This window comes from Thamnophis elegans, chromosome 9 (assembly GCF_009769535.1).
Source record: "Thamnophis elegans isolate rThaEle1 chromosome 9, rThaEle1.pri, whole genome shotgun sequence".
Lineage (NCBI taxonomy): Eukaryota > Metazoa > Chordata > Lepidosauria > Squamata > Colubridae > Thamnophis > Thamnophis elegans.
In genome coordinates, this window is record NC_045549.1 from 45963037 (window position 1) to 46028376 (window position 65340).

The 65340-nt window shown below is 35.6% G+C and overlaps 1 protein-coding gene across 10 annotated transcripts; it reads left to right on the forward strand.

Annotated features, from left to right (window-relative positions):
• The first annotated feature begins 4153 nt into the window (after window positions 1-4153).
• PCM1 (pericentriolar material 1) lies at window positions 4154-55733 on the forward strand. 10 transcript variants are annotated; one of them, XM_032223769.1, is made up of 42 exons: window positions 4155-4409; window positions 4915-5040; window positions 8225-8354; window positions 8700-8945; window positions 10466-10738; window positions 12252-12422; window positions 12566-12679; window positions 13942-14130; window positions 15813-15990; window positions 16488-16597; window positions 17857-18076; window positions 18578-18776; window positions 19689-19865; window positions 21109-21263; window positions 21927-22150; window positions 23434-23582; window positions 24045-24174; window positions 24546-24659; window positions 25176-25366; window positions 26266-26460; window positions 28539-28761; window positions 29184-29329; window positions 31916-32106; window positions 33162-33330; window positions 34847-35205; window positions 36463-36624; window positions 39867-39923; window positions 42147-42319; window positions 42404-42532; window positions 43831-43951; window positions 44926-45066; window positions 45317-45450; window positions 45777-45911; window positions 46731-46895; window positions 47973-48032; window positions 48688-48817; window positions 49908-50065; window positions 50444-50519; window positions 51414-51670; window positions 51960-52052; window positions 52168-52291; window positions 54745-55733. In XM_032223769.1, the coding sequence occupies exons 3-42, from the start codon at window positions 8259-8261 to the stop codon at window positions 54768-54770; spliced, it is 6360 nt and encodes a 2119-aa protein (XP_032079660.1). In that variant the 5' UTR covers window positions 4155-4409; window positions 4915-5040; window positions 8225-8258; the 3' UTR covers window positions 54771-55733. The 10 variants fall into 10 exon arrangements, with proteins under 10 accessions (XP_032079665.1, XP_032079660.1, XP_032079663.1 ...); XM_032223772.1 differs by having other exon boundaries at window positions 45389-45450; XM_032223774.1 differs by lacking the exon at window positions 52168-52291 and having other exon boundaries at window positions 4154-4409.
• The last annotated feature ends 9607 nt before the right edge of the window (window positions 55734-65340 follow it).

The following is a 65340-nucleotide window of genomic DNA, read 5'->3' on the forward strand; positions in this document are numbered from 1 at the left end:
TGAAAGAAATAAAAGAAAATATTAAACAAATCACCAAATAAGAAATGGGGGAATTGGAGTAATAAAATAATATAAAGTGTTTATATTTTACTGAAATAGTCCCCTAGGGGGAGCTATACCATGTGGTAATGGCGGAGAGAAGGAATATGTAAATACTTGAGAGGAGAACAATGAACTGTAAGAGGAGTGGCTATGAATTGAGCGGGAAAAATGTGATTGCTTGATTGGCCAGAAGGATGCCAAGGGCTAATTGGTTAAAAATTGTATTCCCAAATAAGGTAAAAGATAGGGTAATTATTGTCTCTGATTGGTCTGTAACCACCCTCGTCAGGCTAGCTGACCAGGAGTAGGAGGAGTTAGGGAGGGTATAACTGCTGTTTCACTTTCGAATTTGGTGTGGCTCTCCTTTGTGACTCAGGTGAAGTCAGGGTGAGACCCACCAACGCTTTGCAAACCGTTTTCAAATTAACTCTGATTTTTGGATAATAAAAAGGAATTTTATTCTTCTACCCCGAACCTCGTCTCCAGAATTCTTTTAAAATTCTACAAACAATGATAACAACAGCTACATCACATACTATAGAGTTGTATCAGGGGTGGTTTGCTGCCGGTTTTTCTACTGGTTTACAATCCGTGCCTGTGCACTGTTCAATGTAAGTTGTTCTGCACACATGCACAGCCACTAAAATCCAAAATGGCGGCAACCCAGCGGCAGCGAGGCAACCAGTTTGGGGGCATGGCAGGCCTGGATTGCTGCCAGTTCTGTAACCCAGGTCGAGCCAAGCCAAACTGGCAGCAACCCACCTCTGATTTGTATGTAATTATATATATCTAACCTAAATTAAGCTCATTAGTGACTTTAGAGAAGTATAATTTCTTAGTCTACTTGCAATGTATGTTACTGCATCATCCTGTCTATGCAGGAAACACTTAATGTATTTTTCTTATGTATGTCTGCCATCTGCTGGACAGTTCAATTTTACAAACTGGTGTAAATTGATTGGAAAGACAGGCATTATAAATACTTTACAATATTACAAGCATCTTAGTTGGTAACAACCATTTGCTAACCCAGATTCTCTGTGTTTTGAATATTGACTTCAAATTTTGGCTTTGACCCCAGGACCAGCTGATTAAGCTTCTTTTGGTTGGACTTCATTGACTATTCTTGCACAACTAGTTCAGCGGTGGGATTCAAAGTTTTTTACTACAGGTTCTGTAGGCGTGGCTTGGTGGGCGTGGTGTGCCTTGATGGGCATGACTTGGTGGGCATGGCAGGGGAAGGATATTGTAATATCTTCATTCCCCCCACCACTCCAGGGGAAAGTTACTGCAAAATCCCCATTCCCTCTGGATTAGCTGGGACTCAGGAGGTAGAAAATAGATGGGGTGGGGCAAGTCAGAGGTGGCGTTTACTGATTCTCCAGAACTGGTCAGAACCTGCTGAATACCACCTCTGAACTAGTTGCGTTGGAATAGGAACTCGAGTAAGGCATGCTTGTTTGATTTTGGGATTTGTTTCCTATTTGTGTGTGCATTATTGTCATGCCCTTCCTGTTATACTCTGTTGTCGAATATTGAGCAGGGAAGAAATTGTCATGGCAACAAGATTGATGTTCACCTTAATGACACAAAAAGAATAATATCTGGAATCCTTAAACTGACATAGGACTCAACCAGGGCTCCATGTTTTTTCTAACATTGTTCCTCCTGATCTCAGGAGATAACAACAGACAGTTCGAGAGTGGAATAAGATAAACATACCATTGATTCCTAGAGATCTTCCAATACATATTAGACTCTATCTCTCACTAGGCTTAATTCTAGGAAACTAATTTGGAATAACATATCACAGTTTTATGATTTATGAAGAATGGCAATTAAGATTGGTGACTTTTATTAATCACAACCAAACAGTTCACACAGATCCAACAAAACCTTTTCTAGGAATGCAGTTCTCCTAAAAAATATGGAGCCTCCTGAGTAGAATTAGGACAGGCCGTTCCAGAACTAAGGCAAAGCTTTTTAAGTGGGTAATGGTCAAGAGCCCTCAATATAACTGTGGTGCACAGGAACAAAATATAGCATGTATAGTTCAAGAATGTCTCCTCAGAAAGGCACCTGGGATGATTTCACTGCAGCCACACTAGAAGCAGTTATATGGTTACAGTGGTGGGTTTCAAAATGTTTTAGAACTTTTTCTGTAGGTGTGGCCTTTGTGGGAGTGGCTTGCCAGCCATGTGACTGGATGAGTGTGGCCAACTTATAAAATGTGGTGAAACTCACTTAACAACGCTCTTGCTTATCAACCAAAATGTTGGCTCAGAAACTCTGGCATTTGAAGCATGCAAGTCTTAAAACTGTCAAGTTACAAGACCCTTGCACCCCTAACCCTTTAGAAAAAAACCCCAGGGGTGTTCACACTTGACAGCTTTAAGACTTGTGGACTTCAACTCCCAGAATTCCTCCTCCAGTCATGTTGGCTTAGGAATTCTGGCATTGAACCACGCAAGTCTTAAAGCTGTCAAGTTACAAGACCCTTGCACCCCTAACTCTTTAGAAAAAAACCCAGGGGTGTCCAAACTTGACAGCTTCCGCAAGCCTCCGTGACGTTCCAGCTGCTCGGCGGAGCATCACACAAGCGCTGTACATGCCATGTACATGCGCGGAAGCACCAAAAGTTTTAAAACATGGTAAGAAACTCGGGCGGGCGGGTGACCCCTCCAGAGCACCTTACCAGAATGGTACCCAGTGCTCCAGACAGGCTACGGTACATTCGTACCGGGGCATACCACTTGCAACCCACTACTGGTTAGCTTCCTTAGATATTGAATTATAACATCATTCCATTGCAATTCTATGGATCCATATAATGGCGATTTTACTATGATTTTTTATTTTAATTTAATATATTATGTCATTTATTGTATTCTTTCTCTCTCTCACACACATACACACTGATGCTTTATTTGAACTAAATTTGTATGTCAGTGATTGCATAATCCCTGCAAATGGCTTGCACTAAATAAAAATAAATAAAATGCCCCCCCTAAGGGAATGTGGTGGCTCACGAGATTAGAATGCTGGACTGACAATTGACAGGCTTGCATTTGAGACCTGTTGCTGCCATGGGGCGGGATCAGATCCCATCACATGCTCCAGCTCCTACTAATCCAGCAGTTGGATAACAGCTAACTGCAATTAATTAGATTAATGGGTACCACTTTGGTGGGAAACTTCACAGGGACACGAAAGGAGTTCCCAACTGGGCATCTCCTGGCAACAGTTGTCACTGGCAAATTCTTTTGCCAAAAAATGCCCTCCTTATTACTTGGGCACTTGTATCACAATACCAACAGTAAAATGTGCAACTACCTCTTGTGTGTGTTTGTGAGTGTTGGGCAGTTTGCTTTCTGTTTCTTGGTGTTTGTCAGTCTGTTTTTACATTTATCTTAAGAACTTACTGGATTCCATTCTGCATTTCTCTATTTTTTTAATCAATGAGATTTCAAGGCAATTCCTTATATTCTCTTGAAAATGTGCATGTATACTCAAGAACCAGGTTATACAAGTTTTATGTTCTATCACTCTTGGATGCATTATAGGTTTTCCACTGCCTCTGTCAAAGTAGTGTTTCACATGGCTTTAATTTCTTGCAGATTTTATTAATTTGGTGGCTGGGAGTGTCATTGTGCTTGCTCCATTTTAACTCTACAGCTCTCCATGGAACACTGCTAGGTGTTACCGGTCACAGTGATGAAAATGGGTTTGATTGTTGGTAGTTAGGGATGCAGTTTGTTCCTTTTCAACCACTTCCTTCTCCTTCACCCTTTATTCCACCTCATGACTGCACTACTTTTGGATGTAGGCTTAATGCTTTTTCCGAAACCTTTCTTCAGAAATTCAAAAATCACGGATGCACGCTTCTCCCTGCATTGCAACAGTTGTCTAAACAAGCCCTTCCCAAGCACAACCTTATCTAAGAATAGTGGAAGGTAGGAAGAGAAACTAAACTACAGCTCCCAGAATCCTTTAAATGAACCACATCCATTTGTGGGAAACCGCCCTGCCTGCATTCTGGGAAACACAGTTTTTGGTCGGTTTATTTCGGCAACTCCCGCGCGAGTTCATTCGAAGCATCTTGGCCAACCAGAAACGGGATACTGCAGCTCTGAAGGGGACAGGGTATTGGCGATCCGATCACGTGACGCAGGATCAGCAGGCTGAAGAGGAGAAGCTGGGACGTGCTGCGCGGAAGAGCATCATCGTTTTGCCGCACACGTTACTAAGTAACGGTCTGTATCCGTCCGCCGACTTTCTTTTATCTAAAAGGGCCAAGATGGCGCCCGGGACAGCCGTTGGAGGTGGTGTGTGAGAGGATTCCTCAAGCGGGCTCTCGGTAGATCACGGTACGAAGAAGCGCGAGCTTACTCACTTGGACACAATGAGTGGGAAGGGGCGAAAGGTGGACACGCGCTATATCGCCCGAGAAATATATGTGTGTGCGTGTTTGTGTGTTATATTCCCAAGTAGGTGAACCTTGGAGTGGGAAGCAGTTGAGCGAAAGGGGGGGGTGATAAATCTGTGGCCTCGGGGTGCTCGCGCTCTACTCCTTCCGTGGAAGGACGGGGAGGGGGCGTGCCCTTCTCCCCGCCTCCTCCCTTGTAGCGCGCGCTCTAGTCAGGCTCCTCCCCTCTACCTTGAGTGGGTGGAAGAAAGGTAGTGGTTCCTTGTTGCTAGGGAGACGGCGCGCTTGCTTCCCTAGTCAGCAATCTGGCGCCGAGCCATTTGCCCCGGTCCTTCTTCCTTTCCCTCGCGACTTCGACATTGCCGCCTATTTGAGAGAAAAAGCGGGCCCTGGGACTCCGCCCCGTAACCGTCTTTTTACCCTCTGCTCCTCTTCCTTCCCTTCAGCGGGAGTAGCGTAGCACCTTGGCTGCCAGGAAAGAGGAAGCCGCGGCTGGGGAGCTTTTAAAAGATACGTTGAAGCGCTTCGGGTACGGCTGGTCTCCAGGATCGGGACAGCTGCGTCCCAAAAAGGTAGGCTAGATTACCTGCCTCCACCTAGTCCTGAGAATGGTTTGCCTTCGTAGGAAACGACTAGTAGTATAAGGATGGGTTAAATCCTGTCGGATTCATTACTATTTTTATTTGTAATGGATCTGGAAAGTTTGATTTTCTGATGTTTTTGTAATAAATTTGTCATGGCCACCTGATTCCCCCCCCCTTCAATCAATAGCAATAAGACTGGTATACTGGAATTGACACACACACACAAATATACACAAAATATGTTTTATGCAACAAGACAGTTGCTTAAAAGATACTTAAAATTATTAAACGTCTTAGCAGGAGATGAGTGCCAGCAATGTCTGGAAGGCTGTTGGGCTGTTGAAAGGTAGTTCATTAAATTCAGTCTCCCGGTACTAGATAGCTCTCTTAAAATGTAATTGAGGTTCAGAAGAATAACAGAAGGGCATATAGGCAAAATCAACTTTAATTTCATCACAAACCCAACGGGGGAGGGGGGATAAGGATTTATTTGACGGGCATTAAACTGGGCCATTGTGAAAGCCTGTTTTTTATAATTCCTACGAAAGCAATATAAAAACTAGGTTTCTATCTCTTGGATGCTTTGTGTCTTAAATTTACTGCTTTTTAACACTCGGGCATTTCAGTATCCACTAAAACTATGAATTCAGGTGCAAAATCTATTTGAGTTTTTAGGGCCAGCTGACTTCTTATCCATCAAATTTTTGTTGTTGTTCATATATAAAAAGGCAGAGTTATTCTTTTTATTTTTAGTTTACATAGTTTCCTAGTCCCCGGTAATTGAACCATGATTCGCTGAATTAATCCAATTATCTGCGTATGCAGAAAACAGTGAACCATGAACGACATTGCAGAGGTTTATAGAAACTGTGGTTACGTATTTTGTGCCTTGGTATATTTTGCAAATTGAGCCTAAAAATGTTATGTTGAGCCATACAATATAATATAATTGCATATACACAAGGGTTTCTTTTATTCTAACAGAGAACGCTAATACAGTGGCTATAGTTACCAGAAACTGGCAACTCAATCTCAGAAATTCCCAATTGTGACAATTTGATTCTTAAAAATAAGAAATGGAATCATGGAACAGTATCTTGTGTGTGCAAGAGTTTTATGTATTTTTAATCAAACACAAGCCAAGTCTTCTGAGTCAAATCTGAGGCTGTTTATATTTGTTATTATTGTCTTTTGTACTGAACTATTTTCAGTATACATTTGGCAGTTCTTTGTATTAGTAACTCCATGTTGACCTTGTTGCTTGGATCTACAGAAACACTAAATACAGTAGAAATTTTCAAAAGGTTAATGAAAACGAAGGTGTTCAATAAATAAAAAACCATCAAATTAAAAAAGGCTCTTGTTTTAGGGGCAAGAACTATAAATTGGATTGATAGGTAGTTATGTATAAAACATCTGAGCATGTCAAACTATCCCTGACAATTGAACATGTTTTTCTTTTCTCAGATTATATAGTTGGTGATGGGATTAGAGCCTAGTATTTGTTTCCATTATTATTATACGGTATAAATACATGGAAAATGACTTCTTATGAGAGGGGCATTTTGGGATCTTAAATTGATTCTAGGAATTGGCTTACTTTCAAATAATTGGATTTGGATTGCTTCCCAAATCTGAGTGAATATTGTTCAACCAAAGATGAACATATGCACATTGAGCATAGTAGAGGCACTGTTAAATATTCCAGCAACAACATTCAATGCAAAGCTCTTCAGGAAGAAGATCAATACCCAAAACATAATTGTTTTTTAAAAAAATGAAAATGGAACACTAAGTTACTTAGGACTTATGAATAAATTGCATTGTACATACTGTTTCAAAATCATGATGCTTTCATGTAGCAAAAAACAAACAGAAATTTGGAAGGTATTTGTTATATTATCTTTAAATTTGTAACAGTTGAATATTCTCTATGCATTCCATTGGGAACAGGAGGTTTCTTGTTCTGTTTAATAAAAATGATGGGTCTCTGCACACATTACTAGAGATAGTCCTTGACTTACAAGAGTTCATTTAGTGACCATTCAAAGTTACAAATGGCACTGAAAAAGTGACATAACTATTATTGATGTTTGCGACCTTTGTAACATCCCTATGAACATGTGATCAAAATTAGGATGATTGGCAACTGACTCATATTTATGACCATTGCTGTGTCCCAAGGTCATGTGATCATCTTTTGACAAGCAAAATCAATGGGGAAACCAGATTCACTTAACAATTGTGTTACCAACTTATCTCAGCAATGATTCTCCTTAACTGTGGCAAGAAATGTCGTAAAATGGGGCAAAACGCTCTTAACAAGTGTCTCAATTGTATTTGTAAGTTCAGGACTACCTATATTAACTTTGTTCCACCTTTTACTAGTCATAGTACTAGTATTGAAGAGAAACAAATCTTTCATGACGAGTTGTTTGAAAATTGCTGTTAGGAAAATGAGTGAAAAGTGATTAGCTCTAAAACTAAATGTGAATAAATGCATGCATGTTAGCAAGTCATAGAATGTATACAGTAACATTTAGTAAAATGCATATATTTTTACAGTATCATTGGTAAAAGGAATGCTTGTGTTGTTCCTGAATAAACCATTTTAGTATTTATAATCAGTATAGATTGCAATCCTACATAATTTACCTAGAATAAATGCATTTTAACTCAGTAGACTTTACTGCATTTACATGATTTAGTACTGTAGACATCTCTTAAGTGATTAAGTTTCATCTTAAACATGTTTACCTTTGAATAAAATGTAAAAATATTGGAAGGGTAGTGCTGTATAGGTATGTTTTACTGTATAATCTCAGCTAAGTAAATTGAGCTTAGTTCTGGAAATTACTTTGAATTAAAATGTTATAGAAGAATTGTGTCAGAAATTTGTTTTAGAAACAATAGATGCTTCAAAAATAATTAAAATAAAAACTATAAGGGTCTTTTAAATATACTATTGTTAAATAGATTCATTAATTTACGCACTAGTTGATAGATCTTCAATGTTGTAAGAACTTTCCAATTCAAATATGATAGAAATCATTTCCTATTATAATTTTGACTGATCTTGTTCAGTATATTCTCATTACATTTGAATTGATGTATTATCTTAATTATATATAAATTAAAAGCTAACATGCTAAAATGTATTTCTCTCTTTCAGCTATTTATTTTTTCAATAGCTGATCATCACCACAATGGCTACAGGAGGAAGTCCTTTTGAAGAAGAAATAGATGACCATGACTTACCAAGCTGGAGCCATGAAAGCCTTGATGATCGATTGAACAATACGGTATTGCTAGTTTTTTATGTTATATTTATATGAAATGGGAGCTATGCATTAAGGTTCTTCTAAACTTATGGAAATAAATTATGTAAAACTTACAAAATTTAATAATTGAAGATGTAAAGTACTGTTAGAAAAAAAGGAACAGTATAAAAATGTTTAAAGTGTAAGTTTGAAATCAGTTTTACAGAATTGAGAAAACATATAGATTGTAACATACCTTCAACAGGAAGTAAATTTTAATTAAAATGCGTTTGGTAAAAAAAAAAATCTCTTTGCCATTTTAAACTTCAGTATCTTTAATTTTAAACCTTTCCCTTGTTATTTTGTGCTGCGTGTATTTTATTTTAGAGTTGGGGAAGTCAGCCAAAGAGGCCAAATAGATCTTCAGAAAAAAACCAAAAAAAAGTTTCTGCTGAAAGTGAAACAAGATTTACCAATGATATTTCTCCAGAATCTACCCCAGAAGTTGGACGAAGGAAATCAAAGACTCCGCATACTTTCCCTCGTACTAGATATATAACCCAAATGTCTGTCCCAGAACAGACAGAACTGGAAAAGCTTAAACAAAGAATAAATTTCAGTGATTTAGACCAGGTTTGTGTTCTATCTTTACTAAACAAAACCACATATACATAGTTCAATATTTAAGAAAAAATTGAGTTAAATAATCTTATTCATTGCACAGTATAGTTTAATGTTGAGGTGAGTTGAGAAAAATTGTAAATAAAATTCTGTACTGGGGAAAGTATAATATACACAAGCAATATACATGAGATGATTCACTTCAATACAAATGTATGCCACCTATTTTTATATTGCAAGTTTTGTTGATTAGGCATAATTGGAGTGGTGCTATTTGTAAGAAAGGTCAAATTGACTGGATTTCTCTGACATCACATCACTATTTCAATGTGGAAATGTAAGAGAAGGAATTTTGTCAGGAGTCACATTAAATATTTTTCCTGATGTTCTTGGCTTTAATACAGCTGCTCATATTGTGGTAAAGAAAATATGAATTGCCTTCAAGTGACTTAATTTATTCACCATTCTACTTGGTAGAATGCAGAGTATCCCAATTATTTTTCTTCTTATGAGAAGAAAATGCCAGGCTGTTAAATAAAATTGAAACTAAGTTAAAGATGTGTCAGTAAACATGTCCATGAATTTTTCTTAGAACAATGTGGAAATGGCTTGACATTATTGTTTTCGAGGGTTGTTGATTTTTTTTAAGTTGTCAGTCAAGTCTACAGATCTAGGACTTCCTGGTGGTGTCCCATTCAAATATTAAACAGATACAGTCCTGTTTGTTTGGGATCATCCAAAATCATGTGGCTGATATCTAGCTGTTATTGTTATAGTTATCCTTGAATCGTACCTTCAACTTTGAAAGATTTACTCTTGGGCATAATTACTATGTTTCATTAAGATTTTTTGGTTGTCGAAGGATCAAAGAAAGAAATATAAAAGTTAGCAACTGCCAGAATGTGCTTTGCTTTTTGGTGCTTTGTTTCCATTTGAGAATGCTAGCATCTGTCCAAATACTTGCTGTGAATTCTTTTTGGGAAGAATAGTTAAAAAATCAGTTACTTAGTTTTGGTAGCTCTGAGTAACAATAATATACATTTTTCAGATTAAATTTATTGTCACTATAATAACTTTTTTACTTCTACAAATAAAAAAAAATCTTGTTGATGTTTCTGCTTGATACGTAACAACTATTTAAGTACTGTGTAATATCGATGTATTCTAAACTGACTTTTGTTTTATATTCCTTCACAGACTAAATTCTTGTTATGAGTTTGTTTCTATAGTGCTTCATTACAAAACCAACAGTTAATGAACCTCTCAGTGTTGCCTTCTGTCACCCTTTCTTTTGATAGTTAAGTTAGTGAGAGAGAAATAAAAATTAGAGTGATGATAGAAATGAGATGATAGGGAAAAAAGATGGATGGATGCATGCTACAATTTAAAGTAAATTACTGTAATATATAGTATCAGTGTTACAGACTGTGTTGTTTCTGAACACATGATACATAAAATAATAGTTATTCAGAGCATGTGTAACCTGATTATTGGAAATATGAATAATTTGTTTATGTTTCACTCTCACATAGAGAAGTATTGGAAGTGATTCTCAGGGCAGAGCAACAGCTGCTAACAACAAACGCCAACTTAATGAAAACAGAAAACCATTCAACTTCCTATCACTACAGATTAATACTAACAAGGGCAAAGATGCTGCAATGTGTTCTCAAGTACAAGAAACTGGTGCATCTTCAAAATATAAAGACTTATTTACTGCTGCTTTGAATAAAGATTTGTTGCAGAATTGTCCAGTCTCAATTGAAGAAGATGGTAGAGGTGAACCTGCAGTGGACAGTAGCCAGGTGCAGTTTGAACTTCATAGCAATAGCATTTAGACTTATATACTGCCTCATTGTGCTTTATAGCACACTCTGTGTGGTTTACAGTGTCAGCATATTGCTGCCAACAATCTGTGTCCTCAATTTACCAACCTCAGAAGAATAGAAGACTGAGTCAACCTTGATCCTGTCATGATTGAACTCCAGGCTCTAGGCAGAGTTAGCCTGTAGTATTGCAATCTAATCCTTGTGACACTGGTCCTTCCCACCTGGGAGGTGGGACCAGCTTCATCTTAAAGAGTAATGCTTTTGTGAATTTTTGCTAGTGTTTTGTACACAATTTTAATTTTGAAAATGATTCAATTTTAAAGTGATACTGAGCTAAATATATATTTTTGTTATGCACTACTACATGTGATTTTCCAACAGTGCTTTAAAAATGCATTAAAAACCTTATATAACCTCATTTTGTAATAAGCCCTGATGGGTAGTTAATTCGTTATTCCTGGAGTTCTCAAACTTTATCACTGCCCCCTAAAATGATAAAATGATTTGTTTAATTCTCCCCCCTCACACAGACAATAAAATTACTGGATTGTGGTTTTTTTTTTTTTTTTTTAGATTAGGGTTCGGCAAGAAATAAACATATTACTTAATGTTAATTTTGGATCAAAACAAAGAGAGAACTTTTGACATGACTTGCCTCTTAAGTATCATTTTAGTTTTCTTGACTTATGATCTCAGTGGATAGTAGTTTTCCACAAATAACATACCAAGACTGTTTTATTGGAATAACAAAAAACTTGTGAAATTAAAACATTTTTATATTTTATTGCACTTTCATAATTTAGTCTTAGTTTTATTATAATTACTGGTACTAGCAGATTGGTAGACTTTTTCTTCGCCAAATCTTTCTAATTTTGAATGCTCAGAGATTTAAACTAACAAAAGTTCTGAAGTTCACCAATGTAGTAACTTCAGATATTCCAGAAATGAACCTTTTGCTCACATAATGCCTAAAAGCCCAATCCATAAAATAGCTTATATTTTAAAGCAAATTTGAAAACTTTATAGACATTTTGGATGTAATGATTAATTGTAAAATATTTCAGATTTTGTAAAACTAGATACATTAAGAAAAACCTTAAATTCAAAATATTTTATAAGAACATAGAACAGACATAAGAGGCTGGTATAGATTTGGATTGTAAATAGTATTGCGCAGAAATCAAATCTAAACATCCATTCCTGCTAAAATTTTAAAACGAAATCCTCTTGTAAGGGGTTTATAATTCCTTTGAGGGTTCTAACCTCCTGTTTAAGAAGTTCTGTAAACATGTACAGTCCATATGTTATAAGTAATCATAAATCCATGCAAATAATTCCATGGCCTTGCTAATTAGCTTTGTATATTGTTATGATAGTTTGTCCCATATTAATAGATGACAGATCTTGAAATGAATTTGTTTTATGATAGTGCTTTAGATCCAATGCATCAAGTCAACCCAATTGATTATTACTTTTGTGACTTTTTCAGATTGTGAGCAGATTAGTTCAAATTCGTGACTACATTGCAAAAGCTTGTTCCATGAAAGAAGATCTTGTTGAGAAAAATGAGAGATCTGCTAATGTTGAACGCTTATCACATCTCATAGATCATCTGAAACAACAAGAGAAATCTTACCTGAAATTTTTGCAGAAAGTGCTAGTAAGTTTGAAAGACAATTGAAATTCACTGAGAAAATTCATAAAATCAAATGGGGATGGGTTTGCTATATAGCACTATCTCCATAACATTCATTTTATTATTTCATTTATTAGTTTTTTATTTATACCACAAAAATATTTCAGGCTAGAGAAAATGAGGAGGATGGTCGGACTATAGATTCAGCTGTGGGATCTGGTTCTGTAGCTGAGAGCACATCACTAAACTTAGATGTGCAGTCTGAAGTTTCAGATACAACGGTAAGCTACTTTTTAGTAATTAAGGTGCTACAAGTGAAGACAATTTTTGAGATAATTAGAATTTATTTAAAACACCTATTTTTCATTATTTACAATGCTAAATATTATAAAACCTGTAATAAAACACATTATTACTGAATTTTATTACTTTAGAAGGAACTGTCCTACCTCACTTTTTCCAAAAATAATACACTGGTAGGTTTGTTTGTAGCTTTGTGGGATCCTGAGAAATTACTTTCTATTTGATAGTTGATTGCAGCCAGCCCTGTATCAGAAAAATTCTGAGTTGAGCTAAGCTAACCAAAATATTCATTTAGGACATGCCTTTTTACTCAGAAGCAACAGTTCTTCCTTATAAATGATGAGAAAGATAACTGGCTCGTGTTAGCTTTGAAAACTTGCCAAAAGGTTCATTTAAAAAAAAAAATTGGGAGTACTGTAGGAACAAAGCTAAGTGTGTAATAATCTTGAAAGTTTAAAAAATGACCAGTATTAATGTTTTTAAAAAGGTAGACATTTGAGCTTGATGAATTTAACAAAGCACTAATCTACCATTCTGTTCCATGAATCCTCTGTAGCACATATGAGAATTTTACTTATGCATGTGAGATTATAGTGATGTGTAACACATTTTAAGCTCAAAGCAAAACAAAGCCTCACTGGAAATATTTTGGTATCATTCTGAATTTATCAAAATGTTTGAAATGTTTTTCAACCTCAAAAAAACCTTTTGGTAATATCAAAACATGCCTGATGAATTTGGAGCAACCCCTTTTAATGCATAATAGCTGCTTTGTGCTTGATATGGGTTGTCTCAAATTGAATTCCGAATATGAGAACCCTTGACCATTAATAATGTATGTTGTAGGCTTAATATTGTATTGTGGATATCAAGCCTTGACCTATGTTCTGTTGAAATAATAACTGAATTTATACTGGTCATAATCCATAGAAACCTGGTATGACATCCATGAGGCAACAATGTTTTCCTGATTAGAATAATTGCCTCCATACTTCTGAACTGTTTTCTTTCTTACTTTTTGAAATTTAAATGGTAAATATTTAATGGAAAAACTACCTAAAGGAGAGTGAAAATCCTGCATGTCCTTTGGATCATAGTGATTGATATGTTGAAACAAATAAAATTGCAATGAATTAAGTACAGATATATTGTATTGACAAATTACTAGGCCATAACTTGAAAAATTATGCTTCACCAAAATATATGCTCACAGTCTTACTTACTAAATTATTTGATAAAGGAGGTATCTTTTAGTCTGAAAACTCGGCCCTGCATTGAGGACAAACTAGGGAATTCAGCTACTCAAGGACAGGTTTCAGACATGGATGTTACAGCAGCTCCAAAAGGGAAAAGAGACACAACTGCCCTGAATGGCAGGGAAATCTGGTCTAGTAGGATAAATAGCCAAGAAGCTGGATTGCTCTCAAAGGTACTACTAAATATTGCCTTGGGAATCTTTTAGTAAAAGGTCTTAATCTGTTAAGCCTTCCCTTTTTCTTTAAAATCCAATCAGTATTTATTTTGTTTCAATGATTTCTTAATTCTTTAGGGTAATGTTTGTTAGAATTAATATTTGAATTATAAATTTTATATTGTTTCCTAATTATAATTTATTCCAGGAAAATACTGTTTATTTGTAGAAGGTATTCTTTAAAAGTCAAAAAAGTTGAGGGCTTCCATATGGAATCTTCTCTATAATGCAACTAGTCTTCAAGTTCATTGATTTGCATTGGCATAATTGACTACAGTATCTCTTGGACTTTTCTTTCAAAATTTTAAGTTATTTAACAGATAATTACTTTAAAAGTTACCTACTGTTTTCTAAAATGGCATTTTTTCATGGGATTTGGATTCTGACCAGTTTTTTTCAAAAATGAATAAATTCTAGCAGAGATTTTTTCCACTTTGTGAATTGGGTCCTTCTCTAGGCAGAAATGGGGAAACTTTTTATCAACATGGTGTCTTTGTCTTCTATATATCTACACAGGTAGTCCTTGACTTATGATCACAATTGAGAGCAAAACTTCTGTTCCTAAGTAAGATAGTTTTAAGTGAATTTTGCCCCATTTTACTATCTTTCTTGCCATTGTTGTTAAATGAATCACTGCAGTTGTTAAGTTAGTAACATAGTTGCTAAGTAAACTGGCTTCCTGATTGACTTACGTTGTCAAAAGGTCACAAAAGGTGATGTACATGACCTCAGGACACTGCAACCATTATAAATAGGAATCAGTTGCCAAGTACCTAAATTTTGGTCAGATGATCAAAATTCTGATAGTATTTTGGTTGTAAATGTTAAAAATGGTCATAACTTGCTTTTTTCAATGCCGTAACTTCAAATGGTCTCTAAATAAACTGTTGTAAATCGAGAACTACCTGTACAGCTATTAAAAGTTTGAGAAGTTATTTGCTGCATGAATTGGATCTGTTTCTATTTTGGTCAGATTAATCCCATACTTTTCTCTTTTTAAAAAAATTTTTTTTTCTTATCTTTGGCTCTTCCATCTTAAAAATTCCCGTCAAGCTTTAAGATTAGACATTAGATATTAAAACAGAGAGTTGTACTTTGTTTTTGGCTTGGATAATTTCAAGAGTAGAAATTGTGTTTTGTTCTTTATTTCTGTTAGGGTTTTCCCAGCCTTTACCATAGTATTACATAATCACAGTTTTGAAAGTCTATTCTGAATAGCTTTATTTTAGTGGAAGATGTAGATTTCATTCCCTTCCTTGAAATAATGTTTCAGATGTTCTGTTGATTTTCTCTGTTTTGACTGGCTCTTAAATATCGTCCCTTAAATTTTTCTCAACCCAAACCTTTAGGGGAAAAATGATCAGTGTGATAGCTAAGGACATTTAATGGAGAGTTACTCAGCTAAGCATAATTTTTTGATATTTACTTGAAATAATAGACAGTGCCAACATTCTTCATTGTTATTAAAAAAACCTCACTCGTCCTTTTAGTACAATATTATGCTTAATGTAACATACAAAATTTAAAATATTTTTTAGATTAAGATTTAATTCCTTTCTCACAGAAGTATTTTGCAAATTGTAATTGCAAAATGTAATGAAATTATTTCTGGCCCATATAAATGATTATTATTTTTCCAGGCTAGAGATCCTCAGCAAGAAGCTACAGAAGAACTTGCAAACCTAAAGAAGCAACATGACTTACTGAAAAGGATGCTGCAACAGCAGGAACAATTAAAGGCTCTGAAGGGGAGGCAAGCTGCCTTGCTTGCTCTTCATCATAAAGCAGAGCAAGCTATTGCTGTCATGGATGATTCTGGTATGTTAAACTTTAATATAAATATTTTTTAAAAAGCTTTCTAAACAGACAAAAATGTTATGGGCCACATTACTCAGGTATTTGAAAAATATGTTCATTGAGAATTTAAATTAGAATTTAGATGAATTTTTAGCAGCATTGATGAAAAATATACCTCAACTTTTAAAAAAAATGAAAGATGCTGATGCATTCAGCTTGGCTTTCAATGCTGGAAGTATATGTATGTTAAAATAACAAATGTCTAGTTAGGTATGCATTATATGAAAAGTAAGAAATATATAGAAAGTAAAAGATAATGAATATATTATACAATATTATGTATTATAACTTAAGATATTAATTGTATCAGAAATATGTGTGTAATTAACAACTCAATGTTTCCAATCAAAAATAATATAAATATTCTTGATAATGTGATTGAATTTCTGTTTCTTAATTTTTAATTAATTTGTACTTTGATATCTGAGTAGGACTGTTCTTTTTCCTCCTCCTTTTAGTTGTAACAGAAACAACAGGTAGCGTTTCTGGAGTGAGTCTAACATCTGAGCTGAATGAAGAATTAAATGATTTAATTCAGCGTTTTCATAACCAGCTTCATGATTCTCAGGTAAACTTTTGTGTGAGTGTACAAATGATCTTAAGACTAGTTTGCTGATGAAAATTGGCAGTATATAATTTTACATGTTTAGCATCACAATAAAATGTATTGTGAAAACCTTTTTTAAAGGTTTCATATGTTTTTAGTTTTCCTCCCTCATTCAGTTAGTATTCTGCATCCATTGATAATGTTCAGGTTTCATTCTTACATTTTTTCCCCTTCCTTGTAGGAGAGACATGCTATGTCTCAGTTCAGTTAAATACTTGTTTTTTCCATAGTTTTTATAGGCAGCTTTCATTTTCATCACTCTCCATATACAATACAAACAATGGCAGAAGGGTATTTCCAAATTTTTCTGACAAAGGAAGTGTCAGCGTTCCAAATATCATCCAAAATTAAATCAGAGTCCAAGGCAAAGCATTGCTCTAAGTTCCAGTTTATTAAGAGAGACATGTTGGCACATCTGTGGAAAACCTGAATCTGAAAGCTTCCTGGGTTTTCCACCCAGTTGAAAGTTCATGATCTTGCCCCCCCCCCCCCCACAAGTCCATCACATGGTCCAATCTTCCATTGCCATGCTGGCATCTCCACCAATTCAGTTCCGGTCAGGTGCAGAGACAAAGAATGACCTTTGGCTTCTAGAAAGGAATGTTTTATTTTGACAACAACACATTCTGCTCCTTACTGTTCCCCCTCCCAATTACCCTACTAATGAAACAGCATAGTAAAATAATAGAGAGAGTGACAGGCCAAAGATCCTAAAAAGAATATGACTGCAGGCCTGACACGAAGACATAGCTGTATTTTTCATAATATTGAAACTCTAAATTTGGGGGCAAAATAAAACGTTGGAGGATAGAAATATATAAAAGTTGAAAGATAAATATATATTTCAGTTTTACAAAATGAGATATACTTTTTCCTAGTTGTAACGGAAGGGGATTTTTGCCTGATTTTAGCTGGAATTTTAAAAATCTAGCTGACTGCAATTGATAAAAGTATTTGCAGTGAGAGGGAAATAATTGCAACTGTGATGGAAAAAGATAATACCCAGCCTTTGCTTCTATCTTATAAACATGATTTGTCAGTATATTTCAGGTTTTTTGGAACTCCTGACAATCCACACTTAAAGAGAACTATTTGTTCAAAAGTAAATTGCATCAAATTGAGGCTTATTCTCAGGGGAGTGTGAATATTAACTGTACTTTAACATATTTCACTGCTAAACATTACAGTGCTTAAAATAAAATATATGTGCTTGATTTTAGATTCAATCTGTGCCTGATAACAGAAGGCAAGCAGAGAGTCTCTCTCTTGCCAGAGAAGTTTCCCAGAGCAGGAATTCTTCTATGTCTGAGCAACTTTCTGATAAAAAAGAACAACTATTTAGTAAGATGGTAGTATTACAGGATAAAAAGCAAAAGATGGATAAACTGCTAGGAGCACTGCATACACTTCGTGACCAGCATCTTAACAACTCATCATCATGTAAGTAGATGGCACCCTGAAGTGTACATTAGAGTTTCAGAGATAAACTTTTTGGGATACCATGATTTAATTATTGAAAATGGGAATCATGCAAATTCTGTTGCATTTTGAGATAAGATTTCTAATATTTTAGGTACTGTTCTCTAAATACTGCTTTCTCAGAAATTCCTCTCATATTATAAGCAAGTAGTGAAGGGACAAATTACAATATAAATGTTGGATGAGATTCCTATCCTCAAGCATTATGAAAATAAGTATGAGGGCTTATTTATTTTACATATTTCCAAGTTCCAGCCTCTCCACAATAAAGAGAATAAATCTTTAAAGAAAGCTATGAGAATATTTGTGAAAAAGGGTTAAGTAAATGCTGATTTTAAGATTTGTTAAATAATCTTTAGCATATGCCTTAATCTTTGATCAGAAATTCATTGCTTCAAATACTCAACAGATGCATTTTTTAACGTAAAACAGGATTAAACTGAATTCTCTTTAACTTTACAGTTCTGTCAGCTGCAGCATCTCCTCAAAGGAGTATTGATCAAAGGAGCACAGCTTCAATTGTTTCTGCACCTGCAGTCCCTACAATAGCTGTCAATGAAGAACCAAACAGTTTAGCATCCTCAGCTGCATATCATCCGGATTCTGTGACCTCACAGAATGACAGTGAAGAAGACAACTTAAATCCAACAGAAAAGCTTCAGTAATCCATTATTACATTATGTTGATTTATTAAGTACTGTAGTTTATTGGTTTTGAAAAAGCAGTTGGTAATGAGACTTGCGTCCTAAAAATCACTAGTCAGCTATTTTTTGTAACATATAGCTTGATTATGAACGTTAAATATGCATAAACGTCTGTTTATTTGAAATAGGTATATACATATTTTTAGTGGAAGTAATTAACAGCATACATAAATAAAATTCATGATGTTATTTAGTAATTCAATATTATACCCATTTCAGAATCTTAATTCTACCATATGACTTGGACTCTTAATGAAATCAATAAAACCAATAGAATAGAAACAATACAAAAGCACAGCAGGGACCCCACAATACAAAACAATTGCATTAATTCCATACTCAGGTTCTAAAGGGTTTCTGGAACCCCAGGAGAGTGGACACTGTCTGTATCTCTGAGGGAGATGATATTCCAACAGCTGTGGATTGCAACAGAACACGCTTTCTGAGTTGCATGCTATGGCAACATTTAATTGAAGGGATATGGACCCACTCTGCCTGCATTTACAGGGCACACAAAAATAGAAATAAAGACGTCTGTTGGATAACACGACCTAATTCCATTGTGAATACAGAAATCATTTACCTTGGACACTAATTGACTCAAGTATTAAAGAATTGAAAGGAATTACACAAATGTTTGGCACAAAGGCATTTCTAGTACTTTATCATAAAATTGACTAACAGAGAACAAGATATCAAGAAGTTGTGGTCTTTGTCTAATAATCTGCTTTCTAAGATAATTTACAAAATTATTCACCTAATAATATGCATACATTAGCCAAAATCATTTATATAAAGAAAGCAAAGTTATTAAAGAATTCACTCCCACTGTTTCATATCTACAAGTAAACTGATTTTTTTTATTCTAGGAAGCTGAATGAAGTTCGCAAGAGATTGAATGAATTGCGTGAACTAGTCCATTATTATGAGCAAACTTCTGATATGATGACAGATGCTGTAAATGAAAATACAAAGGAGGAAGAAGAGACTGGAGAATCAGACTGTGAATCTGAACATGAGAATCCACAACCTGTTACAAATATTAGGTTGGTTATTTGCACATAAGTTAATAAATAAATAATGTGTAATCAAAATATAGTTGTGTTAACATTTGTTCTTGTCCAGTCTTGAATGTGTAATATGTTTATAATAGTGAAATTAAAGTGAATGTATCTATTTTACCCTTATTGTGTGTGCAATAATGCACAGACAGTGTGATGATATGCTCCACTGGGGCAATTGTAAGCTTTCCTGATTGTCTTGTCATTTTTTTTTCCAGGGTTTGAGAAAAACTATTGCCCAAAATATTTTTTATTTTTCTTGTTATGCTAATAGTGTACATAGATACTAATTGTAATTTAGCATCATAATCAACTGCTTGATTAACTAAAACTGATTCACACCTTTCATTTGTATGTTTGTACACATTTCATGAATTTTGTTTACTGTTGCTACCCTACTTGTAAATGGCTTTTTAGAGCTTTGGTGTCTGATCAACATAAGTAATTTAGGACATTCCTTAGATGTGTTAAGTTTTACTTTCATGTCCTTGGGCACGGCGTTTATGAATCAAGATGCATCTGTTCCTTTTATAATTGTATCTCTTGCATTATTATTTGATGTTATAATAAGGATTCCCTTCAAGGATTTATGTGAATTTTTTTATTGAAAGGAAATACGTATGTATTGGCCATGTGGACAGCTAAAAAGCAAGAAACAAGACAAAATTGGGTTTACATTTAGATATTTGAATAAATATTTCTGTTTGAGATTTCAAGATTAGAATATTCATTTTCTTGTGTTTTCTGGTTTAATAGTTGAGGCTAGAACTTCAGGATTAAGCATAGTTAAAGCTGATCAAGTTAAATCCTATTTAAATTACTTACTAAATTTTAAATCTTTTGATTTGAACCTAAAGTCACTTCTGTCTGAATTCAACTTAATTTCTCTCCTAAGGGAACAATTATATGGTTGCATTTCAAGACTTTTATTTACTTAAGTTAAAAGCATGAAACAAACATGACAATTTGAAGGTTATTTTGTATAACCTTCAATATGAAAATAATATTCTTTAAACTTGACATTGGCCCACAACATAGAGTGCTTTGTATAAGATTGGTTGTTGTTCTGATAAGGTCCATAAGGGTAGTTTATAGTAAGGGAAAAGGGATTTTTTTTTCAGTAAGTAAATATTTTAGTATATATTTATATGAAATAGTTATTTTGTGGTAGTGTATAATTTGTGAAAAATTAAGGATACCAATCTACTGTTTTTTTCTTCCAAAACAGGAATCCCCAAGGAATCAGTAACTGGGGTGAAATTAACTATAATAGCAATTTGCAGTGTGGAAGTAATAACCAAAATGGAAGACATCTTAATACATCATGTGAAATAAATAATCAATCTGCTAATGTAAGGATACCAAATATGCCTTCAACTTTAGGTATGCTTCCATATCTAATTGGATATATACATATACATATACATACATACATACATACATACATACATACATACATACATACATATATATATATATATATTCTGTAATATATTGGCATGAACTCTTACTGCTACATAAATTAGTAACATTTTAATTTTTTAGCAGTCATTCAAGTGTAATATGGTAAGATTGTACACAATAGCATTAAAACTTGTAACTACTTGTTGAAACAAATGAGACCAGCGCTAGCAGTGAATGGGCTTTGACTAAAGGTGGGCAGCTCAATGCAGGTGTTGATGCATCTGCTGTAAGGGCCAATTTCTTATTAGTGATAATAAATGTTACGGAACATAGAGATGCTAATATAATAATGTCCTTATTAAAAAAAATCAATGGTTGGACCGTATCTTGAATATTGTGTATAGTTATGGCTGCTGCACTTTGCAGAAGACATGACAAAACTAGGGAAATTAGCTTTCAACAGATTCCCTAGGATTATATACCTGCTCTAAGATGGCACTTGTTATCTGTAATTTTGTAAACAGTTGTATTATAAACTGAATTTTAACAATGCACTAGTTTTGGATTTAGCTAATTACTTTTAAATAGCTTATTAAATGCTGTAAGTCTTCATTCCTTTATTTAGTTTATTGTCCCTTTCAGATTGTCACTATAATAGGAAAGAAGATGGCGTGATTGTCCCACATGATGATGATGAGGATATTGATGCTGAAGCTGATAGAGTCAGCAAAACGTCATTATCTAGTCGAAGAAGTAGCATAGCTGATGAGGGTGCTTTAGATGCTGAGTTTGAGCAAAAGATTAACAGACTTATAGCGGCAAAGCAAAAACTGAAACAGCTCCAAAATCTTGTGGCTATGGTCCAGGTACATTTTCCTAATTAAAAAAAAAAAACTTTTTATGGTAGTATAATAAAATAGGATAATTTTAAAGAGTGCTTTGTGGTCTGGTTTGTTCAGTAATCACTTCAGTTTTAGAAGTTTTTAAATGGTGAAATACTGGAAAGGAATGATGTTGAAGGCTTGTTAAAAATTAAATTATAGTTATATTTTCACTTTCATATAGCATTCTAATATAATATACTACTCATTAGTGACAGAAATACATGACATTTAAATGATAGTTTTACCAAATTGAAGAATTCAATTTGATTGTATTTGTTGTATGTTCATTGAGTCTATTGGCATTTAAATTGACAACACAATATTGAAATGTATTATTGAATATATGCAGATGTATAGGTGGTACACATATTATCGTTATATGCCTGGAATTCTTGCCCTCTGTTCATCATGATAGTTTGTAATTTGGATATTTATTTACAACTACCTTCAATTCTTTTTCCTAAATTCCTCATCCTTTTTAAAGTAAATTTAATATGACACTAATTATGACTGGCATCATCAAAACTAAATTCAGTCGCTCTGAATTGCTAGAAATATGTATATCCATTTTCCTCCATGAAAGTGAAATACTTTATTATGTAGTAAATTCCACTTATGTTGATATTAGGTTTGTTAAGAATTTTGTTTTCTGTTTGTGCATTGGAAGAAGTATGTTGCTAGAAGAGTTGCATTGTGTGATAGTTCTGCACATCTTAGCCAAGTCAAAAAGCCATTGTTTATCCTGTTATTGGAGGTAAAAGTTTTAACAGTCCTGAATTATAAGCACTCTTTTTATGTAGAAATTTCATTTCTAATTTTGTTGATAGTTATCATTTATATTCAGCATAACTTATTCAAGTATTTTTTTTATTTTCAAAGTCATTTTCCCTCTTTTCTTCAAACAATAGCTTCCCACCCACCCTCAGAATGTTACATAACCCTAATGATTCTAGAAAATAGTAATAGTTCACAATCAAAATTAACACTGGATTACATTAGGGGTTGGGCTAGAATTAATCATTTTCTATGGATCTTAAGTAATTGAAGTTTATGGTTTCCATTAAATAATTAGACTTTCTCCCAGAAATATTTCTTACATATCTTTTGGCATATTGTACACTAGTAAACAAAGAAAGACAAGACATACCCTTTGAATTCAAATATTGCTAAAGACTGAGAACTCATTCAAATGACATAAAATATTGAAAATGGGAATAGTGGAACTTGAAGGAAACCATTGCTGAAGGTATTGCTATTGCTTTTAGGATGACGAAATGGAGCCAGAGGCAGCAGGACAGAGTAATGTGGAACAATTTTTTCTGGCTGAGGAAGAAAAAGGACAGCAACAACCAAACAACATTCGAAACAGTGTAAACAAATCACAGAAAAGTGTTGGACTGAATGAAAAAGCGAGGTATGGTCTTTTTCATTAAGGAATGTTATAAAATTAAGCTTCAGATTCATTTGTGCATTTGAGGAAGACGTACATTTGAAGAGCCAGAATTGAAACTTACATAAACTTACATAATTGAAACTGGAAAAGTATGAGTTTTTGATCTTCATGTTGGAAACTATAAAGATCTTCATCTTTATCTTCATAATGGAAAGTGTAGAAAGTTTAGGATGATTTGGCTAATCTCTTCATGATTTTCTAGGAAGATGCAGTCCAACATAGAGGTTCACCAATTCTCAATGTTAAAATGAATATATCAGGCTCACATTGGACATCCAACTATGTAGATGTGTTCCTATGAATTAATTTGAAATAAGAGGCGAGAAATTGCTTTTCAAGTTACAAGGCTACTGTTTTATTACCATATATGTTTTTGTAATTTTTTCACCCAGAAAATAATAACACAAAAATTATTATTTTTAGAGAGAAATTTTATGAAGCTAAACTTCAGCAACAAAAGAGAGAACTTAAACATCTTCAAGAAGAAAGAAAGAAACTTATAAATATTCAAGAAAAAATTCAGGTCCTACAGAAGGCTTGCCCAGATCTTCAAGTATGTACAATTCCTTTGGATTTCTAACATAAAGGGGGGAAGGACAGAGTCTCACAGTCAATATTATTTGTGACTAACTATCAAGTAGTTTATTTTTAAAAAAGGGGAGGAAGGTGTTTTGGTCCTGATTGCAAAAAACTGTTTAGAAATGCTTGAATAAATTGAAGAAAGATATATTAGATGCTTAAAAGAGATATCCCTAAAGAGTTAGGTGCAATATTCAGAAACTAATCAAGTATTCTTCAGTCTACTAAAATCAATTGAGTTTATTAAAAAAATCTTTTTTTTCAAAAAAAAGTATATCACTCTTTCTGTTTTCAGTTTTTTTTAGAATATTCAGATTGTAATTTTAATATTTATTTCTTTTTTAGCTGACATCTAGCCTGGATAATTGTACAGGGAACACTTCCACAGCAGCTGCTAATGAAATCTGCAGAGTGAGCAAGTCTCCGATTCAACCAGAAGAATTGGCGGTAGATAGTGAGGTACTGTGTGTATTTCTTTAATAATGCTATTATACTTTTCTTTTGGAGAAACTGATATAGCAGCATTGTAACTGAAAAGGGAACTTGTTTTCTTTGTCTCCTCTTAGTGGACTTTCAAAAAAAAAAAAAGGAGAAATGACAAACAACTTTTTGTATTTTCTAACTTGTTTCCACTTTGATTATATCATTGATTGACTGAATATTTATTCCTATTTTCTGTCAATGCAGCCATACATTAGGGCTTGAAAAAAGAACATTTTTTCCCTTTCTTGTGTTTTTTTTCAATTGCTTAAAAAATATTTCTTTCTTTTTTGTGTTCTTTTTCTTCCTTAATGTCATTACTGTTAGAGTTGCCTGATATGGAACGTTTTCTCTATACTATTTTAACTCAAGGCATTTCAACAAGATACAAAATTTTAGTGTGTCTAACAAAAATAATTATCCTTGTATAATTTTGTATTAACATACTTTGACTTAAACCTCATGAGTGTTCTATAAATATTAATTTTTAAACAGACCTGGTCTCAAGTGCGTAAACATGAGATTTTAAGAGAAGAATTGCGACAAAGAAGAAAACAACTAGAAGCCTTAATGGCTGAGCATCAGAGAAGACAAAATTTAGCAGATGCTTCACCTGCTGAACCTGGATCTGTTAAAAGTAATGGATCAGAGACTCAGTGTACTCCCCAACAAAGCAGAACAGAAAAGTAAGATTAAATTCTATTCATCTAGTATAAAAATTTACTGTAAAGAGTATCTTCCCCCAAAAGGGCTATGATCTGTTTAAATAGCTATAATTAGAGCATTAACTGAGGAGAAGGGGATCCTTTCCTTTACAATTTATCCTAATTGCCGTCAAGCCTGGGATATTGTTGCTTTCTCTTTGTGCTCTGTTTCATGAGCCCTGTTGTTAAAATGGTTGCCTAGTAGGTAGCTACAATAGAAGTAATATAAAAATGTTTATTTGTATTTACTTATTTTTATGCTGCCCATATTCCCTACAAGGTGACTCTGTCTGTCTTTTCATGAAAGTTTCTAGGATTCAGATGTCTCCAAACTTTCATCTTCTCAATCATGTTTTAATTATTATTATAATTGGCCAGAATGCTGGTTAGGTACTCAGGTTTACAGCTCAGTATAAACATATGAGCTGCAACTGTTACGTTATCATTCACTTTTTTAAATAAAAAAACCTTGTTCTTTTATAGGTACTATTTAGCCCTTTAAAGTAAGCCAGGTCATGAAACACATTCCACAAGAATACATAACAGAATTTTGAAAGTTGAAGAGCATTTTCCATCCCTTCATACTCTGCACAGTTAAGGCAAAGCTAAACTGAGTTTTATTTTTGTAGTTCTCTGCATTAACAGAAAATAAATCCACCAAAAGGGACTATATCAATAAAAAGCATATGTATTAGATGTCATTTGGGATTCGCAGAATACTTCCAAAATAAAAAATGAAGTTAAAACAGTGTACCCTAAATATGGTATTCATTTGGGAAATATTTTATATTGATTTTGATACGATGTCATGTTTTAGCTCTGTATGGCTTATTTTCACTTTTATTATACTTTAGCATAACTTTTAAAATTCCTAATGCTAGGACAATGGCAACATGGGGAGGATCTACACAATGTGCACTTGATGAAGATGAAGGTGATGAAGAAGTATACCTTTCTGATGGGCTGGCTCAAGCAGAAGAGGAAGAGGAGGAACAAGACTGTAGTTCCAATGAAATTCCCATGTGTCCCAATAATGTAGATCAGATCTCATATTGTGCAAAAGAAGATAAGGAGAGGTTAGTTGAATGTCTGTTCCTCAGCCCAATCCACTTCATGGGTTGTTGTGCCCAAATAGGAGGCAGGAGCATTAGGTATGTATGCTGCCTGGGAGGTCTACAACAACTTGCCAGGGCCAATTCAGCATGGGACAATTTGCCAGGGCCAATTTGATGTAGGACAAGAGCTACACTAATACCGAAGAAATAATGGGATAGAATCATGAAACAAAGGATGCCAAAGGAGGGACAAAATGAAATGCAAATGAAAAAAAATTAAAATATTTTTAAAATCACTTTAAATAATGAAATTGAATTGTTGAATTGTCCTTCAATGAGTTTTCCCATGGTGAGTTGTCCCGCAGCAAGTTGGCTGTGGAGAGTTGACTGTGGCAAGTTGTCCCATTCCGGCTGCCTGGAACTGACTAAAAATAAAGGTAGGATGTAGTAATAATAAGCAGTAGTGGTAAGTGAGGCACTACCTTGATGTTGTGGGACTTGCATGTCTTATTCAAGATGAGAGTTATGCCAGAGTTCAACCATGCTTAATGGGTGTCATCAAAGGAACCAGATGAAGAGTGTCTCTCCCATAAATAATATGGTGACAGATAATTTACAAAAACCTATACCAGATTAATGGAATAGGAATAGGAATATTCTTTATTGGCCAAATGTGATTGGACACAAGGAATAATGTAATGTACAGTGTATACTATACGGTATAGAGTAAAGTATAGATAATAGTAACGAAGATTTTGGATGTAGAATCAACAAAATCAAGAAAAAAACTCAGTTCATCAAAATGAAAGATCAGGTTGAAAAATAAGATTAGCATTCTATGGTTGGATACAATCAAGCTAGAACAGTTGAAAGAAAAGCAGAAGAACTAGAAGACCAAATAATACCGTCTCAATAAATATCACTAGAGACAAGGGAGATCAGAGAAGCACTTGAAATAACCAAGTGCAAATAACATATATCTTAAGAAAATCAGCAGATATGAACCTTGAATTACACACTGATAGCATCTCCAATTTCAGTAGAATCCTAGTAATCCATCAACAGAGTTCGCAATGAAATATGCAATCCCTGAGAAAGAAGAAATCAACATCTAAATGGCCAGAGATTGCCACCAAGATTAACATTAGACCAATAATCAAGAAGCAAACAATATGCCAATCAAGGAACTGCCAAATAAGCTAATAGTAAATAGTCCAATCAGAGACCCACCAAAGTCACTTCCATGAACATTAACAGAACCAGCTACTAGAATAGGAGTGTCAAACTAAAGGCCCAGGGGCCGGATGCGACCAGCAGGTTGCGTAGTTCTGGCCCATTGGCCTGTCCTGGAAACAGCGAAGGACTGGCCCACAGTGCCTCTGTCAGCGAAAACTGAGCTTGCGAGGGCCATGGGCAGCCTTCCAGAGCTCTGTTTTCACTGGCAGAGGGTTGCAGGAAGCTGTCTCAGCCGAAAATGGAGCTTGGGAGCCTGTTTTTCCTGGCAGTGCACTCAGGCTACCATAGGCGCCCTAACATGAGTGACATTGAACTGGCCATACCCACCCCGGCCCCCCCAGGTCAAATACAACCGTGATGCAACCCTCAGTGAAATCGAATTTGACACCCCTGTACTAGAATATAAACTGAAAGCAAACATTGCTTCCTACTAGCACCGGTGATATTACCTAGTTTGGTAATGAAACATCTGCAGGAAAACAACCAAACTAAATGCACCAAGGACCTCTCAGTATTTCCTTTATCAGTTTATCATTCAGCAATTCAATTTTTCAGCTAATTAAAACTCAGTAACTTCAAAGAATAAATTAAATGTACTTTGGGATGTTTCAGTCCAGTTTGCACGGAAAACAAGATATTTACCAACATATATCCAGAGATAAGCAATTCCTTCCTTAGGAAAGAAAGAGAGGATTGGTTATACACATGTGATAAAGATACCATATTTCTAAAATGGTATGAAAGAGGAAATATGTTTTTCTCCAAATGGATTTTTAAATCTCTTGCATTTTTATTTGATGAAGTGATTGTACCAGAAGATGATTTTCTAGAATAATAATGCCTTTTTGTAACATTACTCTTAGCTGGAAGAATCCTCGTCCTCTTTCAGCAGATGGAAACTACCGACCTCTAGATAAAGCAAGGCAGCAACAGAACATCAGCATGCGACGGCAAGAAAATCATCGCTGGATGTCTGAACTTTCTTATGTGGAGGAGAAAGAACAATGGCAAGAGCAAATTAACCAATTAAAGAAGCATCTTGAATTCAGTGTCAGTGTTTGTCAGACTTTAATGCAGGACCAACAGGTATATTATTTTTAAAAAAATACTTTTAAGAGACCTTTCTTCAATATGGGTGATTTCTTTTTTCCAGATTGTCAATTTGGCTTATTTTATCCATTTAAAAAGCTTTCTGAAAATTATGCAGAAAGATTTTTGAGATGGTTAGAGTTTCAATATTTTATGAACTGTTTGGATTTGTTTTAGCTCAGTTTTAATCAGAAGCTAGAATCTATTAAGATTTAATGAACTGAAAATAAATCCAGACATTGAGAAACTGTGAGCAGTAGGATAAGTTGAGAGATTTCAGACTTCATGTAATCTTGGAGAACTTTTGAATTAAGATACAGCTCCTGGAAAAATAATTATGATAGTGGCCAATACATATCTGACCTACTGCATTCTTTTTAAAAGTCTTTAAAAATATTTAACATTATTTTTCTTTGCAGATGCTCTCTTGTTTACTGCAGACCTTGCTTACTGGTCCATATAGTGTGATGCCTGGTAATGTTGCTTCACCACAAGTACACCTTATAATGCATCAATTAAATCAGTGCTATGCACAGCTGACCTGGCAACAAAATAATGTTCAAAGGTATCCACTTTAACTTTACACCCTTTTCAGAAATATCAGCTAACACAACATAATTATGTGCATTTAGTTATTTTTGAGGAACCTAAAAGAATTTTTGTCACATTACATTTCTGTATGAAAACTACAGAAAAAGAAACTACAATATTTTGGGAACAGTACAAAAATATACTTTATTGAGATGCATTCTAGCAATAGTAAAAGTAGTAATTTATTTTGAAATGTGTTAGAATAAAAAACTCAAATGGGCCAAGCTGGATACTAAGGTCCACCTTTTTGAATTCAGAACAGCCTTGACTTTGAGAAACTGTTTCCTTCTGTATCTAAGGTCCAGATAAATCCTGATCTAATACGCCGATCTGTGTCTTGGAAATTTTTAACAGATGAACTTCCTACTAGAAACTAATAGGAAATAAGTTCAAATTGGTTTGGTTCTATTTATGTTACCAGTAAATTACTGAAGACAGCAGTGCCCCAGCCCAGGGATGCCCTGCCATAAAAAACTAATAAAATGTTACAAATTAGACATGATTAAAAGAAGCTGATTACCTCTAAAAATAGTTTATTGAACTACTAAAATATGGTCAGATCTGGAGTTTTTAGCAGAAGGGAAAAAATCGGTTTTATTCTGGTATATTGTGTCAGTTTATTGAAGGAACATAAAGTTCAATTCTATATTCCTATACAGGTTCAGTTTAGGAGAGTTTTTATGTTTACTAATTCTAACCAGGGCTTTCCAGCTAAGCAAATTACTGATACTTATAGCCTTTGTAACCTTCCTCCCTGGCCTCAAATGTCAGTATCAGAAATCAAATTCATTATTCAATCTCTGAAATCTAATAAGGTGCTTGGAGAAGATTTTCTACTTCCAGAAGTTTTCAAGACACATATTAATTAGTGGGCCCATTTTTAGCAGGGCTGTTCTTCCATCTCAGTCAGTGGGAATTATAGTTCCCATATACAGTATAAAAAGAGACACAAGGGTGACCTCACAATTATAAACTGATAAACCTTATTGAAATTGTGACTAAAATTGCATGCAAACTATCTTTTCAGCAAAATAGAAGATTGGGTAATGGAAAAATATTTCTTAGTGGAGGAACAAGCTGGATTTAGATTAGAGTGCCCACAATAGACAATTGTTTCGTTTTGCACCATCTCATAACAAAACAACTAATGGCAAGAAAATGTTCACTGCCTTTATAGATCTCTCTATGCCTTTTGACTTTATAAAAAGAAACATTTTGTAGAAGAAGTTGGCCAACTTAAATATGGAATCCAGACTCTTATTCATGGTTAAGACCTTCTACTCAAACACCCATTTGAAAGTCTGTATGGGGAGGCGGCGGGGGTTCTCTAAGCATATCTACCCATAATGATATTAGACAGGTTTATATTCTAGCTCCAATGTTTTTTCACACTATGTCTCCGATATTCTAGAATTCCTATAGTTTTCTTACACTTGTATGCCGAAGATCCATGATAAATGTATTAATATCCTTTTATATCATGACATTGTTTCTAATGACAAAGTATTAAATAGTCCTTGAAGATTGTTGTGAAAGCTAAATACCTTCTGTGTTCTTAATTTTTTAAACCTCAATAAAACCAAATTTAAAGTAGTGGTATTTAGCAAAAAGCATGAAATATGACTGGCATATAAATGGAGAACATTGTGAACAAATGAATTTTTACTATTTGGGAATAATAAATTGGGAATTGCCAACATAGGTTTGTGGTTAAATCATTTTAAAAGAAGCTTGGTAATGGTGATGAAAGATTATATAAATTATTTAATTTAATTATAATTGCCCAGGTACTTTGACCCCTATTTTGAAGTATTCAGGGCATAAATAGTTCTAATGTGGGGCCTTACAAAAGCTACCTCACTTGAAGGAGTCAATGTAGGTCTACATATTTAACATCCCTACTTGAAAGACAGCCTGCTGGGATCTGAGTTGTAGATTGTCCTATTTCCTTTTGAGCTCTAATGTATATATTATCAGAACTGTTAGGTTTATAGTTAAGGTGTTTGAGATAAGAACCCCTTATGTTAAACAGACAGGATATCCTGTAAAGAAGATGTATTTATCTAAATGATGATTTCTTATATTTATTACATATGTATTTTATTATTGCATTTTCCTTTATAATTTGATCCTGTATTTTTTTTTAATTTTTTTGATAAGGTTGTAATCAATTAAAAAAACTACTATTGCAGTACTGAGGTACATTCTAAAATTTTAAGCATTTCTGTGACAATAGCAACAATGAAATAATTATAATGCCTTATTTACTTTTTAAAAGATATATGTATAGAGGTTAAGTCACATGTTAAGTAAGTAGACCATCTTGGTTTTATTTTTTCTGATAGCTGTTTATGGCAAACTGCTGTTTGTTATTTGCTTTTCTTTTGCTTATTAGTCTTTGTCAACAGGTATGCGCAATTCTGGCTATGCTCAATAATTAACCGTAATTTAATTTAATTACAAATTAATTACATTATTTAATTACAAAACTAATATTTTGCACCAACCTTATATTACTCTCTGTTCATAAATAAATACCGGTACTTATAATTAATTACAGATTGAAGCAAATGTTAAATAATCTCATGCGTCAACAAGAAAAGCAGAAGGCCAGACCAACTAAAGAGGAGAAAGACAACAGGGCACCACCACATCCATCAACAACTGTATTTTGTCCTTTTAGTTTCCCTTCCCAAGGAATGAACTTATTCAATATGCCTGGATTCACAAATTTATCATCTTTCCCACCAGGTAGGCATTTTCAGAATTTAGGAGTAGCAATGATACTGATTTTCTTATTGCAAACAGCCAGAAAGCACTGCCTACTTTCACATAGATCTTTCTTCAAAGCAAATTGTTCTTTGTTTTCTTAAGTATCTTCTAACTAATTAAATGCATTAATGTTATATAGAACATGCATGAATTGCCTCTTTAATAGCAAAAGAAGATGACATTTGTGGTTTAATTTGTGGTATGGAGAGTGTGTGGTTTTAATTTATTGCTTCCATCTAAATATTTTCCTTCAGTACTATTAAGATTAAAAAATAAGGTATTATTATTTAAAAGCATTATTTACAAAGATTGAGAACAAGAGAGTACATGTTTGCATACCTTACAGTAATCAAGAATGAAGAGAAATTATTAAAAACTAAAAGGAATTTAATTTGATGTATTTGTTTAATAATATTTATTTGAACCATTCAGTTTTCTAAACAAAACTGAAGCTGTTATTCTTTTGATTCAGGTGTTAGTACATTTTATATAAGAATAAAGGATTAAGACTGAACTTTCCTACAGCACCTAGAATCAACTAAAAATGAAATATGTTCCCTGCAGCATTTATTCATCTGTAAGAGAACATTCTCAATTGAACATAAAGCTTATTTACAGTCAGAGGAAATAAAACTTAATGTGCAGATTGATTTTGCTATTTGCTCCTTAAATGCATTAGTTAGGAAATAGTTTTAAGTAAAAAATGTAATATCTAGATTTTGAGCATAAGAATAAGAATTGAGTTCTTATTCTAAATTTATTTAAAGTTTATTTTTTTCCTTGTAAATGTATAAATTATACTACAATTCTCATATTTGGGCATTCAAATCAGTTTTATAGTCAGGGGTTTGACATAACTTGATTATAAATGGAATAATTTCATCTGAACTATTTCGAGTATCCTGAAGAAAAATAGTAACATAATTTGAAAACCCAATAATATGTTAATGTTTATTTACTTTTTTTGTATTCTGGTGATAAAAAATACTTGAATTATGTGTATAATCTATTTCTGATCTCATTTATTTTTGTAGGCATCAATCTTGGCCAGATGTTTCCATCTGGGGACTTTTCACATAATTGTAATGCTCAAAACAGTGACTATCAGCCAACCTTAAACCATAACAGTGCTGGAAAAGCTGACTATATGGCATTTCCAAAGCCATTTGAAAGTAATTCTACCTCTGGAGCAGAGAACCAAAGGTATCTGAAACCTAATATGATGCATCTGCTTCTAGTGCTTGGCGAGCAGCATTACATTATAATTCAAACTTGGTATTCTGCTTGTGAAAGGAAAGTTTTGTTTGTATTTTGGTATACTTTTTTCTTAAATACAGTAAGATTCATAGTGAAAGAGGTACTTGTTGAAATGAGGAATTTCCTTTACACAAAGGTACTGAGTATCAGTCTGATTCCATTTGGGTATAGCAGAATTGATCACTACCATATTGTTCAGAATATAAGATGCACCTTTTTCCCAAAAAAAGAGGGTGAAAATCTGGGTGCGTTTTATACACTGAATACAGCATTTTTGGCCTCCTGTAACCCCATCCCCTTCATAAAAATGGACGTGCAGAGGGTTTGGGAGGCTTGCAAAGTGCTCCTGGGAGCTGGAGAAATACGAGTGAAAAATGGACAGGTTTTTGCTCATTTCTCCCAGCCCCCAGGAGGCTATCCATGCCCCTATAAGCATCCCGAAGCCTATCCATTCACTGTTTTTTTGCAAAAAAAATTGTCCTATTTTTGCAAAAATGGGCCGTTTTTTGCTCGTTTTTGCCCCCAGGAGCACTTTGCAGGCCTCTCAAATTTTCTGAATGTCCCATTTTTCACAAAAAATGAGGCATGCGAGGGTTTGGGAGGCCTGCAGAGTGCAAAAACTTTTTTAAATTTTAACTCTTCAAAATCTGGGTCTTATATTCCGGTGCATCTTATACTCTGAAAAATACGGTAATAGGATGGTTCATATTTTACTTTTTTTAAAAAAAATAAGGAAGGACAGAATAATGCTTTGTATCCAAAAAACCACCTTGGTAGAAAACACTGAGCACTGAATAGCTTGGTTTCCATTATGATAGAGGTTGATAATAAAGTTGGCATTTTAATTATTTGTTTACCCACTTTTATTACTTTGTGGTGACCATACAACTTTCTCCTATTTTCCCCACAACAAAAACCCTGGGATGTGAGTTGGGCTGAGAGAGAGTGACTGGCTTAAAGTCACCCAGCTGGTTAACGCATAAAGACAAAAGTTAGAACATTGTTGGTTTTAATTCCAAACTGTATTTGAAAAGATAAATTATAGAATAATTTTGGTTTTGGTTTCTCTTGCTACAAGTACTATATTATTCTGAATATCAATTTAATTGCTAGGCAATAGAGAGTTTTTGAAAATATCAGTGATTCAAATATGACGATGTGAGGGCAGAAACCTATAATCTTTTACCATATCTTGGTATTATTTGAAGACACATTCAACCTCTTTTTTGAACCCAATATTTGTATTTGCAAGGTTATGTACTGAAGGCTGTTAACACCAATTATATTGAATGATGAACCATTGTAAAGAAGACTGCTGAACTGATGTGCTAGAGATTTGTGCAAAGTAGCAATGGAATTGTGCTAAATTATATTTTTTATTTTCTTATTAACTTTTCTTGGAAAATGTTTGGCTTTACTACTATGACTGAAATATATTCTGAATGTTTCTGTCTTTGTTAAGATGTCAGAGACAGCGTGAAGAAGAGATGGAAAATAGATCAGCATGGTTAAATGAGTATCAGGAAGGAGGAAAAGAGAAACAGCCATTTTTCAGAACTGGGTTTGCAGCCCCAGTGCAAAATGCAGCAAGTAGCAATCACAAAAATCAACCTGACATGAGCAGACAAAGGGAATTTGATGAAGAATCTCTGGAAAGCTTTAGTAGCATGCCTGATCCAGTGGATCCAACTACTGTGACAAAAACATTTAAACCTAGGAAAGCATCTGCACAGGCCAGTCTGGCTTCAAAAGACAAAACACCAAAGTCCAAGAATAAGAGGAGGAGTAGTTCCCAGTTTAAAAAACGACCTAGAGCTAATGGTATGACGTGTGTGTGTGTGTGTGTGTGTGTGTGTGTGTGTGTGTTAAAAAACTTAGGCTTGTTTTGTGCTTGGGTAGCTCTCTATTTTTTTCTTGGGGTGAGAAAACCTCCAGAAAATTGAGTCCACAAAACTCTTAACACAGGCTGTATCAGTGTAAAACTTTATAATTATTTCCCCTATGTGCAGGTCCTGTGGCAATTCCCAGTGTAACTGAACCAGTACTTTCATATTCTTAGATGGAAGCTCCTCCTGTAATCTGTCTTGCCCCAATGGCACATGGAGCAAATCTGCTAGCCCTTTTAATTCTATTAAATAATCTAGAATATATATTTTATATCAATTTTCAAAATAATATGCTTGCCCAAAATAACATTTTCTTTCATTTTGGAAATGTCTGAAAAGAGGTAATTGGCTATTTGCCAAAACTATTTCTGTGATGAGGTATTTTCTTCGTGAAATTTGATGTCATTAAGTTTAAGTATATGTTTCACATGGTCATTGCCCAAGGTTTATAGAGATTTTGATGATTACCCTCAAGTCATTACTTTTAGCTTTATGACGTTGTTCCAGATTAAGAGGTAGATATTAATTCTTATTAGAAGTAATTACAAAGAAAAGAAGCAGACATGAGGCCAATAGTTTAATACAATTTTCTTACAATAATATTGAGATTTTTATGGTCAGCTAATTTGAGGCATGACCATCAAGAGTTCTTGGGATTTATGGAATTAGTGAACAGATTAAATGCAGAGTGGTCTATGATGATAAAAACTAGGATTATACTTTTCCATGTTGAAAACTAATCTTTTTTTTTGCCTAATGCTAATAAATAACATTTTTGCTATATTATTCAAATAATATTCATATATAAATGATATTTATTAATACACTTTGTGACATTAAATCATAGTATGAAGATTATGGGACAAGCCCATATGAATGAATGCCTTCTCACCCATTGTACATTTCCATTGTAAAAAAATTTGTAGCCAATGCTTATAGATTTCTTTTTTAGTGCCTAACTTTCAGAAATAATATTGTCTTTTAACATATAACATTTAATTAGTCTGTATGGTTTCTGGTATTTGACTCAAATCAACATTTATTAATTTAATCCAAACCAAACCATTTTTGTTTAAATTGGTTGATTCAATTTATGTAGACTCTATTTTTTACTTATTTGATTGACATTTTAAAATGTTACAGCTTTAGAGAATTAGAATAAGTTGTAAAACGAAAATTTACTTATTTAAAGGTTTTGAAAGTGCCAGTGTTTCTAGTACATGTGAGCCTTACAAGAGTGGTCGACCTTCAACTCGGAAAGAAGAACTTGTTCAAGCAAAAGTGTTCAGTAAAAAGAATCGGGAACAATTGGAGAAAATAATTAAATATAGTAGGTCATCAGAAATGTCTTCAGGTACTTATTTCAAAATATTTAAATGATATACTTGTGAAATAAATAGATCCTTATGTTCTTCATATCTGCATAAAAGGAATTGGGTTTTAAACTTTTTTTTACATAACTCACATAACTGCTGTTTAGCAGAATATTCACTGAACAGATAAGATAAAAAGTACTGTTGTGAAAATATAGATGGAATTCTTTATTGCAATCCTAAATTCATTTCCATTCTATTAAGATCCTTTTAAATATAATAACACATGGATTCAAGTAAGCTTATTTAAAATTAAAACTTTCAGCTTAAATAATGGGATATATTGTTATTATGTTAATAAACTGTTTAATTGTTATATTTACCAATTTGTTTTAATAAATGATGTTTAAAGCAAGTAAATTGTTAGCAACAAGTTTCCAAAATCAAATTATTCTTGATTAATAATTGTACAACAGTGCACTGTTTCACTATACATGCATACACAGACACTCATATAGTGAAAAAGTACCCTGTTCAAGTATGTATGTATGTATGTATGTATGTATACATATATGTATACATATACAGACACATATTTGAAAAAGTGCATTGTATATATCCAAAATACATGCATGTGTGTGTGTGTGTGTTTCTGTGTTTCATCTGCAGTTAAAAATGTGTAATGGGACTGACAGACCTAATTTCTCCTCTTGTAAAAATGCTTCATTAAGAATTGGGGGATTTTGATGAATAGAGTAGCCTGTCCTGAAGGGGACATCTCAAAATCGGGCAGAAGGACTTGGATAATGATTTTGCTCATATTTCAGAGATCTCTCCTTTCAGTGAAGATTTAGCAGCGTCTTCTAATCTCATGAAGTATTTTCAAGGATTAGATGGACACTGTCAAAATAAGGTTCTTTAGTATTTTTTTCTTAACTGGGACTCAAACCCAATAAAAGAAGGTCACATTTTTTCTCTATATAGCTTCATTTTGAAGAGCAAAACTCCTATTTCTTAGTTGCAGTTCTAAACATATTTGGTATACATGCATAAGGTATGAGTGGACATATTCAGACATAATAAACTGGAAGTGTTCAAAATAGTGCCTGTACTTTTGGTGTCACGCACTCTCAAAAGGTATCTGAGGCTCAGACAAAATTTAGATGTGTTTGATTTGGCTTTAGTTCAAATTTCATTCAAGTTAGATTGATTAAATTTAGTTAATATGCTTTCTACTGTTTATTTAAAAAATAGGATTTATTGGCACCTTTGGAGGAACTCTTAAGGGATTTGAGCAACTGCATGCACCTCTGGGGTCTGAAGTTGTATAACTCTACAACAAACCAAAAAACTCTACAATATTATAATAGCAAGCCCAGAGTTCTTTCTTTGGTCACATATCTCAGAGCACATTGCTTTTGTTTTTGATTTACTTCAGTTGCTGCAATTTTTGCATCCAAAGAAAATGTGGCTGATTTGGCCATGGACCTTGAGCAGGTCACAGAAATTGGCTTACTGCCTAATTCGATGCTTTAGGAAAATATATTCTTCAATTAGGGGAAAACATACTAAAATCTGTTTGTAATAGAATGAAATGAAATTTACAGATACATTACAGAATTATGATAGAATCAAGATTTCCACTGCATTATCTCTTTCTCAGTTTTAGAGAAATAGCTCAAACCTACCCAAGAAAATGTTTGTCTATAACATTTGCTTGAAAGTTCCAGTGATAGAGCACTCAGAACTCCAGAGGGCAGTGTTCCACTGCTTAATAATTCCCACCATCAGAAAAGTCTTCCTTACTTCAAGCTTGGATCTTTCTTTATAAAGTTTCCACCCAGTCGTTCTTGTCTTACCTCAGGAATAATGGATCTGTATCCTGTTTCCTCAGATAGCTGTTCAAGTAGCTGTCAGTTCTCTTCTTCAAGCAATACACTGATACCTTGGTACTCATTGTTAATTGGTTCCAAGAGGTGCGATGAGTACCAAACAAAAATTTCCCATAAAGAATAATATAGTGAGTCATAGGCAGTCGACACCAATAAGTTCTGGCTTATGTGTTGAATAGCAAGCAAACAATGTTGAGCCAAGGTGGCGCAGTGGTTAAATGCAGCACTGCAGGCTACTGCTAGATCAGCAGTTCAGCGGTTCAAATCTCACCGGCTCAGGGTTGACTCAGCCTTCCATCCTTCCGAGGTGGGTAAAATGAGGACCCAGATTGTTGGGGGCAATATGCTGACTCTCTGTAAACCGCTTAGAGAGGGCTGAAAGCCCTATGAAGCGGTATATAAGTCTACTGCTATTGCTATTGCTATTGCTATAAAAAAAATGTACCAGGATAAAATGTTCACGTCAAAATGCATTGAGTACCAAATTCAATGTGTTTCAAAGCAGTTGAGTAGCAATGTACCACTGTATACATTTTTGAATGTATTGTCCCATGAATTGCAAAGTAGACCAGTCACTAGACTACTCCTTCCTTACTGCCTTTTTTCATCTAATTTATGAAGTAATAGAAACAGTAGAATCTCTTGCAGCTCTGGAAAACCTTAGATCATTTTGTAGTGTTACAGTTTTTTTAATCAAATGCTTTCTTTTTTTTTATTCAGCCACACATTTAGGTTAGATTAACTTCCTATGTTATTCAGGATTTGTCTGAAACAGAGACACACCTTAGTTCTAGTGACAGTAAAGTATCATTTATGAAGGCTCTTTTCCCTACCAAAGGATTTTTATCTGTACTATAGTTTATAGCTTGCATAATTCATTAAAACTTGTAAATCCAAATGAAAAGCATGTAATTTTATAGCTACCATGGAAGAGGAGAGAAAACAAGTGTGTGACCCAGGAGGCTAGAGACTGGCTCATACCTATAATACAAGGTATGGTTTAGGACCAGTTTTTCTTTTTACCAATTAGGAAGAAATGTTTATCTGTTTCTTCTTCTTTTGGGGTCTTTGAAATTATGGGAGATCATTTTAATGTTGAAATTACATTTCAATACAGTGTATTTATTTTTATTTTATTTGACAACAAATTAGTTTCAAGTAAACTTTTGTATGAGCACCATTGCAAAGTCATGTATTTAAAAAAAATTCTTTTTGAATGTGATACTTTTTTCCCTTTCCTGGAATGAAAAAAAAACCAAGGGAAGTTTTAAAAAATCATTTTTAGTATTAAGTAGATATTCTTCCATTATTTCACTAGACCTTACCTTTATTTCTGATACACATTTTGTGTTTATCACTGTCTGTCCTTCCCACCCGCACCTTTCCTGCAGCACATGCTAGGAGAATACTGCAGCAGTCTAACAGAAATGCATGCATACAAGCATCAGGTAATGCAGCAGCTGCTTAGCTTCTAAACTTACTTGCCTTTATTTTTTAAACTTTTCTATTTATTTGCTTATTTAATTGTTGAATGTGCCTTTCATTACTTCAGATGACTTCTACGTACTACTGAAAGTTTTTTATCTACTTACTTGAATAGGTATTATTATTAAAAGATCACATGGCAGATACTGCAGATATGAAAGGTTTTTATGGCAGGGTACAAGTAGTATCATTTATATTAGATATACCAGTAAATCGGGCATATGTAGCTGTTTCTTGAGATCGTCAGTACATAACTATTTTTCTGTTTTTCTTGAACTGGGATTGAACCATGGTCATCAACCATGAGTACCTACTAACTTCCAAAAATATATAAGCTATAGTAAATAATGATAGTTTATTATACACTATTCGTACCTTAAAACCATCTAATTATGTGATCTTTTGAAAATCCAAACATTATGCAACATAGCTATAGATCTTAATATGTTGTTAATATGCTGGCAAATGCCTGAAATTCTCATTACTGGAAGAGGCTGGATGTTGCTTCTGGGTGAGGGAGGCTCAGTCCCCTTACCCAGTTCTCCTTTGCGCGCGGGCGCACACACACTCACTTGAATGCAGCCTTGCCTGCAATTCTCTTTACTGAGAGAGGCTGTATGTTGTTTCTACTGGTAAGCTGGAAGATGAGTGGTGCGTTGGCATCGCCTCTGCCTAGTTCCGCTATGTACTTTTTGCCCAGAGCTTCATCTCCTTCTGGTCGAAAAGTGTTTAGGAGCCCCATAGCCACTGGCCTGCATTGTCAAGTGTTTGGACTGTTCAGTTCTGGACTGCATGCCTACTCGGTGCTGCCAGTGCTAGGCCCTGGTGGGCGCTGCAGCTCTCGTGCCTGCTGTGCGAGCTAGGCGTATGGCTGCCATAGTTGCCTGGGGAGACTCTGCAGCTGCCTTGCCTTCCACCAGCAGGCAGGTCGGTGGAAGCTAGGGCATGCCGAGAGCTTGGCCCGTTGTGACTGCTGGCAAGCAGACATTGGGACAGAGTGCCCTCCCACTCGGCCCACACGCTCACAGCTTCCTGCACATAAAAAAAGACCTCCCTGAAAATAACCCCGAGTGCTTATTTCCCCCCACAAAAAAATAAGACCAGGTCTTATTTTCAGGGAAACATGGTAATTCTTAGGTGCAAGAAAATAAGTTTGTGCATCAAGTGGAATAGAGTTAAGACTTATCATTTAAAAAATGAAGGACCTGGATGAATTAATGTTTAAAAGAAAATTCATCATTGGATGTCTGTAAAATTGAACTTAGCAGAATTCAAGGGCAGATAAATCAACAATTTGAGATCTTGAATAAAAATTATAGCATAAAATATAGATAGCTGCCTACTTCTTCAGAGTCATGACACAGACATGAAGTAAAGAAACTGATTAGATCCATAAATGTCAGGAATGATTTGGTTCTCTTATGTAGTTTATAGGTGATAGGTGATATATATAATAATTTATGACTATGCTATCATTTTAGAAATTCACACATTTATAAAAAATAAATAAAAGTGACGTGATAGTAGGATATAGGGAAAATATTTGAGACATTTGGAAATAAATTTAAGGTATTAATATTTGGAGTTCAGAACATTGACCATGAGCTCGAATATCATTCCTTATTACAAATCCATTATGTGGTAATATGGTATGATAAATATAAATATCTGCATGAAGTTGGGATTTCAGTATTAAATTGGGGAATTCTTACTGAACTTAATTCTGTGTTTAAAATACGATTCACAATTGAATGGGAGAATGTATCTAATTGTGATTAATCATTAGTATATATGTCGGGGTCTGTGGTGTGACGTTTTTTGGCATTTTAGTTCTGCAAAGAGATGTGAGGAAATTAATTTGTTTTAGAAATGTAAATTAAGTACAAAATAACTTGGATTATATTTGGCATACTCTGTATTTCCTTCAAATATAAGGACTTTTCGTATTTTTAGCAACTGCCTCACCAAGATCAGGGAACTATAGGGTAATATCCTGCAGAGAATAAACCACTGAACAGAAATATCTCATTTCATTTCAAATATGAACTGAAGAATTTGCCTTCTTCCTAGAAGGTGTGACCATGCCACAACTGTGCTATATATTTTCCTCAAAACTTTTGTTGTAATAAAAAAAAATATTAAGATATTAACATAATGAGGATATTTATGTTTTTATCTTTCTGCAGAAACAGGCAGTGACCTTTCTATGTTTGAAGCTTTACGAGACACCATTTATTCTGAAGTAGCTACTTTGATATCTCAAAATGAATCTCGCCCTCATTTTCTAATTGAACTTTTCCATGAACTCCAGATGCTAAATACAGATTATTTGAGGCAAAGAGCACTGTATGCTTTACAGGTACTTGGAAAATTGTGATTTGAGGTTGCCTTTTTTTTTATTTCTGAAAAATAAAGTTCTACCAAAAACTATTGCTTTATGCAGGACATAGTGATCAGACATGCATCTGAAGATAATACAAGAGGAGAATGTCCAAAGCAACTGAACTCAAATGCCTGGATAGGATCAAATTCAGAGCTTACTCCCAGTGAAAGCCTTGCAACCACTGATGATGTACGTTATCTAAACCTTAGGATATTTTAAGATCAAATTTGATTTTTTACTTAACAAAGTTGTATTTTTTATTTTAGTTTTTAGCATAAAACTCATTGAACAATTAAATTTAAATTGTCCACTTTACTGAGTTACATATTGTATAAATGCAAAGAGCGAATTACACTCTTAAACTTTTGTGTAAAATATAGATAAAATCTTCTGTAAAACTTGAACTGTGAAGATCAGCTTGTTCTGACAGTGAGAACAATCAACCAATGGAACAGCTTGTCTTCGGATTTTGTGGGGGCTTCATCATTTGAGACTTTCAAGAAGAAATTGGTCTGCCATTTGTCAGAAATGGTGTAGGGTCTCCTGCTTGAGCAGAGGATTGCATTAGATTACCTATAAGGTCCCTTCCAACTGTTAATCTGTTAAATCGTATTATGTTAAACTTGAATTACTATGTCATCTAATCTTTTCTTAACTCTCATAACATCTTTTGTCCCTACTGTAACATTTGATCTTCATTCTAAGGGAGCTATCTTTTTTAAAAATCACAGGATGTTGTAGACTGCCATAGCTTCTTTCTTATTACATACTGATAGCTTTCTAAATGAATTTAGTATTTTGCTTTGACATTATTACTTAATTGTGAGAAGTGAGAATTGTTACTTCATAGAAACAAAATTGTGTTTGGTACAGAGATAGCAAGATGTTTGTCAGGTGTCCTAGGAATATGCAGAAGTCATTGATCTGGGAAATAAAAGGTCTGGACTATTTGGGAATGGTCTGTCCTGCCTCAGGGGAGTTTGGTGCTTTCCTGAAGCACATCTTAACCAGAAGCAGTTCAACATATTGCAGATGTGGCATGGCATTCCAAATAAGCAGATTTGTGTGGGAACAAAGGAAGTTTCCAGTTCTGATGTTGAATCATCCCTGGAAGAATACAGGCTGGAGCAGTTAAAGTCTCATTCTTTATTAGCAGTTTTTTGGTAGGAAAGGATATACTGCTCTTTCTAGCCATCCCCCCGCCCCCTCACACACAAACATAACATATATATGTTCAGTTTATGTAAGTGGTTGAAAGCTTGATCTTATTGAACACATTTACTATCTTCCCCAATCACACTATATGCATGTCCCATCAATTTCTATAATTCCTAATTAACAAGTCAGTATACCTGCAGGAAATCAAATTTGAGTAGTCGGTTTTAAAATACCTTGCTTAAAATTCTGGAATGGTAATGCATAAAATTTAAAAAAGACGATCGATTATGGAAAAGCATTGCCAAATGTTTGTGTTATGTCTCTTAAAGGAAACATTTGCAAAGAATTTTGACCAAGGTGCTTGCAGAGAATCTGAACAACATGATAGAGACAATGGCAGTACTAGATCTACATCTTCAAATTTTGAACCATTTGCTACTGATGATCTTGGTAAGCACCAACCTGAGAATTGCAATTTGCAATTCATTGAGATTGGAATACAGACAGTCCTCAATTAATTGTAACTGAGATCAGAATTTCCATCGCTATGTGATGCAGCACAAAGTGCAGTATCACATAATGGTGGTTTCAACAATTTCTGTTGCTTGGTACTGTTGATAGGTAAGGACTGTGCGGATCATTAAGTGATGATTTCATGATTTCGACTTTTGACTTCCTGCCATTTTCCCATTGACTTTACTTTTAGAAATCTGGCAGGGAAAATCACAAATTGTGCTAATGTGACAGTGTAATGCTGCAATAATTAGAAAACTGGGCCAGTTGCCAAGTACCCGATTGTGATCACAAGGGCACAGCACCAGCCAGAACTTGAGTAATGTTGCAAGTTTGAACAGTTGCAGAAGAAGTGATTGTTAAAGGAGGACCACCTGTTCTTGTTAGTTTCATGACCAGAACAATCGACTAGATAATGGATCTGTTACATTAATGTCCATTTTGGTACAGGTTATCCCGTTTTCAAACTTGCATATCTCTCTGCATTAAAAAACAAAAGAACTGTGATTGCCATCACATTCTATTTCTCAAATAATTAAGCAAGAATTATCCAGAGCAGTTTGGCTTTGGATACGGAGCATTGCCACAGCTTTATGGGGGAAAAAACATTTTATGCCTAATGGAATGACTTGGAGTTTGTACTCATTGTTACAGATTAAAGAACATAATTCTGTTAATATATGGAGCAAAATATTTTCTGTTAGGCATTAGCTTCAAAGTATTATACATCTCCAAAGTAGTTAGCTCCTTCATGCATTCAGTCATTAAGTCCCAATTACCCTAATTGTGATTTATCAACAATAGGTATACTTAAGAATAATCTTGGTTCCACTTTTTCCAGTTTTATGTTTAATTTGCACCTGGTAATATTTGTTTTTCATGTTTTATATGATTTTCTTGCCCACATATAGGCAACACTGTGATTCATTTAGACCAAGCATTGGCTAGAATGAGAGAATATGAACGGATGAAAATAGCTGCAGAGGGTAACCTTGAGTCCGAGGATGGTTGCTGTAGTAATCTCCAGACTGCTCCTTCTTCTAAATTGGAAGGTATTAATTTGTTGCATATTTCAGGGTATTATCTGCTATATTAGCATTGCTTATTGAATGTAAATGTTTTGGTATTTACTGTGCATGATTTGTGTAAAAAGGCAGTGACTATACACTTGTTATATTGAACTTTTTATTCTTCAGTATGCTTACTTATAATTTATGTAATCAAAGATCAGAAATTTTTATTTATATTGAAATTATATTTTTGTGAGGGGAAAAACATTAACATTAACATACTTTTTTAAAGGTTCAGATGCAGTTGAAAGCCATTCTGTACCACAGACTACTGAAGTATCTTCTATTCCTTGCCCCCGAATAGATACTCAGCAGCTGGATCGACAAATTAAAGCAATTATGAAAGAAGTTATCCCCTTTCTGAAGGTATTATAATGCTGATTTTAGTAAGTGCCAGTTAGAAAATAAGAATTTGCTCTTACAGAAACTTGTAGCTAGATTTTTTTTTAAAGAAGCAGCTGTTTCCCTCTGTAGAGAAGGTGATGCTTCACTTATCCAAAATAAAAGTGTTTCTTACCAAAATTAGGATATTTCCTCCTATTCTGTATTTTCTAAAGAAGTACCTGGTCGACTGAGCTCTGATCTTTTTCTTAGCTCTATTTATATGCAACTTATAATCAAGTTATGTAAACTAGATGACTTTTTCATACATACATCCTTAGCTTAAATAAATTAATCTCAACACTTTCTAGGAACACATGGATGAAATATGTACTTCCCAACTCTTGACTGTTGTAAAACGTATGGTCTTAACCCTTACTCAACAAAACGATGAAAGCAAAGAATTTGTCAAGATATTTCATAAGCAACTTGGTAGCATATTGCAGGCAAGTATACAATTTGTGAGCTCCGTAAAAATAGAGACTATTCTCAAAATCACTATGGTGCTGGTAAAGTTTTCGAAAGATTATTTTACCTTGATTCTGAAGTGAATGTTTCTGCCAGTGATGGCAGTTGTTTTTACCACTTCAGTAAATCTGTTTATAGAGCAACTAAGCTACTGAATCAAAGCTAAGCACTTTATAATTTCTTGAAAAATTAATATGAAAGAGATCTTAAATAATCTGGCAACTCAAGTATAAGTATGGAAAGTGCAATCCATAGCATTTGTCTGATTTGTAAATGCTGACACTTAAAATATACTCCTCTTTATAGCATAAAATGAATATTTTAATAAAACCTTTAATGAATCTTTTGAATTGTTACTTCAGGGGTTAAAAATGAAAATTATCCAAGTCCTTTTTAATATTTTTTAATGTTCATTTAAGGAGAAACATCTGTCAGAAGGATTGTGACATAACTCTCATTTCTTTTGACAGAGCTGCTTCGTGAACACTTGTCAAAATGCTTTCTATTTTTGCTTTAGAAATTGGTGCATTGATTAATTAATCAAATGAGGAGCATACAATCAGAAAATATCTGAAAAAAGTAGCATCTATCACAGTAGATATGCTATATTCCTTAGAACCTTGCTTACCCATAAACTCATTCAATGATTTTAGCTAAGCCTTCAAGCTAATATGTTAATTTATGAGGTAACGTTGAATAATGCTGTGTCAGCCACCTTGAATAATATAATCAGGAGGTGGGAAAGAATGAAAGTTAAACATAATCGATATATTAATTTTTTTTTCTTTTTTGGACAGGATTCATTGGCAAAATTTGCTGGTAAAAAGTTAAAGGATTGTGGGGAAGACCTTCTTGTTGAGATTTCTGAAGTCTTATTCAATGAATTAGCCTTTTTTAAACTCATGCAAGACTTGGATAATAACAGTCTGACAGCAAAGCAAAAATGTAAACCAAAAATAGAAGTAGGTGGAATGGCACAATCTTGCATTAAAGAGGCCAATATAAAATTTAATTTCATGTAATGTAAATATATTAATTTTGTTAATATATTTCAAATTTGATATTTTACTATGCATTCTCTTAGTGTCAATATTCTTCCTGAGGTCAAATGATATTCAGTTATGAAGTATTCAATTTTTCCCAATTGTTGGTCTTAGATATTTTCATTTGTAGCTCCCATTGTTTCCAAATAGCAGAGATAATGACTGGGGCTGATGGAGGCTGATCTGATAATAAATAAGAATTTATTAAGGGCCTCTATTTGAGAATTTCTGTTCAGCTTAGAAAGTAAGTCAGCTTCAAAATTAAACCATGTTCTTAATAAATGACATTTTGCATTCTTTCTGCAATAATGAAAACAAGCAGGCATATTTTGGAAATTAGTGTTCATGAATGTGAGGAAGGTTGTATATGTTGCTTTATTTTATTTGTCACTAGTAAGACTGCAGATGTCAAAGGTGCAGAAATTTTTCTGTTCTAATATCAAACAGAACATTAGAGTCTTACCATAAAGGTTTACTTTAGCTTACTATAATAGGACCACATCCTGTTATTTATGTCTGAGCTTTTTGTACTTTAAATTCTTTAGCTTAGTATATTATGTGTAGAATAGCAGAATAGAATAGTTCTTTGTGCCTTGATTTTTAAATTTATTATTGTTAATTAAGGTTTCACTCTGCCTTTTTCTTGGACATGACAAAAGTAAGATAAGGAGTTTTAAAATACTAGCATTACAATAGGATTTGAATCATCTGATATTTATATTTTTAAGTTATAAGGAAACTTAACCACTCATCTATATTCTCTGTCTTAGCAATCCAGAGCCTGCAGAACCAATCTAATAGCCAGTTCTAATAGGGCAAGCAACAGAAAACTAAAATATCTAGTTAAACAATATTGAAATACTTTAATTGTTACCAACTGAAAAGAAAATCACAGCAAAATGAATATATGGCTCAGAATTCATATCTCGATCTTATCTGGTTGTTGGTATTTAGTTTGAACAGAAGCCAGTATTCTTTCAAATTTCTATTTATTAGGTAAAAAAATCACTTGAAGAAGGAGTATGTTCATCTACTGAAGATATTGATGAAGACAAAGTAAGGATTTTTAAGCAATGAGGAATATGTCCTATTTCTTTATTTTTGCTGATTTTGTAATTGACAGTGTTTTATCATTTCTGATGAATACGATTAATTTTTAAAGATAAATTACCTTTTAAATTATTTATCTCAAATGATCAGAGAAATTATTTAACCTTTACACACAAACACATATACTCATACACTTATGTAGAAATGTGTTTAGGAGGTTGTTCTTACTTGGGGTGATGCTGGGGCTTTTATTGATTAATTTTTTAATACTGAGCGTGGCCTGCAAAATTAACCTAAATTCTTTTTGAGCAGCAGTCAAACTAGATATTTCTTGGAGGTTCATAAGCAAAGAAAAACAGTTCCCGCAGTGTGTGTGTGTGTGTGTTGCTGAATAGGTTCTTCCACATTAAGGAGTTTTCATATTCTTTACTCCAAGATTACACACACACACACACACACACACACACACACACACACACACACACACACACACACACACACACACTGCGGGAACTGTTTTTAAGAAGTATCTGAAGAGATGATAAAATTTGAATTGTAAAATTTTTTATAGAATAGACATAGGATTCATCCCTTTTTTCACTAAAAATAAATCTTAAGCAATTAAAACTTTTATTTTGTATAACAATGTGTTTGTTTCTAGGACAAAGATGAAACTGAAACTATTAAGCAAGTTCATGAACCTGAAATATTCAGCAGAGAAATTCCAATCAGTACAAGATCAGATCCTTCTGATCAGGAAGAAGAGAGTGAAAATTGTCCAGTCTCCATAAGTAAGCTTCTTTAATGACTTTGATTATAATTTCATGTAATCAAGCATCTACATTAGTGGAATGAAAGATCACTAATTCTGTTTCTAGTTTGTTATAGATAAATTGCTATTTGCTAAATAAATAAATATAAATAAATGTATTTACATGTTTGTCAATCCAGTTGTTAAATGTATCAGGTAGATTATTACACCTATTGAGCCTGAGCTATGTTTAAGATGACATGCGATAGATGCTAGTCTAAACTAAAGTCATGATGATTAGATTGGCCCTTGAGCCTGGTTTAACAGTTATACTTACATTCTAAAGTTGATTAGGTGCATGAAAAGAACTGTTCCCACAGTATTCTTTCATTCCTGTGTTTCCAGTAGGAAATGAAATACACTTATAGTCATTTTTAATATTGTACTGCACATACCATTATTGCTGAACATTTGTAGCTTCTTTGTATAATAGGCTTAGACTTCCATCCAGTCTGTACTTACTTGGGTGGATGCTATATTGCACATTCTGGATAATTAAAATAAACATATAAAATTATGCCATTAGATATCCATCTATGATGCACAGCATTAGCCTTTCTCACTATTCAGTGTTTAAAATATTGTGCATAATTGCATTTGTAGAATCAAGGCTAGAATCTAAAGACTCAAATAGCTAGCTTTATATTTCAAAGGAGTCTTTGATTTTATATTTCTTGAGCCCAAATAAATCCCTTCTCCCCTGTTTAATGTCTCTTGATAGTTTATTTTGAAACAGAAGATTTAGGATTTTCAAAATTTAAACTGGAAACAGGCCATTTCAGAGGACTTTGGAATGTTCTATGTCCTTTTAGACTAGGGGTGTCAAACTGGTGGCCTGTGGGCCAGATGCGTCATGCAGGCCACACCCACCCCAGCTCCACAAATGGGAAAAACATCACAAAATGTCACATGGCAGCAATGTGGTGACAAGTTTTACACCCATGCTTTAGACTATGCTAAACTCACATGGGGGTAAATAACAACCTAAGGCTTTTAACATTTGTGTTTCTATGTATGTATTTAGCCATTGTGGTCTATTTTATAATTGGAGTATATTTCACACATTCTAGGCTTATCTAAAGCAGAAACTCAGGCTCTCACTAATTATGGAAGTGGAGAAGATGAAAATGAAGATGAAGAAATAGATGAATTTGAAGAAGGACCTGTAGATGTTCAAACCTCCCTCCAGGCAAATAATGAAACTACAGCTGAAAACGAAGAAGAACAGGTATTGAGAGAATGAGTGTGTGTTGCTGCTAGACAGGTTTTCATACTTTGGAAAAATTTATTAACATAATTATTGAGAAAATCTAGAACTATGCACTTGTAAAACTGTAAAATTTAGATTTGCTAAGTAAGAATACAGTCTTTTCAAACAGACTGGAAGATTGATGGGGATTTTTAATCGGTAATAATATAATGTTTTAGAAACAATGGATTTAAATGAATGAATATTTTCCTGCTTGCTAAACTAGTTGAAGCTAAACATTACTATTAACACTAAATTTAAGATTCTTTATATGTTTCATGATAAGATTGTAGCTTTAATTAATACTAAGTAATGTTTAAATGAGTCAAAATAGTAAATAAATTTATTTTGTCACAGATTTCACAGTCCATATCAGAAAATCCAAATGTGTGTCAGACTTTATCTTCTGAGCAAGATTCTGTAAATAGTAAAGGTAAAATGAATATAGAAAAACTTATTTACAAGGCATTTTTTTTGTTCTTAGGAAAAGAATCATCTGAAACTTTTGTGCATTTGAATGATACTTGATTTGGGCCGGGGTAGAAATACAGAAATGCACTCATAAAAATAATTGCTTGTTTATGTTAATTATACGGAAGTTAAATAAAAGCTAGGTATTACTCATCAGTGTTTATTTTATGAATACTTTACATTTATTAAATAGAACACAAAGGATTCTATGGCATGGCAGATCTCTTCAGAGCTTATTAAGTGTATCCTGCTTTTTCAGAGCTTAAGATTTCACGCTTTTAGACTTGAAAATATAAGTAACATTAACAGGATCTACATTTATTTTGGCTTTGTTAAATAGATAAAAGAAAATTAATTAAATAGTAGAAGGAGAAAAAGACAAAGATGGACAAAACAAGTTGATCTTATGTTTTTGCTTAGAACACTTCCTATTAATTATTTCTGGGCCACAAGTAAACATCTGCTGTTTCTATATAAATTATTATTATTATTTTGCTTATTATTCAAAGTATTATGTTGTAATATATTTGTAGCGTGAATTCTTGGTGAAGTCTGGATTCAGAGTATAAACTAATTGACAAAATGACACAATGTGTTATACTTTCAACCTCTAAGACTACAATCTTGGACCATCTTAACAATTAATATGTCTAACTGAAGTCAGCATATTGAAGTTTTGAGTTAGTTATAGCAGATCAGTTTTAAATTATTCAACATGATCATTTCTATAAAATATATGTATCTTAATGTAGCCTTTTGAAATATTTTCCATATTCATGAACTTTTGTGTGTGTGTAAACTGTTAGAAAATCCCAGTCCTTGCAAGCAACATAATCAAATATTGTTTGTTTTTCAGATGATCAAAATATACCTGCTATTGTACCTCAATATCTTAATCTTACAGAAGAAAATCAGTCCTTAGTTGTTAGAGTTGCTGAAGATTTTAATGCCAGCATTATATTAGCTACAGAAAAAACAAACTCTCCATTAACAGAAAATGAAAACCAAGCTGTAGATGCAATATGTGGAGACTCAAAATCATCATCAGGAACACCTGAAAGCTCTGTAGTTGGCAGTCCTGATACAGAATCTCCTGTATTGGTTAATGAATATGTATGTAGTGCTTTTGTCTTTTAAATATAATATAAATATATGATATGAGCCTCAAGAATGCATGGTTGGAAAATTGTCTACCTAGAATGCTTCTTTTGGATTAGAATTTTATTGTTTAGTTTTAGTTTAGTTTGGTGACATTGGTTCTACTGAAAGATTATATCTGTTCATAACAGGAAGTGGTCATTAAGTAATTATTTTCATGAAAAATGTTTGGGGGACTTTCTTGAGCTCTTGAAAGTCAAGCTATACATTTTACAGATAAATAAATTTAAAATATTCTCTATAGGAAACTGGTTCTGGAAATGTGAGTCAGAAATCTGATGAAGATGACTTTGTAAAACTTGAAGACATACCGCTTAAACTTGCAGTCTACTCAGAGGTAAATATTATGCTAAGAAATGTACAAAACAAAAAGGTTATTTTTAAGAGTATAGTATAGAACAAGTGGACAAAGCTAGTAAATTGTGAGAATTACTCTTTTGATCCATTTTCAGGAAGAACTAATGAAAAAAATGATGTCAGAGTCTCAGTCAAATAGTATCACTGAAGAAATTCTAGCTGAAGCAGAAAGGCAGGGTGAGGAATTAGTAGGAGATCCTCAGATGTTGAAGGAACCTGGTGAGAATCTTTGATTACTTTAGTTATGCTTATCCTACTCATGCTGATACAATTAGTTTACTTGATGCAGTTTGTAGACTTTAAAACTATGGTAGGAAAAGTTGGATAAACTTTTTTTAAAATTTTTTATTTTTATTAACAAACATGTAAAATATACACACACAAAACTTAGACGTACACCACATTTGCACAGTACAATATGAACAGGAGCTTCCTGTTCTTTCTAATAGCAATTATCAATCAATACCATTCACCTTATATTATTTCCCCTTCTATTGTATTTCATTTGGATTTCACCATTCTTAACCCTCTTATTTTACTCATAACTATTATTTTTTTAGTTTTTTTATATTCCTTCATTGATTCTTGTTTCTTTCCTCCATCCACCTATGACATTTATCCCATATCTGGTAGAATTCTGATTCTTCTTTTCCCTGGATTTCTTTAGTTAGCTTGTCCATTTCAGCACAATCCATAACCTTTCTTATTATTTCATCTTCGCTTGGAATTAATTTGTTTTTCCATTTCTGGGCAAAGGCAATCCTTGCCGTCGTAATTATATGTAGTATTAAATACTGGATTTCTTTTTTGTATTTCGCAGACATTATTCCTAATAAAAAAAGCTTCAGGTTCCCATTCTATTTTAACTCCTGTTATTGCCTCCAGCCAATTTTTGATCCTTTTCCAAAACATTTTAGCCTCCTCACAGGTCCACCATAAATGGTAATGGTTCACTGACAAAAGGGCGAACGACAAAACCGCGCCCGACTAAACCGCGTCGCTGACGTCATCAACAGGGCGACAACAGTACGGAGAAAGAAGCACGCTGTAAACCCTAAACCTAAACTTAAACTCTAAACCTAAACCTAACCCTTAACCTAATCCTAAATCTAACCCTAAACCTAACCCTTAACCTAAACCTAAACCTAACCCTTAACCTAACCCTTAACCTAATCCTAACCCTTAACCTAACCCTAAACCTAACCCTTAAGCTAACCCTAAAGCTAACCCTAAACCTAACCCTTACCTTAAGTTAAATCGGCTTTCTTTCAACGCGCTATTTAAAGCGCCCTTCTTTCTCCGCGCTGGCTGTTGTCGCCGCATTGATGATGTCAGCGACGCGGTTTAGTCGGGCGCGGTTTTGTCGTTCGCCCTTTTGTCGGGTTACGAATGGTAATATGTTCCATGTATTGATTCACATTTCCAACATTTTGGGGCGATGTTTGTTAAGATTTTAACTAACTTTGTTGGTGCCAGGTGCCATCTGTAAAGCATTCTGTATTTTATAAACATTTTTAGTTTTGTTCTGCATTCAGACTTAAAGCATTTTTGTTATTAACTGGAATAATATGCTTATTTCTATAATAGATTGATGACTTTAATTATCATAAAAAAGTAAGAGGGGGTTGTTATACTTGAGTGGCAAATCATCATGAATCCCCAGAGTTGAAGGCAAGACTGGGAAGTGAAAGAAACTTCCCAGAATATGTCAATAAGAAACAATTCCCGAATCATTGCCCAACAGAACTATACAGTGAAATGACCAGGAATCAAGCTCAAGTTGGAAAACACTTACATTTTATAATTTGTCTTGCTATGGTTGTGAACCAGTTAACAAAGTAAAATTTAGTTGAACAGGTTCTGTCCTTTCTTAGAAATGTACAAAATTCACTGGCCTAGAGAACTCTGGAATATTCCATTTCCATTCTAGGCCTTCTTATTTTTCGGTTTTTAAATTATTTGTATCCTCCCTTTATTATTATTTTTACAAATAATTCAAAGTTATGAACATACCCAATGTACCTTCTTCCTCCTATTTTCCCCATAACAACAACTTGGTGAAGTGAGTTGGGTTGAGAGAGCGTGACAGGCCCAAAGTCACCTAGCTGGCTTGTATGGCTAAGGTAGGAATAGAACTCATGGTCTCCTGCTTTCTAACTTGGTATCTTTACCACTAAATTAAACTATTTCCATAGATATTCAATAACAAACAAAGAAACAATTCAACCTTCAAAATGCTGCCCGTTTAAAAAAGTTACTTCTGGAAATTTTTGAACTATCCCCTAAAAACCTGGTTAGGAGGTGGGTCAAGGATGTTCAGGAGAAAGACTGGAACTTTCTAGAATTTCAATTTCAATTTCAACATTCTGTTCTAGATGGACAAATTTTGCACAGTGATAATCTATTTTGTTTTCTATTATTATTGAATTATTAAACTGTTTCTGATGTACCCAAAATTATTACCTATTTACATTGATGGAAATACACTTTGATATGTATTAATTGTAGGGAACAATAAACTCCCATCTTCACAATGAGAATAATGAACATGTGGTCTGAGCATACATATATTTGTTGACTATAGTTTATAAAACACCTTTGTTAAAGCTGGTTTCAGTACAAAGATGTATTTTGTATTGTTGATGAATAGTTACTTTGTTTTCTTTTTTCAGAGATTGTTGGAGCTCAAAGCGCATGAAAAGGACCTCTGGAATGTTTCTGTGGCCTAATTCATTGATAAATACAAATAGAAAATCACTACTACGTTTCATGTGTTCTAATCTGTATAAAATGTAAAGTAGTTTTTCACACACTGCCTTTTAGAATAGGCTTGCTAATTTTTTCTCATAAAAGTTCAAACAGCTAAACTTTCAACCTGGCTGCAGTTCTTATGTTTTTATTATTGTGATTTTAGCAATTTTACCATGTAGTTTTAAATAAAGTTTGACTTGTATGTAGGTGTGTTTTGAACAATGCTATATGAAGCTAAGATGAGCCATGAGTAATAGTAGAGTCAAGGAAAAAGTGTTGATTTTTAAAAATTATTGCTAGTTTGTTTATAAAAGTGTTACTGAGTTCTCATCATATGATAATAGGTGTGATCCAAAGGTGCTCTTCAATGTTTTGCTCTTCTTGCAATAGCAGTAGCATATTGGGGTACCTTCAAAAACTGACAAACTTACTACAGTAAATCCTGAGCTATAATTATTTTATCAGAAAAATTTACGGGGAAAGAGAGAATGAGGAGTAATAAAAACTATATTAAAAAGATCAGATTGAAATGAAATGAAAATATTTTTCTAAATAGTGGTCATAATAATAATAATATCTTAGCACATATAACACAATAATAAATCTTTGCCTTTATAACAGATGTTAGATCTCTAATGATTGCTCTCTCAACCATTTCATTGGTCATCATAAATCTTTAACTCAAAAATGGCTACATGGCTGAGGTGATTGCCTGTGGATATCGTTTGGGGTGAGTATCCCAAACCAATGTCAGCTTTGTATGTGTGTGTAAGAACTGACCAACTTACTTACTCCCTTACACCATCTCCACCAAACAGTTGTATATACAGTACCTTCTTTTTGATTAAATGGACTAGCTCCGAAAATGTAAGGAAAGTTAAATATATTAAATATATTGTTATTTCAACCACTTCAGAATTCTTCACCGATTGTTTTTTGTACCCTTTAGAAACTGTTTCTTCTGAATACAACTGTTCACCTTGTGATGAAATATTGTGTGGAAATATATCTAAATCCAGAGTCCTCTGTTCCCAAAATTGGAATGATAAGAATGTTATTTTTGTTACAAGAGTATGAAATTTCTTCTTGCCATGCATGTGCAGGACAGCACTAATGCCTAATTTTGTTCTATGAAAATACCAACGATGCCTTGCCAACCTGGATAGAATGTATTTGAAATAATGTATTCCTTTTGATGTGTCTCATAAGCAAATGTTCCCCTTGTAAACACACTTTGATTCCACTATGTAAAATCAGATGTTGCCTTAAAAGTCTATTGCTATTCAAGTGAATGATGCACAGAGTGGATCAAAATATTTTAAGGCAAAAAGGGCAGTGCCTTCAAACATCCCTGGGGTTGGGAAATGAATACTTTTAAAGATTAACATATTAAGTATTTAATTGTATCTTGTTTAGTCTTAGCTCAATTCAGAAGTGCAAATGCACAAATTCTTCTGCTTTCAGAAGACTGTGTGTCTTTGTTTATGCTTAAACTTGAGTAGCAACAAGAACATTCCACTCAATAGAAACCAAAATCAGGTACTTGGTAAAAATGCCGTGGTCTTCCATTAATAAGATGCAGAATATTGCAAAATGCAGTCATCTAGAAGTCTCACTAAGAAATGAATATTGATGTATATAGCAAGGGAAATGAATTGAAAATGTGTTACAAATTCCCAGAGAATTAGCAATGAGATCCAGCCCTTAGCATTGCATTCAGTAGAGATGGAAATAGCATCAACACATATATTTTCTTGGAAAGCTTCTTTGATCCTTTTTATGGCTTAGCATAATTGCATGGCTAGCCATCAGGTCAGCATTCCTCAGTGGAGTACCTCCTATCATTTTGCTACAAATCAACAGTGTGCACTGACTTACCAGTATCATGAACTTGGTTGCATAGCAAAAGTGGTAGTATGGTAGTAATAAACATTTGGTGGGCTCCAGACTGGGAATTGGCTGTAATGGTAAAAGTTTAGATAACTAGTTCTTAAAGGAATTTTACCTTGTTCAAGTTCTTAAAAAGAGTCTAATTAAGATTCTTGACTTAATACAGGGGGTGTCCAAACTTGGCAACTTTAAGACTTGTGGATTTCAACTCCCAGAATTCCCCAGCTGGCTGGGGAATTCTTGGAGTTAAAGTCCACAAGTCTTAAAGCTGCCAAGTTTGGACACCCCTGACTTAATAGGTTGAATAGCAGACTCTGTGCAGGAGGATATGTGGCTACCCCCAAAAGAGCTCTTAAGAATGTATAGCCTGCAATATGTGTATGCACACACACACCTAGCATACACTATTTGGAAAGACTAAAGAGAACATTCAGCAGAAGTCACTACATTTTGAAAACCACCTTCAGTATGTTTTTTTTAAAGGAATAAAATAAAAGCTCAATTCAGTCTCAAATTTAAGTAAGTATTGGTCGAGGTTGCTTCTTGAAGCTTGCATTGCTCAGTTTTCTGATCAATATTGTAATGACTTCCTTAAGAGAGCTCAATAATGAGATTTCCATCCTCCTTTCTCATTCCCTCGGTCTGTGGGTCAGAAAAGCTCTTTATATTTCCTCTTTTTTAATGCCTAGGAGACAAGAAGTGGGCGTTGTTACCTAAATGGATCCTCCACACTTCAGAAGAAATAGGCACTCTAGCACAGGCCTGTCAAACTGGTGACCCATAGGCCGGATGCGTCACGTGCATGCCATGCCCGTCCCAGCTCCACAAAGGCAAATGTCACGATACATCACATGATGCTATCGAGTTTGACACCTGTGCTCTAGCAGAAAAATTTCCCCACTTTTGAAGCACGATCCTTCATTACCATATTGAGTGTATTTCTATATTACTGTACCTGTTTACCTACAAAATGCAAAAAGGGCCCTGACATTACAATATGGAATACATTACTTTTTCATAGTTTTTCTTCAACATACATGTTTTTCCTAGGTTTACTATTTTTTAAATTCTTCCATAGCATCACAGTGTTTCCAAAGCCATAAAGGTTTGATGATAAATTAAGTCTGCTGTGTTATCCCAGAAATGAGACTACTGGTACGGTGGCCGCTGCTCCTGGCTACTACCAGCATGGCCGTACCCGGCCGTACCACATGGAACCCACCACTGGTTGTACTTAAAAGTTGAGTGGCTACTTCCTTCTCTATTTCAGACTAGTGCTTTGTGTAACTGGAGACCCTTTTCAGTGTGTAACATGAGGGCAGAGGTTTGTGGTTGACCTATACTCTGCTGTGCTCCATTATTAGTGAATGCTTCCTAGAGCCTTGAACTACAATGGCCATCATCTGCCACATAGGCTGTAGCTCCAATGCATCCACTGAAGGACCAACAGTGTAATTATTAAACAGACCATAATTTGGAAAGGGTCACATTGTTTTATGAAGTCAAGCTGATTTAGTTGGAGCTAGTGTGGAAGATAAGGGTGGTGGTGGTGATATAACTACCTTCTAATAGCATCTGTCCATTAATAAGGTAATCTTCACTTATGTATCTGGCCTAGAACAGTTAGCCTTTTTAATTTTGTGGGATAATTCTGATTTCCATTCTTTAAAATGGAGCAGGACCTGGGTGAACTAGCAAGAAATAAGCCAACTGTATATGTTGTTCTGGCATGTTGTAACAATATCCTTGGATGTAGTAAATTATCTAGGCATACGGGCCCTTGCCAGATAGCTAGACCGAAAGAAAGCGGAGATCATTGATTGCATTAAAGTGTGGGTGGTTAATTGTAAACCATGGATTAAGGATAGCAGAATGCAAGCCAAGACAAAAAATTGTCGATAAGCTAATTAGGCATTGTGTTGAACACTATAAACCCTTTAGCCAGTTTAAGTTTGCAGAGTAAAGATGCTCTGGGAATTAAGCTGAAACAGAACTGGTCCTCACAGAGTAAGAAATGTTAAAATCAGAAGATTTAGGCATTCAAAGATTAATTCGTGAAATTTAACATTTTTGGGAATTCACTGGGTACAGAATGTACAGAATGAGACATGTCATTTAGGAAACGGCTTTTAGGAACATAATTCTGAATATTTTTTATCAGGGGTGAGGTGTGGGGGCTAATGGGAGTAGCCAGTCTTTGCTTCCTTTTGAATGGACATTGATTTTTTTCCCTCTGATGTATACACAATGTACAAACAGCATGGCCGTGGAACATATCAGAGTCCACTCTCAAGATCTTAGGAATGCAAAGATACAAGTATAAAATCTATGTACAATTTAACACTCTAGGAAGAATTGCTTTGCAGAGATGCTAAGTTCTCAATAGAGGTGGAGGTAGCATCCATGCATGGGTTGACATTGTCCGCCTTCTGATTGGACTGAGTCTGATTAAAGATAGTTAAGACATGCCCCTTGCTGCTAGCCTTACCCAGCTTTTCGACTCAGTCCACTTCAAAGGATGGTTGTGTCATCGTTAGCTCCTGAAAAATTAATTATTAAGACTGTAGATTGAAAAACTTGCATTGAGCTTATCTCCCATTAATTGCCTGAATTGAGAATTGGATTGTTTGTTTCTGGCTGTCAATCAGGCTGGAGTGAAAGGGCCTGTGCCCATTGCTCACCTGGTGAGGCATTTGGCTGTCCAACGACACTTGACAGAGCGGGAGAGAGTGTAGCACTCTGTGCCACAAAAGGAGGCACAGATCCCCGCTCCGTGACCAGTTGGGTGAGAGATCGCAATTCTTGATAATTAAGCCACAACTGCCTTTCCTTCGTCAGAGCCTTTGACAGCTAGCCGGAAATGCCTCAGCTCAGGTGCCTGGTGTCGGTGAGCTGTTGGCAGCCTCAAAAGCTTTGAAACTTCAGCTTTCGTGCCTTGCAGAGAGAGTTGAAGTGAGCGCAACGATCGTCAGGCTTGCTTTTGCTGCGGGAGCTCTGAGGCAGTCAGATCGTCATCGTGCGGCTCTTTTGACAGCCTTTGTTCCCTCGTGGTTGAGCTTGCGGGTGGTGATTGCAGAGCAGCTTCCAGAGGGCGCATAAGTGAAGAAAGCCGCAGGGGAGCGCAGCAAGCAAGATTCAGCATGCCTTGACCATCAGCCTCAGGAGATCGAGTTGTGAGCCTCCATTGTAACAGCCACTCAAGAGGCCGTTAAAAAGGGCACGAGACGCCATTTTGGTTGTTGTCACTGCTGTCAAAAGAGGCTGCTTCTGCGTTAAACACCAAGGCCCCAGTCAATGCTGAGGGACTCACAAGCCCTAGTGCAGTACCTTCTGATCAGGTGCTCCTGATTACAGTGGAACCCTCTCCCACCCAAGACCATAAGGGGTGCAAGAGGGCAGAAAAGTCAACTGGCCATTCCTCCAAAGACAAAAAATCCTCAAAGTCAACATCCCGGTTTGACAAGGGGAAAGACAAGGCAGCTGATAAGCAGAGCTCCAAAGCTATGAGTCATAGGCCTCCCTTTGCCTTTTCACGAGGGGATCAGGTGTCACAGGCCAGTAGTAGATCTTTCCAGCTTTCCCCTATTAGATTGGAACAGGATCCTGGCCCTTTCAGCCCGCTGTTTCCAATCAATACTTCAGGCCTGTGAGGGTCAGGCACTGAACTCCAAGGGCACATCCTGCATGATGTCCAGATGGGGACTATGGGCAACAGGCCGGTTGAGACCATGTTCACCCCTACAGCGGCTGGGCTCCACCCAGACATGAAACTGCCTTCCATGGCTTTGCCCAATATTCAGGACATAATAACAGCTGCCATTAGCCAGGGCATAGCTGAGGGCCTACAGCAGGGGTCTGGAGCAACCCCACCAGTGGCTCATGTGGTTACACCATGTGCAGTTCTAGCTTCAGCTGTACAGAGGGGTTTATCACCGGCTAGATCTCAGCGTAGTCAGTTTCCTGTGTCCGAAGATGGGGAGATAAGGACACAAGAGTCTTCTGGAGATGAAAAGGCTGTCCCAGAAAAGGCCTCTTTCTTGGGTTTGTTCCAGACTGCCCACTTCAAGACTCTGCTAACCAAAGCCAAGATTTAGGCCACCTTTGGAGCACTGCACCAGCACCTGCAGTAGCTTCTACCTCGGCTGACACTTTTTTTACAGAATAGACGGTGGAAATGGAAACCGTTCCTGCCCCAAAGCTGTTTCTTGATGTGGTGCAACAACAGTGGGTGTCCCCCAACATCGGGCCCTACTCCATCATCTATTGACAAAAATTTTTACAACATGGCCAATGACCTGGGACAGCTCTGGCAAGTTCCAATGATCGACGCCCCGATAGCAGCATGGCGACCACCATGCCAGGATCGCAGGAGGAGGTCCTCAAACTGGAGGACAAGAGAGCTGACCTCACAATGCAGCGCAGTCATCAAGCGGTGGCTTGGGCAGTGCGGGCTTCAACCACTGCATCCTTCTTCTCACGGCTGTGCCTCTTCTGGCTCCAACAGCTCCAGCAGAGAATTCCAGCCGAATTCCACTGATTCGAGAGCCCATCAGGATTTGAATAAGATCGTGGTGGCAGTCCAATTCATGGCCAATGCTACTCTTAATGCCACAAGATTCACATCCAGGGCCATGTCTGCCCCATCTAACGCCTGCCACTTACAAAGGGGAGTCCCTGTTTGGAGAGGCTCTAGAGCCGCTTCTTATAGAGAACAAAGATAAAAGAAAAATTCTCCCCTCAGTTTCCAGGAAAGCCCCCCCCCCCTTACAACACCATATACCAGGAGAAAGCCCTTTCGGATGCAGGACTATGGTACCTCTTTTTGAGGCCACGATTATGGTTCCCCAGGTTTCAGGGACCGGGGGGGGGGGGTATCACCAGAGACAGAGACAGCAGTCCTATAGATGGGCAACCGGACCAAGAAGTCCTATTGGGGGGGCGGAGGTCATGGTTTCTGCAAGTCATAGGTCCCACCAAACCTACATACCCATAAGGGGGCTTTTAGCATTTTTCGCAGACTGATGGGACGAGATTACCTCCGACGACTGGGTAAAATGTACCATTAGGTCAGGCTTAGTTCTAGAATTCCTCTCCACATCCCTGAGTTTCTTTATTCATTGCCCAGTGTCCCGCAATCTGGACAGACAAACCCTAATGATTTCAGCAATTCAACACCTCCTGGACATCAGGGTTGTGCAACTGGTTCCAAATGACCAATTACATCAGAGTTTCTATTCTATTCTTTTTCTAATTCCCAAAGTCTCAGGGGGTTGGAAAGCAATTCTAAACCTAAAATAGCTCAACCATCATTTAAAATATTGGAGGCTTAAAATGCATTCTTTGCATTCTATTCTAGCAGGGGTGTGGGAAGGTGACCTCCTAACATCCATTGACTTGACAGAGGCTTACCTGCACATCCCTATTCTGCCTGAACACCTCAAATTTCTGAGGTTCTATTATGGGGGCGGCACTATCAGCACAAGGCCCTGCCATTCGGCCTTCTGCCCCCCCGGGCATTCACCAAGGTGCTGGCAGCATTGGCAGCACATCTGAGGATTTGCCCATGCATGTCCAATGCTACCTTGATGATATGTTGTTACAATCCTGATCACTATCTAGAGCAAGGCAGGACTTAAGAGGTAATAATATGCACCTTGGAGGCCCACGGGTTTTCTATAAACAGAGACAAAAGTCATCTTGAACTCACCACCTGGATCTTACATCTGGGGGCGTGGATTGATTCTATTTCTGGGCAGGTTTTCCTGTCACAGGATAGGCAAGCAAATATTAAACAACTGATTGGGGAGGTATTGAATCAGTGCAGGGTCTCCCTAGCCACCTTGTCCTGCTTGCTGGGGAAAATAGTGTTGGCTATCAACATCATGCCTTGGGCACGCCTACACACTAGGAACCTACAGTGGTTTCTTTTACACTTTCAGAAGGCATGCAGGAGTACATCACTGGTGGAGGTCACTGTTCCCATGGATGTCCTCCACTCTCTCTGCTGGTGGAGGTTGACGGCCATCACCAGGGCTGCAACTTCAGAGTCATTCACAGGGTGATGGTTACCACGGACACCAGCCTGTACAGCTGGGGGCCCATCTGCAGGTGCAGATGGCCCAGGAACAGTGGGATCAGGTGGACAGGACTCACAACATAAACTGGTTGGAACTCAGAGCCATCCACCTGGCTCTCCAGAGGTTTCTCAGCACCATTGCAGACCAACACGTGTTAGTCTTGATGGACAATGTGGCCGCCAAAGTCTATGAACCGTCAAGTCAGCACAAAGTCCAAGACACTCATGAAGGAAGCCAAAGAACTGGGCCTCTGGGTGGAGAGGCACTTGGCTTTGTTGACATCAGAACACATTTCAGGGGTGGCGAATGTTCAGGCCGACTGGCTTATCCGAGTCAAGGGGGACTATGGGAAATGGTGCCTCCATCCTCATCTCTTCCAACTGATCTCAGAGCACATAAGCTTGCCAGTTGTGGACCTGTTCACCACCCCAGACAACACCCAGACCCCCGCTTCTACGCAAGGTTTCAGACACAAGGGGCGGAGGGGACGGATGCTCTCAGGTGTCGGTGGCCCCCTGGCCTTCTTTTTGGTTTCCCCCCGCTATCCCTAATTCCTCGGCGCTATGCAAGGTGATCACCAAAAGGGCAGAGGTGATTCTGGTTACCCCTCATTGGCCGCATCGGCCATGGTTTGTCGACCTACAGCGCTTGTTGGTGGCCAGACCCTGGTGGATCCCTCAGGCCAAGGGTGCCCTCAGCCAGGGGTCGCTGGAGCATCGGGACCCTCAGTGGCTCCAGTTGACCACCTGGTGCTTCAGCAGGACTCTCTTGAGGGAGGACAATTTTTCCTCTAGAGTCATTGGCACAATAAAAGCCTCCAGGCGGCCTTCCATGGTCTGCATATACATGGCGTAACTTCTGTAAATGGTGTGAGGCCAAGACCATTCATCCTACATCTGCTTCGGTACCCCAGGTATTGGAATTTTTCCAAGATGGGCTGGAGAAAAGGCTATCACCTAATACACTAAGGAGGCAGGTAGCAGCTCTGGCCACTATTCTGACTTGGTGGGGGGGGGGGCAACCTTTATCCGATCACCTGACCATGAGGAAGTTCTTAAAGGGTGCAGTCAATTTGAACCTACCAGTGGTTCATTGCTACCCATGGGATTTGTCAAAGATTTTATCAGCTCTAATGGGGCTCCCTTTTGAACCTCTACGCTCTGTGGAACTGCAGTTCTTTATGTGGAAAGTTGCCTTCCTGGTGGCTATCACCTCCGCAAGGAGGATTTTGGAACTGCATGCTCTATCAGTGAGGGAGGACCTTAGGCACTGACAGAGTAGTCCTACAGGTGGACCCTTTGTTTATACCCAAGGTTTCCTCCTGGTTCCACTGGGCCCAGGAGGTCATTTTGCCCAACTTCTTCCCCTCGCCTAACCATCCCTTGGAGAGAGGATGGCACAAGCTGGATGTGCAACGTGCTCTTAAGGTCTACATCAGTCGCACTTCTGACTTTAGGAGGTGGGAAACGCTGTTTGTGTCATTTCAGCCCACAACTCTAGGTCGGAAGGTGTCTGCCTCAACCATCAGCAGCTGGCTCCGCAGCTGCATAGCTAGGGCATATAGTTCACAACATGAGCCAGTGCCTAGAGGCATAACTGCGCACTCTAAGAGAAGTGCAGCTACTATGGCAGCCTGGGCTACACAAGCTTCTCTAGATGAGATCTGCAGGGCGGCCACCTGGGCTTCACCTTCCCCGTTCATTGCCAACTATAAAATAGATAAATTTGTGTCTGCAGATTTTGGTCCCACGGTCTTACAAGCAGTTTGTTTGGCTGCACCTATTTCTGATCAGTCTGACTCCCTCGTTGGGACGATAAGGCTTGGGTATGTCCCATGCATGGATGCTATTTCCACCTCTATTGAGAAAGGGCATTGGTACTTACCTGAGACCCCTGTTCTAATAGAGTGGAGATGGCATTCATCCCCTCCCTATTATTCGACTGATCTGTTTTATGAACTGTTCTGAACTACCCTTGGTATCATAGGGTTATGGATTTCACGGTGGGTTGTGTCTCATGTTGTCTATTGTCGAGTACTGTTTGCTAATATTTGATTGATGATGAATTACTGTTTACTAAAGTTATTATACGATGACACGTTGAGTCTAAGTTCTTCTTCGCTGAAAAGCTGGGTAAGGCTAGTAACAAGGGGCGTGTCTTGACTATCTTTAATCAGACTCAGTCCAGTCAGAAGGCAGACAATGTCAATCTATGCATGGATGCTATCTCCATCCTATTAGAAGAGGCGTATCAGGCAAGTACCAACGCCCTTTCAAGCTCCTTGAATTATATCAGTCACTGACCAGAGCTAAGCACAGCTCTTAAATATAAAGGCTTAAGTGGAGTATCTTACCCACTCAGCTAGTAATGCAACATTATTTGCCTGATAAAATAAATTTAAAAGATTTACTTGATTGATAACAATTTACCACAACTGGAAAGACTTGATTTAACAACTTTAAAGAGATGTAATGAATCTTCAAAAAGATCAAAGAGCAAGTGTTCATTTCACATCCTACACTCATAGTATGTATAGGACATAAGGTAATA

Excerpts from the sequence above, each read along its gene's own strand:
- PCM1 (XM_032223769.1), top strand. The coding sequence starts at position 8,259 with ATGGCTACAGGAGGAAGTCCTTTTGAAGAAGAAATAGATGACCATGAC. Across the intron at positions 8,355-8,699 it reads ATGATCGATTGAACAATACG|AGTTGGGGAAGTCAGCCAAA; the intron begins GTATTGCTAGTT and ends ATTTTATTTTAG. Across the intron at positions 19,866-21,108 it reads CAACCTGTTACAAATATTAG|GAATCCCCAAGGAATCAGTA; the intron begins GTTGGTTATTTG and ends CTTCCAAAACAG.